The sequence below is a fragment of the Peromyscus maniculatus genome, chromosome 3 (assembly GCF_049852395.1).
Source record: "Peromyscus maniculatus bairdii isolate BWxNUB_F1_BW_parent chromosome 3, HU_Pman_BW_mat_3.1, whole genome shotgun sequence".
Classification (NCBI taxonomy): Eukaryota; Metazoa; Chordata; class Mammalia; order Rodentia; family Cricetidae; genus Peromyscus; species Peromyscus maniculatus.
In genome coordinates, this window is record NC_134854.1 from 3072616 (window position 1) to 3137382 (window position 64767).

Here is a 64767-nt window from a genome sequence, read left to right on the forward strand (position 1 = left end):
CCACTTTTTTTTGCTTGCTTGATTGTTTGTTTGTTTGTTTGTGAGTCTTGCTGTCTTATTGCATTGTTTTGGCAAGCCGAGTGCCCGAAAGCTTAGGCTGGTTTCTAACTCATGGAAATTCTCCAACTTCAGCATCCTGAGTGCTGGCTCCACAGGCACTTGCCACTGTACCTGGATGATCTTTACCCTGTGAACCTTAAAGACTTGCCCTATTCTATGTTACAATCTGATAATATTTTCATATTCTTTTAGAAGAAAGAAAGTTCATTTTTATGGTACTTTTAGGGCAGGCCCAAGTTAGGTTAATGCTTCAAAATGGCAACACAATGTAGAGCCTTTGTCTGCCTCTCCTCGGTGTTTACACCATTCCTCATTGCCATCATCATCTTCTCTTCATGGTCATAGGTAAGGTACACTAAGACCTTCCTCTCCCTCTTCAGCATCTTCCTCGAATTGCTTCATACAGCCCTATAAGGCAGCACTGCATAGAGAAGACATTGCCTCCTGTCACAGAACAGTGGGTGTCACCTTTCAGAGACTTCAGGTAAGAGTGGTTTCTGCAAGTGACAAGTTGGTGCCCTTGAAACTGCAGTTCCAGTGGACTGGCAGAGTGGAGAGCAGAGTCCTCTGTCTCCAGGTAGTATGGATCTCATTCCAGCCTGCAAGGGACATCTCGGAATCATGAGAATTAACTTAATCAGAAGTGACTGGTGATGCCGAAGGAATCATCTTCCCAGATCTCAAACTTGGTATCAACCAGGTTGTCTTACTCAGCCAGTCAGAGTGGACCTGGTGGAACCACAGCTGGTTCCCCAGGTGGCTGAGCTGGGAAACTGGTTTTAACTGGGCACTTCAGTGCACTGGAGTCCTTCTGTTCTGCATCTACTATTGGGGCTGCTCCAGTCTATGCTTGGGCTTCCTTCCTTCTTCATTTTCCTTAAACTTATTTCAACAACAGAAACTAATCCTGAGCAATAGACTGAGTGGCAGCTTTCACTTTGATATTGGTTTTTCCTGGATTCCTACATTAAAGCTTTTAGGATGAATTATAGCATATGTTTTTTCTCTAGTGATAAAAATACAAACTTAATAGCTGTGGTAGTTTGAATGTAACCCCATAAGCTCATCGGGAGTGGCACTATTAGGAGGTGCGACTTCATTGGAGTAGGTATGGCCTTGTTGGAGGAAGTGTGTCACTGTGGGAGTGGGCTTTGAGGTTTCCTATGCTCAAGATACCACCCAATGTCACAGTCCACTTCCTGTTGCCTTCTGATGAAGATGTAGCCAGCACCATGTCCACTTGTCACCATGCTCCCCACCATAATGATAATGGACTGAACCTCTGAACTTTATGCCACCACCTCAATTAACTATTTTCCTTACAAGAGTTCATAAAAGCCAAGGTCATCGGCCCCACCCCACCCATCAATGCTTGAGGCAGGTGGAAGAGCTGGCCCTGAAGTCAGAAGGGCAGGAGAGCTGACCCTGCCCACCACCAGCTGCAACACCTGGGAGAGCAGGCCCTGCACCTCACCTTGGCAGCACAATAGAGCCACCCCCCTTGGCAGAGGTGTGGGAAAGCCAGCCCCAGCCACTCTATTGTGAGCATGAAAAGAGCTGTTCCCTGTAGTGGGTAGCCATTCCAGCTTTGATCTGGAAATTCCAACCCCCATTGAGGCTTCCGCAACTGTCACACCTACAAGGCGGGGCCAAGGGAGGCTCCGAGAGACCCGAGATCTGGATGGGCCAGCGCTCTCTCTCTGTTCCTGGACCCTAGACAGTGGAGGTTGATGGAGCAGAGCTCCAGAGAACACCACTGGACTTCGATACACCTTCCCCAGACCCCAAAACCTACCTTTCCCTTTTTTGTAAGTTACCCACTAAATAAATCTCCCTTTTAACTACGTGGAGTGGCCATAATAATTTCACCAATAGTTCCCATTACTCATCTATCATGTGGCAGCATGGGCAAGAGAGAGATGCCCCCAACCCAATCCATCAATGCCTGAGGCAGGCAGGAGAGCTGGCCCTGAGGTCATAAGAGTGTGAGAGCTAGCCCTGCCCCTCATCTACTACAGCACTCAGGAGGGTGGCCCCTATGCCACATGTGATTAACACAGTAGAGCTGGTCCTGAACATTGAAGGAGTACATGTGGGAGATCTGACCCTGAGGACATGGAAGCAGGAGAACTGACCCAGGGAACAGGCCCAGCACCTTGCTCATGTCTGCAGAGGGTGAACTCATCAAGGCAATGCAGGAGAGCTCACCCTGATGGTGAGGACAAGGGAGAGTTGGTGGACTGACCAATCCTGCAATTACCCAGCCCAGAACTAGGGTTATGGGTTGGCCCACCCCAATATCCACCCCATCTGTGATCTACTGGAACCTGTGAAGGTACCAGTCCTGTAGATCCAAAGCTACAGAATGCCCACAACACAAGACAACAGGATAACCAAGAGAAGTTCCAGTGAGGGCCCAGCATCAATAGTGTAGCAGAAACCAGAGGCCTCGAACCAGACCAATGACTCTTTGCAGTGAACAAGTAAAGGTGTATGGAAAAAAGGGTTTGCGTAACTCACTGTGTCGCACTACAGCTTCCATGATGAGATTTCTCCCTCTTGTTTTCTCTTTAATTTTATTTGGGGGGGGGGGGAGAGTGCTGCAAGGGCAGAGGGTGGATACACAAGGATGGGAAATTAATGGGAGCAAGATGCATGATGTGAAAGACACAGAGAATAAATAAAAAGAAGGTAAAAAGAAAAAAAAAAGAGCCCTGGTCATGATGTCTCTTCACAGTAATAGAAACCCAAACTAAGAAGTAGCTCAGCTGTTTGACACTGTAGAACTTTGTAATGTCTCAATTTCCTAGTGAATTTCTGAGTGTTTGTGTCCCTACCAAATTCCTATGCTGTGATCCTAACATTGAGGGTTTTGTTACTAATCTTTTTTAGAGATGCTTAGGTCTTGATGGCCGAACTTTCATGAATGGCACTGGTGGTTTTATAAGGGAGGTCATTAGACATATGGGGCATAGATTAGGTGCTTCTGTGAGAAGAAAGATGCCCAAGATTGATTCTATTGTCATCTTGACCTTGGACTCTCCACCCTTCAGAAATATGAGAAACCAGTCTCTGCTACTTAAAAGGCACCTAATTTACAGTACTTTGATACAGTAGCCAAAATAGAGCAGTCGATACTACTGTGTCCTGAGTTTGTAGAAACACAAAAGGAAAGAAAACAAAAGGCCTTTAGATAAAATTACATAGTCCAACAAAGAATACATTCTTTGTTGAAAAAAAAAAATAGATCCTTAGTACAAAATGTGTTTTGGGATCAGTGCCTCAAAAAAAAAAAAAAAAAAATTGCATCCTCATGTACATTGCAGCAGTATTCACAAGAGCCAAGATAGAAAAACAGATTTAATGGCTGGTTACAAAAGACTAGGGAAAGAATAGGGAAATGCTGCCCTTTCCAACAATGTGAAAGAACATGGTCACTATGCTCAGTGCAGTAAAGCTCACACATAACGACATGTACTGTATGATCTCGCTTATGTAAGACACTTCACATGGTCAACTTCAAATGAGCCAGGTACACAATGTTACCCCCAGGGCTGGAGCTGAGTACTAAGGTAAAATGGAAATATGTTGCCTAAAAAGTATGAAAGATGAAAATCATGAAAGATGAGTCATTTCTGTAATCTAAGCACAGCAAAATGATTATGGCTAATACCGTGTTGTATTATACACTTGAACTTTGCTAAACAGATAGATCTTAAGTTTTATTTATGACAAAAATGGCAAATGTGTAGGGTTAGCTAGCATGATGGCAATTATTTTACAACACACACATGTATCAAAACACAAAATTGCTTAAGTATATATATGTATATGAATTTTATTACATTACATATAATGTAGTATAAAATGAATTCATATATATAGATATATAGATATAGATATGAATTTTGTCAATTACAAATGTAGGGAGTGAGTGAGAGGAAAGGTAAAGGTAGAAATGAGCCAGATAAGAGGCAACTCCAAAGATGACACCAATTCACAATAAGATTAAGAGCAGCAGAGGTGGTAGAAGCAGTTATATTCTGAGTCAATTTGGAAACAGAGCCTCTATAACATTCTTCTAGGTTGGATGAACAGTGTCAGGGAGGAGTGAACTGAAGCTAGGCTTTGTGGAGTGTGCCTTACAAGCTATCGAGTTAAAAAGCATCTGTGATAAAGGAAAGCTATCCAGAAGGATTTTCGGTAGGGCCATTTTCTGATAGGTTAGAGTGTGCCTGAACAGCCTCCTCAACAGATGACATCTCATTTAATTGTAGGAGACAACTTTTGACTTTTATACCCTCTGAAAACAGAAGCCTAAGGAAGATGGGTAATCTGGGCTTCATGTTGACTTCCAGATCTACTGACCATAGTCTACACATAGTCCCATCCTAAGACGCCTAGGGTTTATCAAAGAGAAGGAGCAAGCTAAGCTGAGAAGGCATTTATTTGATAAAATTAGGGGAAATTATTTATGATGAGAAAGTAAAAACAGTGCAAACAGTAAGTTAGGAATTTCCTGCTACAATAATTGTAGTAATAAAAATTTAACTAGTAATTAACTATCATCCTAAAATATTTCTTCTCGTAGTTTTATAAGGGAGGTTCCTAGACTTATGGGAGACTAAATTATGTTATGATTTATCTCATGTAAATGATGTCATACTTCATGTGTTTATGGATGAAGGTGGTTGAGAAGGTCAACACTTACCCAGTCCCACAGCACTCGGGGAGTGGGGGGGACCAGACTTCAAATTCACATTGCCTAATTCCTCAGTCTGCATCACTTACCTATGATGAGAGAACAAGTTTAAAATCTAAAGAGTGAAACTACTGCTTTTAATCTACTCTGTGTGATTTGTATGTCATCATTTGATGGACTTATGAAGTTATCATCAACATACCTTAAAATGAATTGCATTACTGTGGAGTCAGGGAAGCTGTGTGATAGCTACTAACTGGTTGCTTCATCTCAGGCCAGGTCCTCTTCTAATAGGAAGATGATGATATCTTATTTGAGGAATAATTTCTTATTCTTTAATGTGTTTCCACATTTATTGTTAGTTGTCCCCATTTGTCCTCAAACTAATCACATATATTGGAATAGGGTATTAAAAAATTGTATCATTTGAGTAGAATGTGCACAGTGACTTTATCTCTAAGACTAAAATTTTTATCTTTTTCTTCTATAAAAAATGTTTGCTTTAATTCCTATACAACAAAATGGATACATTTTAAATGTGCAATGAACAAGTTTTAACTGTTTTCATCAGTCACTACCATCAAGAATCAAACAGCTCCAAGAGTCCTGGCTACAGCAATTCTTATGCTTCCTGTCACAAGACGTTCACCTTCTAGATTTCATCTAAATTAGATTGCACATTCTTTACTCATTTCGCGTGTGTGCCTGCCTCTGAGCAGTGTGACTGAAACATCCATGTTATTACAAACTGCTGAGCAGAATTCCACTGTATGTCTTACACTTCAACTTATTTATTCATTCATCAATTAATGCACATTTGGTTTGTTTAGTTTGGAGGCATTATGAATAGAGCTATTGTGAACATTCATAAGAAGTCTTTGTAGTGACACATTTTTGTGGCTTTTTTTTTTAAAAAAAAAGAAACTTTACTTTTAGTAAATACCTAGGCTTAGAATACTTAGATATATATTTATATAAGAAAATGTCATGTGTTTTCATAAAAGGGAAGGCTGCATTAAATTCCTACAAGTAATCTTTAAGAGACAAGTTTTTCTAGACCTTGATTACTATTGGAGGCTCTATGTATCATAGTGAGTATGTGGTGGTATCATATTGTGCTTTATATATCCATTTATTATTTCTACTTAACCATTCAAAACATGGTGAACAGTAGAGGTTAGAAGTATTGGACCTTATTTTCCAAAATTATGGATAAGTTTGTTTAAATTCTCTATGTTTGAAGTTCATCATTCTTAAATTATTGCTAACAGCAGTTCCGATATAGAATAATTTTTAAGATGAGTTAAGTATATGGAAGAACAATGTCTGAGGGTTGGTAAATGATTAATGCAAGTTTGCTATTTTGTTGTGATTGTTTCAGCTCTAAAGAATTTGAAATGTTTGCTGTTAGCTTACATTGTAAATTTGAAGCTATTGAGCTAACCAGCTTACCTGTTTCTGTCTTCCCTGGCACTGTGTCTCTGTGACCCTAAACAAGTCAAATAGATGTGTTCCCTATGTCTTAGTGGCAGACAAAAACATCCCACTGCACAGGGGGGTTGTGGCACTCCAGAAGTGTTTTGAGAACTTGACTGATTCACACAAAATGCAAGGTTCTTGACAGTGTGGCTCTGTTTTTGCAGTAAACATGGCAGCTCAAAGTAGCTCACACATCTGAGCTCTGGAAGCATGTTCCTCTAGGCTGAAATGGATGGAAATAAAACGGCAGTGTAAGAAGCCAGCCACCGCTTCATACGACCCTCTACGAAGTTGGGTGGACCCATCACTTCTCATGGCCCTTTAGGAAGCGGTGGTGAATACTGACTGTATTCAGGAGTAGATCTAACATTTTCAGGATCTGCTTTCATCATGTACACATACAGGAGAGCAGTGGTTAATACACAGAAGAGTGTGGTAAGACTAGCTGTGGTCAAGAAGGCAAGCTTGGAAAGAGGTTTCAGACAAAGTTTTCTCTTGTTATCTGGCTGAATGAAATCATTTGCTAATTTATGTGTGCATATACATGCCTTTAAAGAAACAAAGTACTTTAAATTTACATGTAATTGAAAGATGAGTGAGAGATACCATTGATGACACACAGAATGTCCATCCTTGTGACTTTCAGCTTACCCATATTTAATATAATAGTTTATCACTTCTGGGAATTTCATACCTGGATACAATGTATCTTAATTACATTCACCCCTACTCCTCCCCTAACTTCTTCCAGGTCCACTACCCTCTGCTTCTCAATTTCATATCTGTTTTCTTTTTTAAACAACCTACTCAATCTACTGAGTCCAACTTGTGCTGGCTGTATACCCAAGGGTGTGGCTGACCTCACAGAGGCTAAAAGCAGACTTACCCTCCCCCTAAAAGCTATCAGGCATCAACAGCTCCTCAACTAGGGGTAGCGGCTTGTGAAACCCTTCAAGATCCCTAACAGTTTTCTGGCTGGCTTAATCTTGTCCGTGTCTTCTGTCAGCAATTACAGTTGCTATGAGTCCCTGAGCTCATTGCCCTGGCATGTCAAAAAACACTGTTTCACTTGGATCCTGCCAGACTCCTGGCTTCTACAATCCTTATAACCCTATGGCTGAGATGTCTGCTGGGCCTTGGGAAGGTGGGATGTGATCCCATTTGTAGGTGAAAAAACACAAACACTTATTCCCTACACTGCGACCAGCTGTGTATTCTAATCACCGCTCCCCATTGCCCAAAGAAACTTCTCTGCTCAGGTCTGCAAGCAGCATCGCTACTTTAAGCAGATAAATGATTCTACCCACTGTGGCAGGCTGCACGAAACTCTGTTTTAGACTTGGAATCATAAAGGAGTAAGGGTGTTTGGTGACCACAGCACCACCCCACATCTTCTCAAGAGTAGAACAGAGCAGGAAATTTACCTCAGTAAGCTCAAGAGCCTGATCTTTGGCTTCTGCTCCATTTTATCTTTTACCACGCTCACTCACAGAATGAACCTTAAAAATTAATTTTCTATGACTTAGAGATAGATGGATAAGATAAATTTGCAGGAAATGCTGGGAAGAAGGAAATTCTGAGGGACAAACAACAATTTAACCAAGTTAGAGGCAGTCATTTCCAGCAGAACAGGCTTATCTGTTGATACACCTGATAAAATAGCTCTGATGGAATGAAAAACAACACAGCACATCTTATCTAGATTCCAGGCAGGCACTTGGCTTCCATTCCATGGGTACCTTTACAAAAATCAGGCTCCATATTTTCTGTTTTATTCATGTTCTGTCACCTCTCTATGCTTGGTGTCCTGAACATACAAACAAGACACAGTGAAGTAAGAATAGCCTTTGCTTAATTCAGTTTCAAAACACTCATTTGCATCACATTTCAGGAAAAAGTCTTTGTCTTTGGACCTAACAATGGCTCATGTATGCCTCCAACTCTACAAATAAGTGGTGTCCTACAGCTCTGGGCCAAGGGAAGTCAGTAGCTGTCAATGACAGTCCAATACGGACAAGTTTACCCTGCACACAGCCTGAGGTATGGGCATCAGGAAGATGCTCTGAGAAGCAGCTTATAGATAGAAGCCAATCAAAGTGAGCTGACCATGCTAGGAAGAATCAGCTGGAGGGGCTGGCCAAGAAGGAACCTGTACATAGAACTCATTTGACACAACTAGATTGCCAGTCATCAGGGGAAAGTTAAACCAGATTATAGGGCTGGTAAATGTATTTTGGTTGGTAGAGTGCTTGCCTTGAATGCAAAAAAACCCTGAGTTTGATTCCCCAAACTAAAACATCAGATGTGGTGATGTATGACTAGAATACAACACTTGGGAGGTATCAGCAGATAAAGGCAGGAGAAGCAGAACTTCAAGGTCACCCCCAGCTACTTAGTGAGTTTTAGGTAAGACTGAAATGTCTGAGATCCTGTCTCAAAAAATAAAGGTAAGAAAATAAAGAAGAAAGGAATCTGATTTCATTCCTGACCCACTTGTTATTGTCTGTGTTGTCTTGGCTACGCCACTTAACCTCCCCCAGCCTCAGTCTTCTCATCTGGAAACAGTTACAGCTTCTTCCTCAGGTGTGGTGAAGTACAGAATAGAGCACTCGGTGTCATTAGAGTCTCCCAGGAGTTCTACTAGTGGCCTCTTGGTTAGTATTGCTGTGGCTATTTACCTTGAATAAAAGGGAGAGTGCCCCGGCCAGCGGGGTCTTCAACAGGGACCTGAAGGGAGGGCCGGCGAATGAGAGGGACGAGAGACACAAAAAATGAGAGCAAGACGGGACGTCTGATCAAGCTCCAAAATTTTATTTTTCTCTCAAGGCATATATAGGTAGGCAAAGGGGGTTGCAAGCAGGAAGGGACTTAGTAATGGGGGTTGCAAGCAGGAAGGGACTTAATTATGGGCCGTTCAGCCAGCAGGAAATGTTGCTCTGAAGGTTATCTATCTACCCTTGTCTAACTGACTAATTGCCTAACTGCAGTTCATTCACCTGATATCTGAGAAGAGGTTCTGGTATCTGTGGGAAGAGGTTCTGGTGCTATGGAGACTTAAGCAAGGCCTAGATCTAAGAAAAGAGGAGAGAAACCCAAATATGGCAGCATGTGTGTCAAGGGTCGCTTAGGCTTATGGCTCCCGTCAGGAGAGAACTGTATCTAGTTTGTGGAGTGTTTCACTTACTTTGTTATGGCACTCTGGACAACGCAAGATAGCAGGCACAGGCTGAAATCCAACTGCTCCCTCCTTATCCAAAAGTAGGTAGTAAAGGTTAAGAAGGAAACATAAATGATTATTTGCAGTTATATAGAGAAACAGTAGGCTTTAAAATCAAACCTGAGCAGCTTACACTGTCATGATAGTTGAAGAATTCCAATATAACTCAGTTTCTTAGATTTTACATTGTAACATCTTATTTTTCAATTTTATTTAGATTATTATGATCATTAATATTGATTGTCAAGTTGACAGGACCCAAAATCACCTAGGAAACAAGCCTGTGGGCATGCTTAGGATTCGGTTAATTAACACAGAAAGCTACACATCAGTGCATGGGCTGGGGTCCTGAGTAAACTGAGTGCCAGCATTCCTCACTCTTTGTTTCCTGGCTATGTTGCAATGTACTCAGATACTTCAAGCTCCTGCAACCAAGATGTCCCCATCATGCTGGGCTCTACCCTCCAACTACGATCTGAAATAAACCCTTTCTTCTGTATGTTGCTTTTGTTAGAGTATTTTATCACAACCATAGGAGGAATAGCTGAAAAATATTGTTACCATAAGTAACTATGACAAACCTGACCACTTGGTTCGTCTTAGTTAGGGAGGGTTATTGTTGCTGTGATGAAACACCATGACCGAACGCAAGTTGAAGAGGAAATGATTTATCTGGCTTACACTTCCATATCACTGTCTATTGAAGGAAATCAGGACAGAACCTCAAACTGGGCAGGAACCTGGAGGCAGGAGCTGATGTAGAGGTCATAGGAGGATGCTGCTTACTGTCTTGCCCCCATGGCTTGCTCACCCAGCCCAGGAATGTCTCCACCCACAACCGAATGACACCCTAGTCAGTCACCAATTATGCCCAACAGCCTTGCCTAAAACCATTCTGTCTTACGGAGGCTTTTTCTCAGCTGAGGCTCCCTCCTATCTGATGACTCTAGTTTGTGTAAGTTCATATAAAAACCAGCATATGGTCCTCAGACGTCTTCCTTGAACTTCATCAGAGTATTTTACTGCAGAACCAAACTCAGCTGTCCTTTCTCCTCTTCTCAACCTAATAAACTGCAGTCCTTGAAGTTGCAGTTCAAAAATTATCATCAGAGCATTTATGAGATTTTCCTACAGTGACCAAGAAATCAGCTTCCTCCCGTCACTGGAGTCACACTACCCTTGTCAGCTTCCTCCAACACTGGAGTCACACTACCCTTGTCAGCTTCCTCCAACACTGGAGTCACACTACCCTTGTTATCTCATTAGAGTTTTAGGTCTGGCCAAAGCTTCTAAGCACTCCATTATACAAGGGATCTTAATTGGATGTCCACAAATAGGTATTCCAGGATACTCTGGGAACCATGCACATGACAATGTTTATTATGAAAGACAAAGAAAACAAAAAGAAGTGTGGGAAGGGAAGGTCATTTTCTTGTTTTACCAAGTAATTTGGGTATATAAATAATTTTATGCCTACTAGGACGTGTACAGATATTGAGTACTCATCAGTGACAGCATATGACAAAACAGCTCATCACTAGGAGGGATTAAAGCATATGAGATGTGGCCTAAGGGCTGGGAGGTGGCTACAATGGTAAAAAGGTCACCACTCAAACATGAGGACATGAATCTAGAACCCTAGCATCCACATAAAAAAAACTGTAAAAAAAAAAAAAACTATGTGTGCCCACACACTCCTGTAAACCCAGTGCTGGGAAAGCAGATAGGACTATTCTTGGGGACTGAAGCTGAGAAGCCAATCTTCCTAAATCAGTGAAATCCATTCAAGATCAATGAAATACTCTTAAAAAATACAAAGGTATAGAGCAATTGGGAAAACAACTAAAGTTGGCTTTTGACCTAAATGTATGCCTGCACAAACACACTTCTCCACACATACTTACACTTGCACACAAGCACGTACACACATATTCAACATGCCATCTCACATAAGAAAGCATGAATGTGTGCCCTGCTGTTACAAGGATGAAGACCTGTCTTTATTTACTTCCAGATGAGCTTGAGCTAGAAAAATGTCCAGAAAGCTAATAGAGAAGAGAGATTAACCTCCTTGGCTTTGCTTTCTGCATGAATGACAGCCCTGAGTACTTTTTGTGTAACGATGCTCTTGCCAGTGGAAGCCAAACATGCAGATGTAGCAGTGCATTTTCCTTCCAAAGCTATAGTGGCATTGAATTTTTTTAATCCTAAGAAAGCAAAAGTGGGATTATCAAACTTTGGTTTTCTCTTACCCAGTAACCTGGTTTTAAAATAGTGATAAGGTAAAATCCAGATAGCCCAGCATGGGTCAAGTTAGCAGATGGAATAGGGGACGCCAGTGTCCCTATGAACTGAAATCAACTGCTTCATGGCAGTTATCTTTTAAAAAATTATTTTTGAGACATGTGATGGAGAACCTGGTGCCATGAAAGGTGAGTTCCTAGGTGCCAAGTCCTTCCTGGGGCTACAAACCCATCCCCCTCATCTCAGGAGAGAACTCTACAGATGAACCTCAGAGGGCACTTAGAGTGCCTAGAAATGCATTATCATGCGTGATTTTTAACCAAAAGATAAGATGACTAAATCTCTTCTGGAGACAACTGGCTATCATTTCTGTTTCCTGAAACAATGCCTTCAAGAGTACAGACCCATTACTGTTAAAGGAGCTCAGGGGACCTGATGTCACTGTCTTCATGTCCCTGTAGCTCTGTGATTAGCTCATGTGCTCATCATTGTGTGTCAAAAATCAGGCCAAGAGAGAAGATGAGGCAAAGAGTTTCCCCTGTCCTCAGTTGCCAGTTTTTCCTTTAATATACAAAAACATGTATATATATACCTAAATGGCATTTTGATCACTTGGACTCAATGGTCCAGCACTTAGAAAACTTGTTAGACAGATTTTTAGATGTGGTCCTGAACCTGGAATGAAAAGAATACGAATTGTTTTAGTCTTCATTGTATTTTGCAACATAGTCTCATGGGGGCAGCATTGTGTAAATAGTGGACAACAGGGGCTTGAGAGTCAAGATCGATCTAAAACTGATGCATTTCATTTGAGGGAGGAAAATATTTAATGAGAGATGGAAGATAAAGCACACAGTGTTCAAGAAGAGACAGAAACTCTTAGTTCTGAGAAATCAGAGAGCAGCGACGGGCATTTCATCCCTGCAGATTCCAGTGTCTGTCAGGAGCAATTCTTCACTGTACTAGTGATGGCTGAAGTTGAGCCTCACCACTTGGGAACCCAAGTTTTCCATAGTCTACCTACTTATAACTGCTCAATTCTCACAAATATTTGTGTACTACCTGCTTTTTGTTTGTTATTGTTTAGCAATGAATCTCTGTTTTTATTCTTATTGTTTTTAGTATTTTATTAATTCTTTGGGAATTTTGTACAACATGCCTTTATTATCTACACTCCCTTCCCAAAACTCTTCCCAAATCTAACCCCTTTCCTATCCATGCTACCTTGTGTCATTTCTGCTTTTTCCATCAAGACCAACTCCTGCTGCCCAAATTTCTTTCTTGAATGTGCGGCTTTCACCAAAGCATGGTCAAGTTACCCAAGGCTATGCTCTTTAACAGAATGGATTCTCCTTCTCCAAGAAACTAACCATTGCCAATAGCTACTCAATTAGGGTGTGACTTCATGCCTTGCTCCCCTTAACATGTGAGGACTTGGTCTGGTGTAGACTTTTGTGTGTTGTCACAACTTCTGTTAGTCCCTTTGTGCAGATGCCCCACTGTATACAGAAGGCACTGTCTCCTTGTAGTCATCCACTGTATCTGTCTCTTAAACTTTCTACCCTTCTGTTACACTGGTCCCTAAGCCTTGGGAGATGGGGTGATATACATAAGTTACTGTCTTAGTTAGGGTTTCTATTGCTGCATCCAAACACATGACCAAAAAGCAAGTTGGGAAGGAAAGAGTTTATTTGGCTTACACTTCCACGGTACTGTTCATCATAGAAAGACATCAGGACAGGAACCCAAACAGGGCTGGACTTTGGAGGCAGGAGCTGTTGCAACTGCCATAGTAGAGGGGTGCTGCTTACTGGCTTGCTCTTCACAGCTTGTTTAGCCTACTTTCTTATAGAACCTAGGACTACCAGCCCAGGGATGACACCTCCCAAAATGGCCTGGGCCCTGCCACATTGATCAATAATTAAGAAAATGCCCTACAGCCAGATTTAATAGAGACATTTTTTTTTTTTCAATTGAGGTTCCCTCCTTTCAGGTAACTCTAGATTGTTGATTCAAGTTGACACAAAACTATCCAGTACAGTTCCATGTAGGGCTGAACATTCTGCAGTATCATATACTTTGTAACCTGGCTAGTTGTGGGTCTTTGGGTTAATCATATCTATCACAAATAAAATCTTTTCAGGTGGAAGTTGAGAGATACACTAATCTATGGGTATAATGATAAGTTATTAGGAATCAGTTTAATACCATGTTCATTTAGCAGAATAATAGTAGTACATTTTCTTCTAGAGTTTATGGTCTATTTATCCATAGGCCTTTCACTCAATAATTGTGCCAGATATGGATTTCATCTTGAGGGGTAGGAGTTAATCAAATCAGAAAGTGAATGGTTGCTCACATGGTGTTTATGCTGCTGTTGCCCAGTAGCCATATCTTAACAGGACAGTCATTATTGTAAGATTGACAGTTACTTTTCTTATCCAGTGACGTATGTAGCACCTTCCAGCACTAAGAAAGCTAGTCTGTGTATATACAGTTAGCACTAGCTTGATTTTCCATATTCTGTGACTCAAGTATGTATGTCTTCAGCAATAGCGTTTACCATCAAGTTCTAGAAAGCAACCAAGAATACTGGCAATAGCCTGTAATGTTTGGTCATCTGTGGGACCTCTCTGGCTAACAACTATAAAAGAAGTAGCCCATTCCTGGCACTATGATTTTTATTTGCTATACTGTGGCATCTACTAGGGGCACTGTTCCCCATTATAGGGTAACTTCATTTTAGCTCGTGTGTGTGTGTGTGTGTGTGTGTGTGTGTGTGTGTGTGTGTGTGTAGCTTCTGCAGTTGTAGGTTTTCATATATGTTCTTAAAAAGTGTTACAGTTTGAGCATAAAAAAAAAAAACACTACAGACTGATGTGTCTGAACACTTGTTCTCCAGCAGGTAATGTTGTTTTGAAAGTTGTGAAACCTTCCTAGCATGGAGGCTAGCTGGAAAAGGTCAGTCTCCTGAGGTTGGTCATTCAAAGTTATTATCCTTTCGGTCTGATCTCCTAGTGTGGGCCATATGAGGATACATCAGCCAAGTGTTCACCTCTTTATCACAGAGCCATGTTAGCAGCCATACACTCTCCAGCTTGATAGAATTAAACACTGACATTCTGAATGAAATTATACCCCTCCCATAAGTTACTCATTCCGGAAATTTTGTCCCAGTGACAGTAAAATGAGCTGATATTCCTGCTTCCCAGAAAATAAATAGTAAACAGAAGCCTTTTTTACTTTCCATCTTCTCAAAATTAGAAAAACAACAACAACAAAGTAATTTATAATAACTTACACCATAAAGGTTATATAGCTATGTTATTCCAAGCTCCTTCTTGCATCTATATCTCTTATATAGATTTAGTACCTTGGGGTATAATGATACATAAGCAGTCATTAGATTCCCTGAGGATGCTATTTTTTTTTCAGATAACTAATTCACACATTTAGTATTTGACATGAGTAAATAGCACAATGCTAATGGTAATTTGTATTTTTAGTCAAATTAAACACGTTCATACTAGAAATGCATTTCACTTTGTATCCTACCTGTCTAAATGAAATCATCAATCCATTTTTGTATTCCCAATGTGAACCTCAGCTCATCAGTGGGAAGAACATTGGAAAGCAGGTTAAGCCTTTGAAACTGTTGCTGCTGCTGCTTATTGGGTAGCTCCTCCTGGGTGCCTAGTGTGTCAGCTGACTTTGGCTGATCTCTCATCTTCTCAACAACTGGTCTTTTGTAGTTGATGAAGCGCACAGAGAAGAGGAATAATTTTCCCAAGCCAGCAGCTTACTAGTGGCTGGACTAGAGTTGGCTGGCTTTCCTTGATTTTTGCTACTTAGGATAGGAATTCCCACAAAGATTTAGATTTGTGATTTATTCTAAAGCTCTTATTGCTGGATTGTTTTTCTGCATTTAAAAAAAACCCTGCAGTTACATGATGTGTATGTGTGTGTCTATTTAAGAAATTTTTGAGATATCATTTCAGCTATCAGATGAACAGTGGCTACAGAATTTAACAAAGTCTAGTTAGTGAAGGAACACATGTTATTCACTGTTGTATTGGTATTAGTCATGGTTCTCTAGAAGAATAGACTTTATAGGATGAATATATATAACTTTCTACATTCTTTTGGATTTACCCTATGCATCAGTAATTCCATTTCCTTGAATATACTGTGCCAAGATATAGATGTCAATGGTACTAACTGCAAGATTTTCAAACAGAAAAACATTTCCAGAAAATAGTATTTCTGTTAATAAGACCTTTCTATAAAAAAAAAAAATACCATAATGGTATACTGGAATATGATGTGGTCCCTGAAAGATATGGTGAAATGGGCATTCAAAATGCATAATGCATAGGAAGAGTATGTTGTATGTTATATGTATATGTATGTATAAGAGTATGTATAATGGCATGTTGTAGAAAATTATGGGCAACATAGTTCAAATTGTGGAAAATCTACATACACAAATTTGCATCCATAATCCTGAAAATTTTTATGCTATAAAACTAACCAGAAGCTAATAGTGGTAGAGTTCAGGAGGGTTTGGTGATTTGAGCAAGAAACGTTCCCTATGGGCTCAGATTCCCAGTTGGTGGCACCATTTAGGGCAGTGCATCAGGATGGGGCATTGTTAGAGAGAGAATGACTGTGGAGGCACGGTTTAAGAGTATATAGCCTCACCTTACTCCCAATTCACTCGCTCTGCTTTGTGCTTGTGGCTGTGAATGTGAGCTCTCAGCTTCCTATTCCAGGTATTATGCTTGCCAGCTCTCATGTCTCCCTGCCATACCAGACTCTATTCCCTCCTTCTATAAATTGCCTTCACCATGGTGTTATACAGCATCACTGGAAAAGTAAATAACACGAAAGGAAATATTTGGCTTTGACTTTTCATAGTGTAGCCATGAGCAATATTTTGTTTACAATGCTAGAGAAGTTCACAGTAAGATAATATAAAAGATTATGCAAAATTTCAATTTAAAATATAGAGTTCAAGAATGCATAATTAAAATTTTATTGCTTTTGCAATTATAACTCAATGCAAATATTTTTTAAGTTACATATAAAAACCTAAAATCTACATGACCAAAGAATTAACTTTACTATCATACTGCCTTTAACTGAATCTGTTAGTTTTTTTTTTTTTTTTAAAAAAAGACACTACATATGGCATATCTCATACTGTACGATCACTCTGTTACTTCGTTTTGTTTCTGAAAAGAATTGAGAAGGCTGGAGAGATGTCTCAGAGGTTAAGAACTGCTCTTCTTGAGGACCTGAGTTCTGTTTCCAGCATTCACACTGGGTAACTCACAACTGCCTATAATTCCAGTTCTAAAAAAGCCAACTCTCTTATACCATCGAATGTTTGGCATCCTCATACAGGTGCCCCCCACCCCACATACACACACTGATAAAAAACAGTTTTAGAAGAGTCCAGGGACAAAATGAGAGGAGGAATATGGCAGTAACTCTTCTGGGAAGCCACCAGGCAATTGATGTAACTGATTTTGGCTCCAGAAGAAGTTGAAAACTAATTATGTCCACGTCAAATGTTCTTTATGATCCTGTGTAAATCTGTGTTCTCAGTGGGACCAGTGAAAGCAAAGACTGCCAACTCTTCTCACTTCCCTCCCTGTCCTTCCCTCTCCAATCTCCATTCTCACCCTCATCACTCCCACACACGCCCCTTCTTTCTCTCCCGTGTATGCAGAGGAAATAGTCAGGTTGTCTTCAGTTTTATTGATGAGGTTTCACTTTCATATCCTTATCACTCTATGTAAAATACTAATTTTATCAAAATGTCGGAACATTTGCAGAATAATCATGTTAAAGCAATCTTGGCAGTTTTATGAATGAAAATGAGCTCACCTACTCTTAGAAATAGAATACTGGCAGTTACTCTGCTGAGCCCAGGAATACCAATCATGAGTTCAGGACTCAAAGTTCATACAAAATTGCTGTGGTTCTTGTATTATTCAGGGTTCTCTCTTTTTTTTTATTTGTTTGTTTTCCAAGACGGGCTTTCTTTGTATAGCTTTGGAGCCTGTCCTAGAACTCACTTTGTAGACCAGGCTGGCCTTGAACTCACAGAGATCCACCTGCCTCTGCCTCCCAAGTGCTAGGATTAAAGGCACGTGCCTCCATTGCCTGGCTTCAGGGTTCTCTAGAGGAACAGAATTTTCAGTACACAAGGCTGGATGTTTCAGCTGATCTTCAGTACACACCAGAATCCTGAAGAAGTAGGCTGTAAGGCCAATGAAGGAATGTACTTTCCAGAAAGAGCAAAAGCAAGCAGGCAAAGAAAGCTAACTTCCTTCTTCCATGTTCTTTATATAGGCTGCCAGCAGAAGGTGTGGCCCAGATGAAAGGTGGGTCTTTACAACTTCAAAAGATCTAGATTAAAGGAATATCTTCCCACCTCAAAATATAAGGTTTAAAAATAGCTCTTCCCACTTCAAATAATTTAATTGAGAAAAAATCCCTCACAGTGGTACCCAGACACTTGAGTTTTAGTTAATTCAGATGTAGTCAAGTTGAAAACTAAAAGTGGTCACTACAACTCCACCTCTTGTCAACTTGACACACAATAATATCTTCTTATGTCTTGCTTGATGTTCAAATGAAAACAATAACCATGTCATAATTATGCCTACTATAACTATCCTACATATGAACACATTACATATTTAACCAGGTAATAATTATGCCTACTATGCTACAACTATCCCTTATACAACCACAAATGCATTACAAATTTTAGAACAGGGGACAATGTCCCTTTAGGGATATTCTTTTAGTATCTCAAACTTAAATATGATAACAACTGATACCCTCTTTATTGAAGTTACATTACATATAATGAAATTAAGGAAGGAAAACACAAATATCTGTATAAATGCATTTATAACAAAATATGACAGAAACACTCATGTCAATAATACTCCTAATTTCTGCAGCTAATCACATGGCCTTAGCTGGCATTTATAACTACTTTCCTCTACTACACATTCTGCATTTCCTCCACCTTCAGTGAGCATCTCAACAAGTCTTGTTTCTTTTCCTGGAGTAATGACCCATACCTTCATTCCTGGAGGGTCTGTGCCCTTTGCCATCCTGCCTATATTAGGTTGTTATAGTTTCCCATTGACTAGAATCAGAGGCATATACCAAAGACCAGCTGAGATATCCAGCCTCGTGGCCTGAACAACTACTGGATCCTTGCTTGGGTCTTCCGTTGGTAGATAGCCATTATTGGACTAACTGGATCTGTTCCTCAAAAGAACTCTAGAAGTGGTTCTAGAGCAACAGAAATATAAAAATGAATTATTCAAGTGTCTGGCATAGGCTTTTCAATTTACCAATACCTGTGGTAAATGAAACCTCTAGAATTACTAAAATTTCTCCCAGAAGTTCAGAAAGTACTGACAATACAAGGTGTAAACTATTTTGAAACTTAAGGAGACAGATGAATTTGACTATCTTGATTCACTAGTTGTGAAAGGCAAAGGATTTGGTGACTCTGTATATAAAACTTTGACTATTTGCAAAAAAAAAATAATGATGATGATGATTGGTAGCTCCTAGTATCTCTGGATAAATTGGGAAAAAAAGAATAAGCTCCTTGATCAAATTAACCAACCTCTAGCATCTCTGAATACGGTGGACAGAAATGAACTCAGTGATAAAATTGACTGGCTCCAGATGTACATAAGCAATCTAAACATTTTTAAGTGTGCTCTGGAAGAGCATTTTCTCTCCAGCAGCTACAGAGCTAAAGTTGTGGGAAATCAAACTGAATCACTCATTATCAGGTTGGCTGAGTTACAGTGAAAATTCAAGTTCTAGACTTAGAGGTCGTCGGCAGTTAAAGTAAGGGCATTAATTGGTAAAGAATGGGATCCTGAAACCTGGGACGGGGATGTGTGGGAGGACCCTATGGAAGCTGAGATCTTTGAGCCTTCAGATTCTCAAGAGTTTATCTCACCTGAAGACGTAGTCTTTTCACCATCAGCAGAAGATGTACTCCCACTCCCAACTCCGGAAATATTGCCCTTCCACCTTTGACTGGGGAAATTAATCTTTCATTGCCTGCTAAGCCACCAGTGACTACCTCTGAAGAAGATACCAGACAAGACAATGCTAATGTACTTCAGGCCTCTAGACCTATAAGGCTAAGTAGGCTCCTAGAGAAGACATAGAAAGTGTAGTTCATGAGGAGGTTCACTATACTACTAATGACCTTAATGAGTTTGCTAATTCATTCAAACAGAAGTCTGGAAACAATTGTGAGAATGGATTTTAAGGGTGTGGGATCATGGGGGATGGAACACGAAACTGGATCAGGCTGAGTTTATTGCTATGAACACATTGAGAGGAAATTTAAGTTTAATATGAAATCTCATAGAGGTTTTCTTTTGCAATATTAAAAGTTTGTTTGAATGGTTGGCTAAAGCATTTGTCAAAAGATGGCCTACTGGAAAGGAGTTAGAGATGGCTGGTGTTCTTGCCTTAGTGTTGATGAAGAGATTTAGGGCTTGGAGAAATTGCAGTGCTGGAGTGGGTACCCTGTGTAATATCCAATCCTCCACAATGTGAAGATCCAGAAAACATGCCATTCACTAATCCTACAAGATGCAAAATAGTGAGGGTCACCAGCACATCAAGTGTTTTATTGTAGTCGTTTTCCTTGTTTCAGACCTTAGGGTTGGAGATGCTGCTGCTCAGTTGGATGAATTAAATGCAATGGGTTTGCTGAGCCCCAAATTAGCAGGGATCAGGTGGTGGGTGAATTACCAAGGGCAAAGCAATCATAGTTATTGTAATGGGCAGCACTGATGAAGCAATGTCCATAATGGCCTAATCTGTGATGGGCAGCACAGGCAAAGAAATTGTTATGGTGGCAGAGACTTGTATGGATTTTTAGTATTGCTAATCAATCATGGTCTATCCAGGCATGAAATAGATAAGCCTACTGCATTTCATTTGATCTGTGTAAATAGAAAAACCCAACCAAATAAAAGAAGGACTACAATGGAAAACATGACAAAAGGGAATCTCAGCCTGTGGACCAATCTCCATGTTTGAGCCAGATTGTAGACCCAGACCCCTTGAATGAAGGGATGGCTAAGTGTCCCAGAGCAAAGACCTTGATAAAATACAGGGTTTTACTGTTAGTCTTTCTCCAGTCCTTCCCCAGAGGGATCTACATCCTTTTACAAGGGTAATTGTACATTGGGGGAAAGGAGACAACCAGAATTTCTGGGGTCTATTGGATACTGATTCTTAATTGATGCTGATTCCTGGAGACCCCCAAGAAACATTGTGACCCTCCAATTAAAGTAGGGGCTTATTGAGGTCAGGTGATTAATGGAGTTTTTGATGAAGCCCAACTCACCATAGGTCCAGTGATTTCTCAGATTCATTCCATGATTATTTCCCTAAACCTGGAATGTAAAATTGGGACAGACATGCTCAGAAGTTGGCAGAATTCTCACATGGATTCCTTGACCTGTGGAGTGGGGGCTATTAAAGTTAGAAAGTCTAACTGGAAGCCTTTAGAGGTGCCTCTGCCAAGGAAAATAGTGAATCAAAAACAGTATCACATCCCTGGAGGAACTGAAGACATTAGCGCCAACCCTCAGGGATTTGAAAGATGCAGCAATCATGGTTCCCACCACATCCCTTTGATTCTCCTATCTGGCCAGTGCAAAAGACAGATGGGTAGTAGAGAATGACAGTGGACTATGGAAAACTCAACCAAATTGTGTCGCCACCTGCAGCTGCTGTACCAGACACGGTGTCCTCAGCCTGAGCAGATTGACACATTTCCTGATACATGGCATGCAGCTGTTGATCTAGCAAATGCCTTTTTCTGGGTACCTGTCCATAGGACCACGAGAAGCATTTAGCTTTCAGTTGCCAAGGCCATCAGTCAAACTTTACAGTTTCACTTCAAGGATATATTAACTCTCAAGCACTGTGTCATAACTTAGTTAAAAGGGATCCTGATTATCTACTATTTCTCCCACAAAATATGACATTGGTTCACCATATTGATGAAATTATGCTTATCAGATCAGGTGTGCAGGAGGTAGCAACCGTTTTGGACTTGTGGGTAACAGAAATAAGCCTCAGAGAGTGGTAAATAAATCCACCTAAAGCTCAAGGTCCTTCTACCTCAGTAAAATTCTTAGGAGTCCTGTGTTGTGAGTCATACAGATATTCCTTCTAAGGTGAAGAATAAATTATTGCACCTGGCACCTCCCATCACCAAGAGAGAAGCACAGTGTTTAATGGGCCTATTTGGATCCTGTAGACAGCACATTCCTCACTTGGGTGTGTTACTCTAAGTCATATACCTAGGGACTAGGAAAGCTGCTAGCTTTGAGTGTGGCCTGCAATAGGGGACAGCTTTTCAACAGTGCAGGCTGCTGTGCAAGCTATTCTACCACTTGGACACTATGATTCAACTGACCATACAGAATGTTTGGTGGCAGTGGCAGACATGGGTGATGTTTCCAGCCTTGGGAAGGCCACTATAGATGAATCAAGAAGAGATCTTTTGGGGTTTTGGAGCAAGCAAGTAAACAGCACCCTTCCATGGCCTCTGCATCAATTCTTGCCTCTAGGTCCCAATCCTGCTGGATTTCCTTTCCTGAATTCCTTCAGTGATGGACTATGATGTGGAAGTGTGAGCCAATAAGCCCTTTCCTCCCCCACTTGCTTTTGGTCATGGTACTCCATTATAGCAATACCATAACTAGAACAGGTATCAGGTTCAAAGAGAACCAGTATTCACAGGATAAAGAAATTTAGAATTAATTTTCTAAAATTACCTTTTCAGATAGAGTTTAGTACTATCTGATAATTCACTAATATAAAAACACACTTTTAAGTGCACATAGTGAGGCTTTGGGATGACAAGTGAGTGAAGTCCTTCCTGTGTAAGTGTGAACATATGAGTTCTGAGCCCTAGAACTCATGGAGAAGCTGGGTGTGGTGACATGTATCTGTAACCCAAGCAATGGGAGTCAGACAAAGGTAGATCTTGGGGGCTCGATAGCTAGACAATATATCCCCAAAGTGAGCTCCTGTTTCAGTGAGATACACTGTCTCAGGAAACAAAATAGAGAAGCAACGGAAAGCAGCAGTATTGATTTCTGGCCTACACACACACCTGCAAGTAAGTGTGCAGGTGAAGGATAATTAGAGGTATAAAGGTAGACAAGGAATATAAAAGCAAGCTCCCTGACATGGTGGCTTCATGTTCCCAGAACTCATTACCAAAATGTGAGAAGGAACAGCAGGAAGGTCCAGGGGCCAGTATATAAACAGGACAGGTAGGGGAAGGGGAAGACCCATATGCCCTATTAAATATCCAAGCCAGAGCAGAACGTCCTATCCAGAAGGAATAAGGCTATTACTTTCACTGTTCTTGAAACTTGGACTTCTTTCTGTCTTTCTCTGACATTCAATTCTTTGTTCTTCCCTGGTAACAAGCTTGGCAATCCCTAGATGATCACTAACACCTGTTACACATGCACACACTTGTACAAATATGCATGTACCACACACACACACACACACACACACACACAAACACATGCACAAAATGCACATATTATTCCTTTCAACTAATACATAGAATCACTACAGAATAACCTTGATAAGAAACAAATATTAATGAAGAAAAAAACATTGTTTTTCCACTACTATGAATCCACCAGGCAAAAATGTAGGCATGAAACTATTTCTAATATGCACCTAGAGAAACAGAAGATGACAGAGAGTGTTTCCAAAGTCTGATGTTTCTATGATGTGTATCTAAACAAATGTTCATCTGACAAAGGAGAAGTAATTAACCCATAGTATCTGATCAACAGAATCAGAAACCAATCCAGTCTGCTTTCAATCAATTGCAGTTACACTCAGCACACATCAAAATCTTTTCAGGCTTCATGGCACTATGTTGTATAATATCAAGCTCATGTTTTTCCTTCATTAAAAGTATCTAGTAGTCAAGTAGACAAGACACAGCCTGGGAATCAGATTTTTTTCAAATGCCTCATCACTCTTTATTGTATTTCTATTTGTTCACTTCCTTACAAGTAGATTAGATGCTAAAGGACACTGTTAGTTTGTCAGCTACTGATACAGAAATTTTCAGAAATTTATTACTTCATTGTAGCCGGAGAGTTTTCCTGCCTGGCCCACAGTCAGGACAAATCTCTGTCACCCGCCAGTCCCACAGCCGCTCAGACGCAACCAAGTAAACACAGAGACTTATATTGCTTACAAACTGTATGGCCATGGCAGGCTTCTTGCTAACTGTTCTTATATGCCATTTCAGTCTTACAAATGTTGCAGTTTAAAGCAATAGATTCACAATAAGACAGATTCAGATGTAATAGTTTACAATGTGTGTAAAATATATGTAGACTTGAAAGAGACAAAAAAGGGGATATATACAGTTATATAAACAAATTCGTAGTTTTAAAAAATAAAGTCTTTAAAGAGACAGTAAAATTAATATAAAAAATAAGCCAAGTAAAGATGGATATTTACACAGAGAATCTGGATTATGTTGTCTTTGGGATTTTTAACTGCAGAAAAACATTTGATTGTAAAAGATGCTGAGTTAAACCAATATGTATATTTTAAAGGTACCTTGACTTCAGAATTTGGATGTAAGGATATGTTGCTTTGGAAGGGAGGCTCTGCTTTTGTTTCCACAGAAAGCAAGAGGCTATGGATTTGTTCCAGATTAAGATACATCAGGTTTGACCAGCCAAGATCCCCTGAAAGGTCTCTGATGACACCAAGGCCCAGATGATCCAACATCCAGAACCATTTCAAGACAACTGGTTCAGAAGATACACCCTCACGGACAACTCCACACTCCTAAAATTTTCTTTGTGTCCCCATAAGACACAGTGCCCCCCCCCCAAGCAGGAAGTAATAAGAGAAGCTACGCCCAAATTCCTAAATATACCAAGCTGGCTTTGGAGATGTGTAAAAGTTAAAACCTTCCTTTTAAAAAAAAGAGAGAAAAGAAAAGGGGAACTACTATGGGATGGTCTGTATGTCAAATGTGTTGCTCTGATTGGTCAATCAATAAAACACAGATTGGCCAGTAGCTAGGCAGGAAGTATAGGTGGGACTAACAGAGAGGAGAACTGAGAGAACAGGAAGGCAGAGGGACACACTGCCAGCCACCACCATGACAAGCAGCATATGAAGATGCCAGTAAGCCACAAGCCATGTGGCAAGGTATAGATTTATAGAAATGGATTAATTTAAGATGTAAGAACTAGATAGCTAGAAGCCTGAGCCATTAGGCCAAACAGTTTAAATAATATAAGCATCTGTGTGTTTATTTTATAAGTGGGCTGTCGAACTGCCGGAGCTTGGTGGGACCCAGAGAGAAAACTCTCCAGCTATACTTCATTGCCAAATGCAAATCATTATTTTGCAAGAATTTCTGTTATGGCCTTTCCCTCTTCATTTTGTATTCTATTTTCTAATGACTATGATTTTTCAATTCTGCATCATAAGATTAACACAGTATTTGCATGTATTTAGAACCTAGCAGTTATCCTAAGTAGACACACACACACACACACACACACATACACACACACACACACACACACACACACACACACACCAGCCTCTCACATTCACACCCAAAATTCACTTCCAAGGTTATTCTTCTTTCTTTCCTTCCTTTCTTCTTTGTGTCTTTCATCTTTTCTTTCTCTCTCCCATCCTTCTTTTCTTCCTTTTTTGCCTTTATGGTTTCTGGAACTTAACTCAGAAATTTAAACACCCTAGCAAAGTAGTCTTCTACTGAGCTGTATAATCTGACCCTTGTGATTTGTTTGTAGAAAATCATCCCATTTTGTGTGCCGATTACAGCTCAGTAAATATCTAACTCCTTTCTAAAAAACACATCTTTTTTTGTTGAGGACGTCTTACCTACATAAAATGTTTTGATCAAGCACAACCTTCATTCTCTTCCCTCCAATTCCCCTCCATAAACCCATTATTATCACTTTTAATTCCCACCTTCTTGTGGGAAAAAAATCTGAATCCATTCAATACTGCCTGAATGTACATGGCTGTAGGATCATGTATTGGATCATGGGTAGCCTCTCCAGGGTCACATTCCCTCCCTGTCAGGGAGAATGTATTGTATGAAACCTGACATTTAAAGGTAGTCTGCACATAGACAAACTAATACTGAGTCACTAGGAAGCCAATTACTTTATTATTTTTAATGCTCTGTTGATTTATTTCTGTGAATGTCTGTTTTTTCACCTCTGAAATTTAACTGTATATATTTGTACCATATTCTATGGGCATTGTTATTTATGGCTCTATCAGTGAAGATGAGCAGAAACTCCCTATCATTTGCTATGTGATACTTGATAAAACAATATACTTGATGGAAATAGAAATGCAATTTGCTTTTGCAAACCTCATCATAAACAAAATTGTGTTTTGTGTAAAATATTACCAGTGAGACTAATTTTCAACTTGGCATATTTTTTATCAGGTGCATAACCATGAAAGACCTTTCAAGGTAGATAAGTTTCAACATTCCATCCAGCAATACCAATGTGAGAGTGTTTCCATGATCAACAAAACATACCCATTTCCTTGCAGATCTTTACTGAATTATGTTTAAAGTCAACTGTTTTTAATGTATCATATCACTCACTCTTTTCAAGACCTTAAAAAGTAAATCTTAACCGGAATTATGGAAGCCTATGCTGAACCTGGTTACCTCTCTCCGTGGAATTTGGATTTTGTTTTTCAAATTGCTCAGTTACAAAATCTCTTCAATTTTTGTGGCCTCCATTCTTTCTAACTCCTGAACATTAGTTATTATGACACTCATCTCTGTAAGGTAGCCCACATATTGCATCCATTTCAGAATGTTGTCAGATCATTTCTTTTCAATGACCAACTTTTGAAGACACAGCTTTGACAAAATCTTAACAGGGTTGGGGTGTGAAAGATGCAGTTTAAGGGAAAGCAAGCATTGACCCTAGATCTTAAGGTTAAAAGTACCTATGACCATCTCCAAGTTCAAAACCTTGTACTGAGTCCTCATATTTTGTACTCAACAATTATTCAGTCGACTCATCCTAAGTCCCAGAGGTTGGTTGTCACATACTAGAGACAGTTATAATACAAGTCACCTAATAACTGTCCTCATTGTGTATATATTACAGTACTATAATAAGTATAGAAATATAGACACAACATGTTGTGGGTGAGTGAAGAAAAACAGGGCAGGCTTAAAGATGTTGGAGTGTCTTCACTGCAAAGTCCTGACTTCTCAGTTTGGGTCACAAAGATTGCATCATTTGATCATTTTCTACTCTATGCTCTTCTAACAAGCATGCTCAGTTTTTCCTCCATCTGAAGTTTTTCTCTCTCATACTAACTTGTACTCACCCTTTCAAAAACTTTCACTTATTCCTTTCAGGACATTCTGACCTCTGAGCTTATGTGCATGCCAGAGCACTGTAAACACACTATAGCATTGAAAACACACTATGTTGTCATTCTCAACATTCATTTATTTCATTTCAAACATACAACAGACTCACTGAAGGAAAGAAATATGCTGCTTCACAAGGACTTAGTGACATTGAATACCAAGCCCGAAAGAAGTAAAACTCAATACATGCTTTATGATGCAGGTTAATATACAAGTAGGTGCTTAGATTTTAAAAAAAAAGCCATTTTAGGTACACAAATTAAACCTGACAATCAGAAATAAAAAATCAATTCGAATACTTTAAAATATGAGTTTCAAGAATATAGTAAGTCATATAAAAATAAAATTATCATTTTTTAAAGTTTACTTTTCCATAAACCCTAAATATAAATATTTTTCAAGATATAATAGCTAAAAATTACAGTTATGGCAGGTTAGAGCACGTCCATTTTAAAAGATATAAATTTTCATTTTCTTGAAGATTTTAACCAATGATAAATTACTAAAACATTACTAAATTTTAGCCAACAGCAAATTACTAAAAACAAATTACTAAAAGACACTCATTTATAGAAACTTGATTTTATTTAATCTCCACTCTTCTCAGACTGTTAATCCTGTAACTATGATAGCCTTGCACTCAGTTTTTGATATAAGAATATATTTTGTCTCTGAAATTCAAAGTAGAATCTTTATTATTTCTATAGAATTGTTTCTGAAAGATGATGTTCAATTTTTGAGTGATCAAAAAACCTATAGCAAATATTTCAAATGCTGTGAGTAGATAGAGAGAATAAAGAGATACCCACTGACATCTTTCCTCAGCACACATAGACCTCTTGTGGCAGATGATATAATATCTGACTGATTGCTATTAGCAAAATTAGGGCGTTTCCAGTTGACAGGTAGAGCGCTAGGTTCTTCAATTATGAAGGAATTAATGCAAACGTCTTCAACAGCACACACACTGATAGTGTTCACACTTTCCATGTCATCTCTCTCCTTGCAGTTCAGGTTGGCATAACAGTTGCAACGGAAGTTTTTGGAAAAGTACTGCAGGTCATCAAAGGTGGGACTGCCACGGATTTCATACTTTCCACTTTTCACAAATTGAATCTGAAAATTTTGGGGGCTCAAGTGAAGATAGTCATCTGAATTCCAGTCTTTCCTCGAACACATGCCTTGATCCCGGCAAAGTGTTTGGCTACACATTTTGGCTGCCAGGGTAACGTTGATTAAGTAAGGATTCAGTGTGTTCTCCAAGTAATCACGTAAGGTCAGACAAGATTTCTGTAAAGTCATAAGATAGAATATCAAGGCAGAAGTTCTATGTGACAATATACTGCATCAAGCAACTCTTAGAAAACAAAGCAATAGACACACCGCATTCTTAGGAAGTACTCTTTTTCACTTTAACAAGCAATATTATTTACAAAACATTCCTGAGTTTTGTGTGCCATTTCATGGCACTGAATAATTATTTAGTTGAGGCACAATTTATCCTTGAACTTCCACAATTATTAAAGAATTAATCTAAGGGGTGGAATGTTTCAGCTTTTAGAATATAGGCTTTGAATCTCTCTTGCTCTGAAAGTTGGAGTTAAAACCTTCATAAATTATCTTCTGTATGACTTGCAAATATATCAAACCTTGTAAGTCTTAGTTTCCTATTTGGGTGACCCCCAAGTCAAATTTATTAATTGAATTAATTGATAAGATTATGCTTGAGTTTTATCACCTGTAAGATAAGGATGTTTTTAAAGCCTGATACATGGAACTATTCTGAAGACAAAAAGAAAGATACATATATACATGCTTAACATGAGGCCTATGGTTTAATTAACCATAAAAATCATAGTAAGAATTATAATTGTCAGACAAGTTTAAACAGCATCAAAAATAGTTCCCAAAGTGATGGCTCAAAACAAATGGGTTCAAACTGCATAGTTTATATATTACATAATTGTGTATTCATGACAGTCAGTCCTTTGGCAAATTTTGCAGAGTTTGAGTTCTGAGCATCTTAATGCTGGTACAAAATGAGGACTGCAGATAAAAATTGATTAGGCAGCTTAGGAATCTTTGCTGGAGTTATAGAATTCAGGAATAGTTCTGGTTCCTAATTCCTTGTTATCTCCTCTAGAGGAACACTCTGCTTAGAAGCTATGCATTATGGTGCAATAGTGATATTAAACACTGTGGAAGTAACCACTGTCTGATAAGATTTAAGGCCCACTCCATGAGATGGAACCTATGCCTGGCACTGTTCAAGTGGCCAAGAATTTGAAACTGTATAGTCCATGGACCTAGGGGAACATCAACTACTACTATTCTGCTAAAGGAACGTAGCAATAAAATGACTCCTAATGATATTCTGCTATACTCATAGATCAGTGTCTCACTCCATCATAATTAGAGAAGCTTTTTTCTGCACTACATGAGAACTAGTAAAGAGATCCACAACTGGACAATGGAAACAGAGTGAAACATCTTGTAACCATCTTTTAACACTCAATCTTAAATGGGATGTCTTATCAAATCCCTCACTACAGGGCTCAGGGAATTATGAGGAAGAGGAGGCAGATAATAGCCAGAGGAGATGAATGATACCAAGCAAACAGTGTCATTAAAACACAATAGGACTGACACACATAGGAAATCACAGAGATTGTGGTAGCATGCATAGGGTCTGTCTGTGCTCTTTCTTAATTTTTGTTTTTCCTTTGTTTGTCTATTTTATTTGCCTGTATGTTTTCTTAAGAGAGAGAAAGAAGGCATGGAGTTGGAAGGGTGAGGTGGTGAGGAGGATATGGGAGATGAGGGAAGAGAAACCGTGATCAGAAATTTATTGTACAAAAAAGACTTTATTTTCATTAGAAGAAAGGAGGAGGAAGAGGAGAAGGAGGAGGGAGGAGGAGAAGGAGGAGAAGGACGACAACGATGATGACGACAACAACAACAACCTGCTACCCATTAGGATATGACTGAAACTCAGCCCATACACCAATCCCTTCCATGTGGAAATGGTTTATTATATATTCCCCAATTTCAGCTTATCGCCTACATGATTTAAGATCCCTATTCAAGGAGGAAATGTTATAAGATCCATAAAGGTCATTGAGGAGGGACCTTCCCTCTAGCCCTGGGTAAAGACATGACATTCTGACTTACTCCAAAGATTCAATATTACATACTGTTATTTCTTTCTTCCTTTAAAAGTTACTCCTAGGCAGGCCTAATGCTCAGGAGTTGACCAACACAAACCAACTCCAATCAGCGTGTGTGTGTGTGTGTGTGTGTGTGTGTGTGTGTGTGTGTGTGTGTGTGTGCTGGAGGAATGCTAAATGTTACATTTTGGGTTGTTTTTGTATTCTTTGTATCTTATTAGATTCTAGTTTGTTTTGATTTTTTTTTTTGCCTTTTGTTTTTAGTTTGAGAGAGGTAGGGGAAGGAGAGGGAGGGGTGGGGAAGGGAAGAGGAGGGATTAAGAAAAATTATGAAGTTGGATGGGTAAGGAAGTGAGAGGATCTGGGAGAAGTTAGGGGAGAGAAATATATTATCAAAATATATTATATGGTAGGACTCACATGCATATACTAATTGCCAGTAAAGCACTTCTAATATCAAATATTTTCTTCAAACACATTTTCTTTTTTTAGTGTCACAAAAAGACTGTTTTTATTTATTTTTTATTTAATTTTCCATTTTATTGAAAATAGATGCTTTTCTCAAAAAAATGTATCCTGATTACAGTTTTTTCCTTCCTCTACTCCTCCCAGTTTCTCCCCACTTCCCCTCCCACCTGGCTCCACTCCCTTTCTGTCTCACATTAGAAAAGAACAGGCTCCTAAAGATAGTATTAAAATATAACAAAATAAAATATAATAAGAAAAAACAAAAATTATCACATTGATGTTGGAAAGAACAAACCAACAGAAGGAAAAGAGCCCAAGAGAAGGCACAAGAGACCCACTCATTTGCACACTTACGAATCCCACACAAACACTAAACTGTAAGTCATAATATATATGCAGAGGACCTGGTACAGACCCGTACAGGCCCTGTGAATACTGTTTCAGTCTCTGTGTGTTCATATGAGGTTTGATCACGTTAATCTACAGGGTTTTGTTTCCTTGGTATCCTCCACTTTCAAGTGTGCACAGATTGTCAGTATTCTTTAATGCCACATTCTCAGCCCCAAATATATGAAAAGTTATACCAAGTTCAAGTGATGTTGCCGATGCTTTCAGAGACAAAGGTTAGCTAAAAGATAGATAAGTGGAATGAGTATGATTTGAGGATCACCTTATATGTACTCTATGGAAAGATTTAAATCGGCTGTATAAGAGATATAATGTAAATCTACCCACATTAGCCAACTTCAAGTTACCAATCTAACAGTACTGAATGCAGAGTTGGGAACTGAGCATACCACCATTACACAGTATAATCATGTGATGTGGATAGCATCCATTCTAGGATGTATCCATCTACATATACCTAATAGCTAGATCTACCCAACCTTGTGCACTGAAATGAACACAAAGTAACAACTGGTATATTTTAAGTATTAGTTATTACTTTTATTTTTATTATGAAAACATGTTTATATTTAATTTATATTAGTTATTGTTTTAACATTAATTTTATATCTTTTTATCTAATATACTGTGTCTTCCTATAATTTTACTTTTAATAATGGCTATGGTTAACAACTCACAAATTCCTAAACAATAAACAATCAAGTCTCATAAGGTCAGACTGGTAGATCTGGCTTCATCACATCATTGGATCTGATAAAGTAGAGTGGAGGGAAACGGTTTTCTTTATGCTTGTTTTAATTCAGTTCTAGCATCTGCCGACAAACACAAAATTGTGCAATCACCAGTTTCTCAAGTTCTTGGAAATCAGAGGAAACGTGACAAGTGATCCATGGAAATACAGATCAGAAATGATGAATAACAAAGATAAAATTAAACTGATCATGGATTGGGGAAATTTAGCAGAAACATATTGAAAGAGTCCACAAGAGATAATGTTAAGACAGTGCCTTAAATAGAAAGCAATGCCATCAAAGTTGAAGGCTGTCTCTGATTGAATCATACTGAAGATCCTTCAGAGACATGGTAGAACATCAACCTGTGTCTATTTTTCATTCGCAGACATTACAGTGAAATGTGTTCCTTCAAATAGAAGAAACAGAATCTTATTACAAATCAGTACTTGAAATCTGTACCAATTTGCATAAGACAGGAAATCCCTTCCTGCCCAAAACAACCAAACATATAAGATGCTGTACAGAGACTGTACAGGGTCAGCCTTCTCTTGGGAGGTGACAGCTAAGAATGCCATCTTCCTGCCCTTGATGTGCCCATCTGAACAAGAGAGGCAGGCTATGGGAATAAGACCTCCAGGGACCCTCTACTGCTGACCCCTAAGTCCTCTGGGGTGATAGGAGACTTGCATTACTCTCTCATAACACTCCAACCTGCACTGTTTGTCTCTGTAACTCTTATTAATAAGGATGACAAAAGAAAGAGGTAGCTAGACCATTCTTGGTAGATCTCTACACTCAATGTGAGGAAGCCATGTCATTTGAGGAACTATACAGGTCTACTCTCTTTCCTGGTACACACATACACACACACACACACACACACACACACACACACACACACACACACACACACACACAATTTCAATCTTTTTCAGAGTGCCAGGACCGCAAAACACTGTGCATGACCCTCCTCTACAGCTTGATCCTACATTTCCCACCTTATTCATTATGCATTGGGCCTATTATGGCAGTGGAAGGGAAATGGGGAACGTTTATGACTGCACTTTGTTGTGTGTGTATACATATATATGTACATATATGCATGATTATTCAAACATTAAAACTGTAGAAATATCTTCATCTATTTCCTACTAATTCAACTTACCATACTTCGTGCTAAACCAAGAGTTCCCCACATTACCATTCCAGAGGCACCCAGAGCAACTGTTTCACCAATTGTATTCACAAGGTCATCCTAGAAAATATGACAGAAAGAAAGAGTTATCCCATGGGGATGAAGTGAAAGTGTTAAACATTTGATAGTAATACCAAAGTTAAACATGATGATCCAACAATTTAAATATTTCTACACTCTTTATACACTCTACACAAGTATTTTGTTACTGTTTTAAAATGGAGATTATCATTGCTTTAATTACTTCTTCTGGCAAAAGAACACATTCATTAAATAAAAAAGAGGAACAGTTAAGGTATAGTCTATACTACATATAATTATTCATGGTTACTAGCATCTCATAGGATTAAAATCAGGATCAAGTGCTGGGCTGAGGCGATAGATTGGTTGGTAAAGTGGATTCTGTGTAAACATGAGGACCCAAGCTCCACCCCTAGGACCCATGCTTGCTGTGGGATGTTCTGTAAGTCCTGTGGGAGCCCATTCTTGGGTTCCTCGTGGCTTTACCCAGCAGGTCCACATAGAGGATGATTAGGACCACAAGCCTGAGTGCAGGTGTCTGAGATGGTCTGCACTTGGCTGTGCTGGGGGGAATGGTCTGTATGTCAAGTTGCTCTGATTGGTCAATAAATAAAACCTGATTGGCCGTGGCTAGGCAGGAAGTATAGGCGGGACTAACAGAGAGGAGAAATAAAAGAACAGGAAGGCAGAAGGAGACACTGCCAGCCGCCTGCCAGGACAAGCAGCATGTGAAAATGACGGTAAGCCACGAGCCACATGGCAAGGTATAGATTTGTGGAAATGGATTAATTTAAGCTATGGGAACAGTTAGTAAGAAGCCTGCCATGGCCATACAGTTTGTAACCAATGTAAGTCTCTGTGTTTACTTGGTTGGGTCTGAGAGGCTGTGGGACTGGCTGGTGACAAAGATTTGTCCTGACTGTGGGCAAGGCAGGAAAACTCTAGCTACACATGCTCTAAAAAAAGGAATGGGGCATGGAGAGGCAAGCTTGCCAGCTTGCAAACCCAATGCTGGGAGGCAGTCAGGCAGATCTCTGGGGCTCACCAGCCAGGTAGACTAACCTAACAGGCAAACTTCAGGTCACAGCAAGAGGATCTGATTCAAAAATCAAGGGAGACATAAAGGAATGACACTTGAGGTGAATGAACCCTCACCCACACCAAAAATTTTGTTCATTTTAAATGATTTAAAGTGTTCTCATTTTGTCTCCATTACAAACAGCACTTTCTTGTTGTACATATTCATAAATATTAAATACCAAATTTCACCCTTTGAAAACATAAAATTCCGTTCAGTGTGGTTTGTAAAAATGATCTCTTAGCTGCTGTGCTGGTTTTACTTACCTGATTCAGGTATTGGGAAGTCAGATCAATAAACACAATGCGAGCATATACAAAAACAGGAACTGGATTATGAGGGTCCCTTGTCTTAGACACCCTAATGGCCTCTCGTACCCGATTTCTGACATAGAGTGCTGCCTGTGGAGATGACTTCAAGTCACTTTTCAAATATATAGATGGGTAGAGGGCTGTGCTTTCCTTCCATATCCAGAAGAGAGCGTCGTTTCTTTTCTTTTCTATATCAGGGCAATGTCCATTGTAGTTGGGGTCTTGAAATTTATTGTTATAACAATCAGGAAAAAGATAAAAACCCCATAAGTGATTTGGCCGAAGTGATTTCCCCAATTTTAAAGTCTCTTCCATAAAATTTCTTGCTGCATGTTCAAATTCTTTTTTGGCCCTCCTGGTGACTTCTGTTAAATTAAGTTGTTTATTTTGTTGGTGGACCAATTCAATAGACTTATTCCTGTAAATATCCTTGGGTTTCCAGTTTCTTGACCAGGTGGGCCTCCAGTCTTCCCAATCAATGATAGCCAAGCCCACATTGTCTATTGGCATGTAATGCTCGATGTCACTCTTAGATTTTGCCAAATGATTTTTTAGAGATCCCAACTGGGGTATCCCTCCATGAATACTTGTTTGTGCGTCATCTATATGAGGATAGAGGCCAAGTCGATCAGTGTAAAATATTGTGACAGGCTGACCCGTGGCAGTTTTTTTGGGACTTCCTACTAAAGAGAACAAACTAAGATCTAGTGGCTCATTAAACTTTGTGAGACAAGCTTCAGTTGGGGCATTCCAGGCCCAGAGGAAAGGTACATTAGGTATAAGTGGGGGCGCTCTAAAATCTGCAGTCAAGCAACATGGAAGCAAAAGGAAGATGACTGCTGTCTGGAGTGCTCCATTAAACTCAAAAAAGCTCCCAGAAAAGGAGTGCTTCAAGTCCAACACTCGCATTGCAGAGAATTAAGTAGTATGCAAACACTTATTTCTTCTTACACACTTTGTTCTCTCCAATATTTGGTGCAAAAGGTGAGAAAGAGTGACATGAGGCCTCTCTGAGGGATGAAAGTTTGATGACTGCCTTACAATGAACTATTATTCTTCTTGCATCGTGTTTCAGGAATGTTTTGTGACAAGTTGTATAATCTATAACTAAGAAAAGGAAAAAAAAACAGTAAAGCCAAAATTTATTACCACTGGATTTGAAGGTTTACTAAGTCCTTAGCAAGCATTGATTATAGGCACTTTAATTCAATTTCAGAAGATAGAATCTCCTACCATGTTTAAATCAATCAGGGTTTTTTCTCTTATATATGATACAAATTCTGTAACAGCCTCTCCAAATCTCATCTCATAGATAACTAGCTGTAATTATGTTTCCGTTTTCCTTCTTATATCCTCAGATGCCTTAGCAAAGACAAGTTAAAAGAAAATAAACTCTTGCTTAGCAGGGTTGAAAGACCACTCTGACACTAAATGCCAAATTTTGAAAACAACTTCTCATACAGTTAAAAATTTTTGCCCTTTCAGATTCATTTGTATGTGTGACTGTAGGAACAATATTAGGAACTAAAGGTCTTGCCCATAAAGCAAATACTGCTACTACTAAGTTACATTCTCAGTCAATGTTTGTTTGAACAAGGTCTTGCTAAGCTCGCCTAGCTGACCTGGAACTTGGGATTGTTCTTTCTCAGCCTCTCGAGTATTTGAGGTTATATGGCTGTGTGCCACCATTCTGGCTCATAATTTTTTCATTTCGTCCACCTATACTTATCAACTTTCTTAGCAACAACAAGGGAGAAAGAAAAAGGCAGTTTTATGTTTGCAACAACTTAAAAAAAAGTTCAAGAGCCCCTTAGAACCCCAAGGGACCAAATCTTACAGCAATGTCCACATGTAGTTAAAATTCACAAGCTACTTTATATCTTTACAAAAGGAATTGGTTCTAGCCTACCTTTAATAAAAACAAGATACGGATTTTGGAAATTAAACTGTTTAATAAGCAAAATTGCTTTGTTATTCAGAGGTAAACTGAAGGATTATTAGTAAATTTGTCATATAATGAATGAACCTACAACCAGAGATTAAATTCCATGGATCAGTATGCAAAACCTACCACCTCTAACACATATTAAAATGTTTTACTTTCAGAAGGAAAATATGGCCTTTCTATAATTATGTTGCCATGTGACGGTAGAGTGATAATTATATCCTTCTTGCTAGGAATGTTGTCCTTATCATAGCAAACTATTCACTCATTCTCGTTGTTGAAAAATAACCTCAAAAGAGTGGCATAGTCAAAATAAAAGGAAATCCTTACCTTTGTTAGTCTCATGCTTTAAACATAATGAATTATAGTCTCCTAATGTTTAGAACAGGTGAAAGCCCCAAGAAGTTCATTATTTAAACTCATACATACCTCCATATTGTAAAATGTAGAAATTTTTACTCTAAAATAAAGGAGGACAAAATAATCCTTTTCAAATATCAAGTGTCAACATCAATGACTGACTGACAGATGGGACAAGGAAACTGAATAAAAGTTTAGCTTTCTATAAATGCCAGATGAGAGAGACACTAGGCTTTTGTCTTTCTGGGTCTGGTTCACACCATTCAATATAATATATTCTTGGTCCATCCATTTACCTTAAAATTTCATTTTTCTTTACAACTGAATAGTATTGCATTTTGTATGTTAACCACAGTTTCACTATCCATTCATGTGTTGAAAGACATTCAGGTATTTTCCATTTCCTACCCATTGTTAATAGAGTGGCTAGTAACATTGTTGAGCAGCCATCTGAAGTAGGATGCCAAATCCTTGGGTCATGTGTCAAGGAGTGGTATAGTTGGGTCATATGGCAGATTTGGTTTTAGTTTTTTGAAGATTCTCCATTCTGATTTCCAGAGTGTGTAAACCAAAGTGCATACCCACTAACAGTGAATAAGAGTTCCTCTTTTTCCACAATCTCACCAACATTTGGTGTCTCTTGTTGACCTTAGCTATTCTGACTGCGGTGAGATGAAATGTTGGATATTTTTTTTTTTTTTGGTTTTTTTTTTGAGACAGGGTTTCTCTGTGTAGCTTTGCGCCTTTCCTGGAGCTCACTTGGTAGCCCAGGCTGGCCTCGAACTCACAGAGATCCGCCTGGCTCTGCCTCCCGAGTGCTGGGATTAAAGGCGTGCGCCACCAACGCCCGGCTGAAATGTTGGATATTTTAATTTATATTTCTCTACTTACTAAGTGATTCCAAAAGCAATATACATTATAGATGTAGCTCTTCGTTGCTTCTCGGGGGTCAGGGTGGTTCCATAATGCTGAAGACGCCGCACACTTAGGACACAGGACTCAAATTATTTGAGCTGGGTCTGACCTAAAAGCCACGGGGAGGCTGGCTAGGTTTCCAGGACCAGACCTGGTTCCTCTCCTGTTGAGTGGCTCTTAAATCCCATTCGACAACTGTTGTTGGCACTGACATGTGAATGCTACGTATTATACCTTCATGTATATCTCGCCATGCTGGTAATTGTCATGATTTCTAAGTGTGCAGCTGCATAGGACTGTTAATTGCTTTTTTCCCTTGACAGATTGCATAATATTTTCTGGAACCATGGAAGACAGTCTGTATGAAAGAGGCTTTTTGGTCAGACCCAGATTTTACACCATTCAACTGTATTCTGTGAATTAAAACATTTGAAAGTGTTGTATAAAATTACTTTCAACTAGTTATATATAAAATAACAGCATTTCAGTTTTCTTTGGTCCCATGCCTAAGATATCTCTCTGTGTATATTCAGATATTCTAAAACTATATGAAGGCTGTGATCTGAAGCACTTCTGATTCCATGCATTTCAGGTAAGGACTATGTCACCTGTATTATACTACAGTTGGCTCCTATGTGTCTTCTTGTTCAATCTGGGAACAGTTTTCTCAATACACAGCAGCTGGGTCCTGATAGCACCTCAAGCTCCAATGGGGAGACTCACCCTGTTTCTAGAACCAGCCACTAGACCACTCTTGAGTGGCGTTATGGCAAGAAATCTGTTAGTCTCGATGTCTTCTCAAGTAGGGACATGTTGATTGCATCCCTTTACAAACAGGTTTCTTTCAAAATAATTTTAGAAGTAAGAGAATGAAATACATTTGAAATCCTAGTTAAACTCTTATTCTTTTGTAAGGAAACTTTATCAATGGAATACATGCCTGCTTATTAAATCCTTTGAGTTAGGCATCACTTGTCTGAGGAATCCCAAAATAATTTTGTGATAAAATTGTAAAGCCAAAGCCATCTGTATACACTTACCAATATAGTATTTACCACTATATATTCAAAAATCTCTAAAATGAGAAACTATCTAGAGTAAGTCATTGTGACACTTTAAAACCTTATTTTATTTTGATAGAATTTATGCAAATATCAGAACCAGTAATAATCCTAGTGAAGCAACATGTAAATTGTCTTGAATGCTTGCTAATTAAAGTAGAATACACAACTAAAAGTTGAGGTACACAAAAGCATGGAAGTAGGTGATTGAAGAATTAAATTTCAGCTCTATGAATGCTCATTTTTTTCTGACAGTCTTTTAAATATTTTTTAGCTACTCTTGGATCCAACTATCATATAGTTTTCCAAATAAGAAATGAAAGTAACATAAAGTGTAAAGCTAAAAATGAATCTGCCAGAACAGATTTGAAGTAGTTGCTTCTCTTCACTGAAGAAAGAAAAATGACCACAAAGTTTCTCACTCTTGTTCATTGCAAGGCTGATCAGGACTTCTGTGTTATTTTATGGCAAAGAAGTTGGTTATTGCTTTTTGGGTTTCTTTTTCAATTTTGTTGTGTATATTTGAAATGTACAAAATGATTTTATTAGAAGGTACAAGTTGTTGAGATCAAAACAGGCAAGTTACGATAGGATAGGCCAAACAAAAGGTACCAAATTTCTTGTACTGATTTCTGCTTTCTTTACAGCAAATGCTTTCTTTCATAATGAATGCTTTGCTCTGGTACATAATAATTAAAAGTACAGAAAACACAGTCATAATTATGAAATAGAAACCATCACAATGCTGTATCTAGAACTTCATTATATTCCTCATCCATATAACCATCAGCTTGATGATGTTAGGAACTGCATGCAGCTATAGTCATTTTACCATTAAAATTATAGATTTTTAAAGATAAATTGTTACTATAAATATAAACAGAGAACTTTCAGAAACATTGGTAAGTATTGATATACAAAGATGATGTTTTTGGTGGCAAGAAGAACCAAGGAGTTGGTGAGGCATAGAAAAGAGCACAAAGAATTAGGTCATTCTCTAGCCATTCCCTCATTCTCCATTGCTGTTCAGTTAGAACACCTGAGCATGATAAAGGCCATCACAGGACTAAGCAAATAGCTGGTAGCCTTTGGAGCCTCACACTACCAAAGTCAGCTTTTACCATATCTGGATCATATCCACAAATATCTAAAGACTCATTCTTTAGAATAAAAATAGATAGATAGATAGATGATAGATAGATAGATAGATAGATAGATAGATAGATAGATAGATAGATAGATAGATAGATAGATAGATGATAGATAGATCCATTTGGGAATAGACTCCAGTTTTATTGTCCTTGTACACTAGTGACACTGGGTACAGAGTACTAAAGTTCTTCATTTCAAAACAAAGATGGATGCCTACTGCCAGTTAAACACTACAGGGATTCTAAACTGAGTTTCAGACAAACTTTTAAAAGGTAAGATTAAAAGGACCAGAAAGATGGCTCTTACAGAAGACCTGAGTTCTGTTCTCAGCACTCACATTGGGTGGCTCACAACTACCTGTAACTTTGGGTTTAGGGGATCCAAAACTCTCTTCTGACCTCCATGAACACTGCATTCATGTGTACATACCCACCTACTCACATACACACACACACACACACACACACACACACACACACACACACACACACACAAATAAATTTTTAAAAAAGATAAGCATTAAAAAAAAACAGAAAAAGTGAACATTTCTTCTATTAAGGCAAGGATATTTTCTAACAATTTTTTCTTGAACTATATTTTACAGATAATTTGGCCAGAACTAGATTACACAAACTTGCTTCAACAAGAAAATTTAGTATAATGTTGCATTTCTCCTTTCTTCCCTTTTCAATTTCTCATTTTTCTTCCTCATCCTTGGCATCTTGTACCTTTGCCTTAGCTTTCAGAATGTTGCCCCAAATGGGTTTGGAAAGTCTGGAGGCCCTCAAAGCCCAAGAAGTTCTACTTCAACATCTACCAGGGACTATTATGGCAGAAGCACCTCTCACACAATTAAGTGAGTTTCAGAAAAAACAATGTGGAACATTACAGATACAGAACTTGATAATCATCTTCCCCAAAGCTAGGACAGCTTTTTCTCTATTTGATTATGACATAGAAGAAAAATAGGCAACTTACTACTGAAGTAAGTGAGTTTTCATCTAGGGTCTCTGTAGGTCAGAAGTGCTTCCAGTCTATTGGTTATGCAGTATTTAACACTCTGAGTAAGAAAAAGGTAGCCCTTTGACCAAAGGAAAAATGTTTTGCAATGTTTATGATGGGCAGGAAGACCAGTATTTCTGTGCGTGGCATGTGTTTGGTGGCAGGGAAGATTAGCAAGAATGGTATATTAACAAAAGAATGCTATAAATGTTTTTATTAGCGTTTGAAATGAGTTCCAGGGTCCAGTGGTGAAGGCGGTTCCCATTGGCTGGTTTTTTTTTTTTTTTTGATGGGTAAGCATTTTAAGGTACTGATAGACACATGTCTGCATTATATTACAGTTAACCTTAAGACAAATCAGCATTCACTGCAAATGTGATTTGTTCTAAAATATTAGAATCAAAGTTTTCAAAATGTTAAGGAAAGTAGTGCTTGACTTCTTGTCATAGGAAAAGAATAGTATTCTGAGTCATGTTCCTTTCCTTGAGGTGGTGGAGGCAAATATCAGTGACCAGGGATATCAGCTTAGCGTTCCCGTGCAAAGGAACACTGTCTTCATGTCATCAGCCTTCACAGTAAATGTTAATTGTGCTCAAATTCTCACCTCAGGGGTGAGGTGCTTCAAATGGATTCTGGGTAGAGGGATTTTCTTCACTTCCTGTGTCCCTCATATACTTCCTGTCTCTTATTTGCACAAAATAACTCTTCTTTTTTTTTTAAATCTCACTTAATTGTTTCAATCTCACACCAAAGCACAAGTTCATCTCTTGCTTGACATCTAAATTATTATTTCTAAATTAGTGCATTGGGGGCTGTTACACTAAAATGTTATAGCTTTCGGACTGGAAAGGTGTTTCAAGAGTTAAGTCACGTCTTACTTCTAAGGAGCACCTGATTTCAGTTCCTAGCCCCACCCATGTTGGCTCACAGCCAGCACTCCACAGAATTCTACATCTTCTCTGGACTCTACAGGCACCTGCACACATGTAGCATACATACACACACACACACACACACACACACACACACACACACACACTCGCAAATAAAAAAAAATAAAACTTAAGAATTATAAATTTGGTAAGAAAAACAGAAGAATTTGATTTTATATAATGGAATTGCAAGATCAAAATGAAAGCCACTCCCACATGATAGTAGAACTAAGCAAACTCTCTGTGGCCCGTCTGAGACAGTGGTACTCAACCCATCCTTGAGAGCTCTGATTTCATATGGTGATATTTTATTTGTACTGAAATGTGATTTTATTTGTATGTCAATATATAAAATTACCTTAGAGTCAGAGCTAATAGCAAGCCATAACAGAAGCTGGGCAGTGGTGACGCACGCCTTTAATCCCAGCACTTGGGAGGCAGAGCTAGGAGGATCTCTATGTGTTCAAGGATATAGCCAACATGGAGACACACGCCTTTAATCTCAATACCAACCACAGAAAACCTGGAGGTCTATACAGACAGACAGTGACGAGAAGGTCATGTGGTTGGGTTTACAACCAATGAGAAGGCAGAACAGAAAGTCTATATAAAGACAAACACACAGGAAGTAGGGCTCTCTTTCTGAGAGGAAGGACAACAGAGGCAGCTAAGGGTAAGAAAGGCAGTTTTAAGTCTCAGCTCTCAGCTACTGCTCTGACCTCTTGGGCTTTTAACTCTGCAATTGGCTCTGTGTTTCTTATTTAATAAGACTGTTCATCTACAGATTTCATGTCATCATTTCTCAAATGGCACCACATCTAAATATCTCCTTGAGGTTAAGTTTCAGCAGGTGCATGGATACATACATTCATACATATATGTATATGTAAGGTAGGACATAAACTTTCATACCAATATCTTAAACATTAAATAGATTTTAACTTAAATAAACAATATTATATTCCTTAATAATAGTTGCTTTTGACCTTAGATATGAACTTGCCTCTTAGAAGACACAAATTTAGAAGAGAATTTAAAGAATATTTACACTAATCTATTCCTATATATTATAATAGCTGTCCCAACTGCCATCATTTCCCATCACTAATGATATATTGTGATATAATATTAGAATTCTTGTGTCATGAAGTGGAACTAGAAACACTTACTGGTAATGCCAATGTACAGGAAAGGGGGTTATGAATGGTATTTAACATTTGTGAATAATAAAACACAATGTATGTGATTAGATTGGGGGTAATGCTGGAAGAATATGAGGATTTTGAATTCCTAGGCTGAGATACCAAAGTATATTATTTAGCAGGAGTCTATATTTAGAGCAGTGGTTCTCAACCTTCCTAATGCTGCGACCCTTTAATATAGTTTCTCATGTTGTGGTGACCCCCAATTGTAAAATTACTATTGTTGCTACTTCATAACTGCAATTTTGCTGCTATTACGAATTGTAATATAAGTATATGACATGCAGGATATCTGATATACAACCTCAAGGAAGGTCGCAGCCCACATGTTGAGAAGCACCGATTTAGAGGATGCAGAGTTGTTAAGAATGACAGCAGCACATACACACTCTCCATCCCAGACTGTGAGTCAGTGAGAGAAGAGAGAAGAAGCAGCAGCTAGAAAATCCCTCCACAGAGCTAGAGCTCTTGGCTGACAGCCGAGCCCAGGTCCACAGGACTATCCCTACCTACTTCAAGATGGCAGTCTCAAAATACAGGGAGTTTTACCTGTGCTGTTGGCCAACTGCCTGTATATCAAGGTTCTCACAGCCCTCTCCTTGGGTTTAGTTAATTTACTTAAGCAATTCCCAGAACTATAGGAATCAGGCTTTAGAGTCTGTCATACAAGTGCTGTCAAGGCCAGGAATGGAGAGAACCATAGTGTTGTGTGGGTGAAGCATCCACAGCTTCACACTCTCTCTGGGTAAACCTCTACCCAGGACTTTCCACATAGAAATTCCAAAAGTCTGTTCTTTCTGATTTCAATAGTGATTTCATTGCATTGGCGTGATAGAAGCATTGATAAATACATCAAAATGAGATTAGACAAATAGAGTGTGTTCTGGTGATTGTGAACTGGGAGTTCCGGGCAAGGCCTGTTGTTCTTTGGATACTTTGTGCACACTTACAGCATGCACAGTGTTAGGCAGGCAGTCTCTGGAAAAAGGAATCTTATGACCTCTTATCAGACAAAGAGAAGTCAGAGAATTTATGGACAATTCAAAGACAAAGTTCAGAGATAGTTAAAGTTTCCACGACATGTCTGGGAAAAGAAAAGTCTCATATCAAGGAGGAAATTATGAATCAAGACCTACAGATGGGAAACACTTGAATATTAAAAAATCCTGGTTACATAATAATATGTTTGTGTATTAAGTGCAAAATACAATTGTTACTGAAGAGTTATCAAATCACTTTAATAGACAAAAATTTTATAGTTCAACACACAGGTTTGAATTATAAGAGTGGCTATGTTCTAATTAATTGGCCATAGGCAAATTACTTCCTCTCTTTAATTTGTTCTCTCAACAACCAGAAGAAAACTCTTACCTACTTGAAGAACATATAAGTAATGTCAGTGAATGTCTTAACTACCAATTTCATATTCGAGGTTAGGACCAATAGTATCAACATTGAGATAAGACCAAATCTCAAATTACCTTGTCCAAATATTTTACTTCAGTATACTTTAGAGCTCTTATGTGTTTAACTACAAAATGTGAGTGATAAATAACTAGTACACAGGTTTCTTTGTGATAGTGCAGCAAAATAGTGTGCATAAAAAACGTGGGCATAACACTTCGGGAGGGGTTCAGAACACACCACCCTTAAACACAATGTTTGCCATTTTAAGGGACTAAAAAGGACTGAGCAAAAGCCAATGAGGGAAGGGCTCTCTCATCTCCCCCAGGAGATAATATGAACCACATACTAGATACCCTCTCCTGTACATGAAAGAGGAGAATATTCTACAGCTGGGGACTGGGAGCAGATGCTAAAATGAATTTGTGCAATCAAAACTTTGGTGTGTTCTTTATTGACAGTGAGTTTGCCCCACATACATCCTAGTCACTTCCCTATAAGTTACTCCTCTAGAGGCCTTTCCTATGTCTTGTTAGTTTTTCCTAAAATTCTTGTTTAACATATTTCTTCTTTGAATTTTTCCTGTGCACATGAAAATATTAAATGAATTTTGTTTGTTTTGCTCTTATTTGCCTATTTGTTCAATTTATTGGCCCAAGTCACAGAACTTCAGAGAAGTTTGATTTCACCAGGATGGTTCATCATCATTGCCCAGGATACTCTGCTTATTCCTGAAGCTACTGCTGACATCTTGGAGGCATTAGAGTCAGCCAAAAGCAAGAAACTTTTAGATCAGCCTCCCAAACATCTGCCTGCAGAGTGTGATCAATTAAATAAAATTATCACTGGACCATGCACACTGGGAAACAAGAAAATTGCTCCGATTTACTTTCCCATATAGGATTTTGGAGTCTGTCATGCTGATAATAGTATTTGAAATCTAGGGATTTTTTCATTTTTCTCTGATATTCATGTATAATGGGGATATAATGCTGGTGTTTCAAACTATCCCTTTTCCTTTTAAACAGTTTATCCACCATCAAGCCTGCCCCTGGAAAGACAGAATCTCTTGAGAATAAATAAACTGACATATTTACTATTATATGCAGCTGGAAAATTGACCCCTGGCTTCCTTTCTCCACCCAGTTTGCACACTTACAAGGAGTGAGAAATAAGGAACTAAAATGTAAATGATTCTGCCCCAGCATTAGAATCCTGAGCAAATTCTTTCCTGTTTCACTAACTATAAATATTACAGACTTTCAGGAGGAAACCATTCTGCCCTTATGAAGTCTCACAGTGCTCTGATGACACTCCACATGATCCTCCAGACCCATCCCCTGCCCTCAGCTATTTACACTGCTAAGTTATGCACCACGTGTTCAGTGGATGGACTGAATGTAATCCAACTCTTCATGTCAACACTATGACAGTGCAAAGATATTAGTAACTGAGATTATTCCTCACCTTGACATTCCATTATAGATTGGACTTGATCAGGAAACTCATTTTTCACCATAAATAAGCTATTTGTTCACAATAAAGTTTTTATACTCAAAATAATTTTATAATTGATAACATCCTTAATAATCAGGACAAGTAAGACATAAAATCTAAACATAAAAGTTAAAAAAATACTTAGGGAAAAATTTCAGTCAAGCAATTTGGCTTAAACAACTAAAATGGACCTTTATAATAATAAAAACTTTGGTTTTGAGCATAAATGCTTCTGGTGACTTTATACTTAGCAGGGTCCCCAAAAAAAGAAAAAAGAAATATATATGAACAAAGGATGGCCTCCATTGAACAACAATTCTTGTCATTGCTTTCAGTCAAGAAGTCAAGTATATATCAAGAAGCTTAGGAAATACCATGCATTGTTACCTTGCTTGGAAGGACCTTATGAGGAACTCCTCACCACCCGCACTTCCATTATAATAACAGACACTCCTCCCACATTCAAGTGGCCTAGCTAGACTCACCAACATTCCCAGAACAGCTGGAATACCATCTCCACAGGTGACCTCATAGAAAGGATTTCAGAGTTAGTTCAAGGTCCTAGAAGCTGATGACATCACAAAGTAGACAGATTTTTCCTAAGACCACAAATCCAGAAACTTTGCTTCTGTCTCTCTTTTGCCTCTTTTAGACTCTCCCTTGCCTGAGGGAAAAAATATTCTTAATGCAAATCCTCCTCTCTCTTCCTCTCTTCTCAGTCTCTCCTGCTCAACCTCTGATCTTCTGGGAGGGGCTTTGTTTCAAACTTGTCTTTCCTATCAGCCATACTGTTTTCCTAAGTGAGGCACAATTTTTATATTGCCTTACAACAGCTGTCCAAACTTTTGTCATGTTAACTAATCAGTCTGACTTTTAGTAATGTCAGTATCTAGCTAATATCAAAAATCTGAATTACATTAGTCTCTGCCAGTATGATCATCAAGTAGACTCGTGGTAGCAGATGGATAAGTGAAGGGATAACATCTACCACCAGACAAGAACATCCTGCTATCCTTCCTGCATGTGAGACCCTAATGCCTAAGAAAAAACTCATGGAGTGTTTTTGTTTATGGTCTATTATACTCCAAAATTATCACCCTGTAAATACACAACTACTATACAAAGAGAAGTGTTTCTAGTCACTGTGAAAAAAATGCTGCTTACTAAAAATTATATGACATAGAGTATCTATTTTACACATGTGAACAGAAGACACCAGCACTACCCATCAGACAATTGAGATTCTACCATTTGATTGGACTGGCATATTCACAAGGTTAGAAGATAAATTTAATTGAATTTGAGGCAGTGCGCTTACATCTGTTCTTTTCAGTGTATTTTCTCCTAATATACCTTCTCTGTTTGTCGTTTAGGGATATTAGGCATTTGAGCTAATGATAAGGAACAATAAGTGTAGGGAGGACCCTCCAACTTTCTGTACCATATCAAATCCCTCACGTATGCAAAACCATCCCTAAAGTAGGGAGATGAGACTATTCCGGACACTTGACACTTGAGTGGACACTGAAATGGATCAGTATAAGCAAGCCTGGTAATGTGACCTGAACCCTTCATTAATTTCCAATGTACATTTTACTTTCTCAAAAATTATTATACCTTACTAGCTAAAACTAACTTTTCCCTTTGTACTATCAATTTTCATAGTTTAGTATTCTTTATTTCTAAAATTTCAAAGTTCTTAGGACTTTTTGCTTCTTTTGATCTTACTTAGCTCATGAAGTCTCCTTTGTACCCGTAAAATTATTAAATAAAAATGTATGTTCTCTGTTAATCTGCCTTTTGGTTTATTCAGTCATCATACACAGAACTTAAAAAGAGTAAATACAAGATTTGGTTGTTTTGTTTGAGTTTTTGTTTGTTTTACTTTATACTTGATACATTAAAAAAAATTTTTTCTCTAGTGGAGTGTCATTGGAGTTTACCAACCACACTCCAGGACAGGCCTCATGACCTGAAATAGTCAGCCAACACAAGGCAAAGTGAACTCCATGGTTTGGGGGGTGTGTGTGTGTGTGTGTGTGTGTGTGTGTGTGTGTGTGTGTGTGTACCATTGCTTTTTTGTTTGTTTTGGCTTTTTTTTTAAGTTCACAGAACATAAGGTCTGGTAGGAAGGCAGGCAGGAAGGATCTGGGAAGAGTGGGAGAGAGGAAAACATGATCAAAATGCATTGTATAAAAATGTAAATGAGAAAACAATAAATTGGGTGTTTTCTATTGCTATTATTAGTACTTTTGATTCTTGCCTACTCCCTTTTATAACTAATACAGTAGTAGCAGGTATGAAAAGAGAAATAAATCCAAAGCCCATTTAATGATTTGTATAATTGTTGGCACTAAAAGTCCCCCAAAATGAAAAAAAGGGATCTAAATATGTAAACCATGGAGAAACTGTTTTGGTGGAAATGAAACACTCCCAGAATTTGTGCTGCAACAGATCCGGTGATGCTCTGCCTTGGTGATAATTCTCAGGAACAAAACTTTGTGATGCTGAGAGACAACCTGCACAAGGAAACCTTTATGGACCATGACTCTATCAACATGTCAAATGGACTCAGCCTCTTTGTGGGCTGCGTTCTCTGGCTTCAATTCTTTGGGACATGATAACACCCTATTCAAAGTTAGGCTTTAAGTTGCCTCCCTTTAATCCAATGAAATGGTTTTCTAACCAGCAAAATGCAACTTACCTAGAAAAATTTACTCCTTTGAATTAGATTATTAGAATAAATTATATATAAGTAAGTAACACTTAAATGAAATAGTAGCAAACCATACGATTAATACGAAATCCAGACACTTTTCCAGTGTCAGGAGATTATGTTTAAGTCTAGTCAAACAAGCTGATTGTGCTTCTATTCCACAAAAGAGGAAGAATGGTTATCAAAAATCAAAGCAATGCTGGTCTTTCTTTGGCTATTAGTGTGTTCGTTGCATCTATATGAGGCCAGCAATCATCAATAAGCATTATTGCATCATAGAGTGTAAGTGTGTGGCAGATGTTATACAAAAGGAAAGTAGACTAAAACTTCAACTCAGAATGCCACACATATAAATATGTGTCAGTAGAGTCTCTCTGCCTCTCTGTACTCCACAGACGTCTGCAAACGTTTACCCTTACAGATGAGAAGACCAGACAGTTGTATTTGTCTCATCACCAAGAACAAAGGAAAGCAGAGAACTGCCAGCATTCTCATATGAGACAAAGAAACAGAAACTCAGTGCTAGAGCACCACTGAGAAAACAAGAATATGGCTACATAATGGCAAGGGGAATCTCAGGTACAGGAAAGAAAAGAACTTTGAGAGAATCTGGGAAACCATATGCAAAAATATCCATGAATGTTTCTGCAGGTGGGGGCTGTTCTGTTTCAGAATGCTTGATGAGTTTAAACCAAAATGAGATTGGGGATAGAAACAAGACCCTCATAAAACCTACTTTTTTATTAAAAAACAAACGTAACAAAGTTATAAAATATAGGAAATTACCCCGGAGCAGAGAAATTGATAATTCTGAATACTTAAAAAGAAACTTCAAAAGGCCCAGACTCCATTGTAAACATAATTACAAAGCATCCAATGCCTTGGATGTCGCATCTAATTAGTACTTTAGCTACATTATTAATGTTATCGTTGACACAACAGATATTTTTATTTAGTTGCATATGGCTTATTTGCTTTTAATTCTTAGCATGTAATCACTGCATTTCCAAAAATATACTAAGTAAAATAAATACTATTAAAAGTCATATTTTCTGATAATCTACACTCCTAGTAGATTGAGATTTTTGTTATAATTTCAAAAATTGAGAAAATACAGCAATTTTAATAAGATTTCATTGAAACATTATTAACAACAGAGTAAGTGTATCAAATTTCTAAAAACAGACCATGTATAAATGAATATAGAAACATTTAAGAATTTTCAACAAAACTAGGGTAGAATTATCATTGTCATTTTTTCCAAGTGGGATAATAAGCACTAGAAAAAACTTCAGTGATTTGCCTCCCAATCCAATTAGGAAATCTAGGTCCAGCCACATCTCCCTAGGTGAGTCTCTGTTGTTACAGAGGTAACACTGAAACCAACATATTTCAGACAGATAATTTGTCTTGTGCAGCATGTAGATGATGGAAATCTTTCTGCTCATCCAAGTAACCAAAAAATTTGGAGTTAGAATCTAGTTGTCTTGGGCAAGGGAGTGGGGAGGAGAGGAATTAAGCCTATATCTAGACGTCTTCAAAGATATCAATTTAGACTCCAATATAGTGGTCTTATGTTTGAATTTCCATGTAACAATAGGTTTATATGGCTACATGATAAGAAGTCTGAGTACAACATCCAGTTACATTTTATGTTTTAAGTTGCCACTAATGATCAGAAAAATAGAATTTTACATTCACACTCACACACACACACACACACACACACACGAACTGTTCCTTCAGTGGATGGAGCTTAAGAATCAGAATAAGACCTTTGCATTGAGACCAATACTTTACCTAATCAAATTAAATTTCAAGGCTGGGGAAATGGGACAATGGGTAAAGTGTTTGCTACATAAGCATAAGGACTTGAGTTTGGACCCCTAGCACCAGCTTTAAAGCCAGGTGTCACCGTGCACATGCTAACCTGAGAGCCAGGAGATGAAGAACAAGAGAATCTTGGGAGTCTAGATAAAAGAGTGTTCAGGGTTCAGTGGAGATCCTGCCTTAAACAGTGAGGAAAATGACTGGATGGCAATCTGTGGCCTCCACACATGCCTCCCTGGGTGGCCACACCTGTATGCCTACACACCAAACACTCAGACACACACAAACACTGGTACAGAGAAACAGAGAAAGAGGGGAGAAACAGACAGAGAGACAGAGAAGATACAGAGTAGGTAAATTTCATTTATTTACAGGAATCTTTTCTCTCCTGGCCATCTAGTTATTATGGCCAAGTGATTGATGCAAAGTTATGTAAGGCCAAAACTTAGTATATAATTTCTCAGATAAATTTGAAGAATAATTAAAATACCTTGCTGAGTGTGGTGACACACTCCTTTAATCCCAAAACTCAGAAGACAGATGAAGGCTGATCTCTGCATTTATGCCCAGCCTGGTCTAGAGAACAAGATTCAGGACAGTCAGAGCTACACAGAGAAACTCTGTCTCAAAAAACAAACAAACAAAAAAGAACAAGCAAAAAATTCCAACACTGTATTCATTTTTGTCATATAAAACACAATGAAGAAACATGACAAATGATATTAGCTTAAGGCTAGCCTCAGTTCCAAAATCTGAGTTGGATAATCATGTGGTGGTTTGAAAGAAAATGACCCCCAAACGGAGTAGCACTATTAGGAGGTGTTGCCTTGTTGGAGGAAGGTAAGATAGAAACATGAAGTAGACTTGTTAGAGACACCAAAAAAATAGACACCAAAGACCAGAATCAGAGTTCTAGCCAAAACCAGATGTGCCCAAGTACCCTTGATTTCTTATACCATCAAAATCTATCAAAAGCTGAGATTCATTGTAATTGTAAAAAAAAAAAAATATTCAGTTGCCAGTGATCCACAACAGAGAATATTCTCAGAAAAAGTCCCTTTAATTTACCTATTGATAGAAAATGAGGAATAATATAATCAGATGACTGTTTAAATGGTCTGATGCCTCAAATGCCTTATTTCCTCACACACAGAAATAATGCTATACATTTCCTATAAATCACCTTGCACCCACAGCCTATGTGCTGGTCTGCTTATGTTCCTACCCATCTCATATCTATTGGGGAAAATTATAAAGGCCACTCCACGTAGTTAAAAGGAAGATTTATTTAGTGGATGACTTACAAATGAAAGAATGGATAGGTCGCGGGGGCCTGGGGAAGGCGTATAGCAATCCAGCGGTGTTCTCTGGAGCTCTGCACAATCAATCTCCACCATTCAGGGTCCAGGCGCAGAGAGCGCGCCCAGCGCGAGCGCTTGCCCATCCAGCTCCTAGGTTTCCAGCACCTCCCCTCACCCCGCCTCGTAGGCGTGACAGTTGCCAGAGTCTCAATGGGGGTTGGAGCTTCCAGATCCAAGCTGGAATGGCTACCCACTACATCTCCCCCTTTTTGTCTAAATAATACAAGACTATATACAAAGGAATGGTTATCAAATATTGTCCAGAAATAATGAGGGATAATGACCTAGATAAGATGTAACTACAACCAATGCAAACAATATCAAGCAAGAAACACATTCTAAAATCCAGAGAAGTATAGAGCATAGGTAAACGGCATGTTATAAAGATCATTCAAAGGTGTCCTATCCTAAAGAACCTGAATCTAATACTTAATATGTTCTATCTAAGATATTATATATACTAAGTTGTAACTATAACTGCTAGTCTTCAATCCCATCAAAGACCTGAGAAGGAACATAATGGTACCTGAGAAATGGTAGACGGATGCAAGCAACTTCGGGAATCTTGCAAGAGTAGACCAAGACAGCTGGCAGCTTGGACAGTCACCTAATGTTTCTCAGCATTGTTGGTGCATTCAAATTGGCTACAGGCCTAGAGTATCTGACAGACCATTTTCAGAAGCAGGATTTCTGAAAGACCATCTTACCCTGTCTTGGCAGAGTACAGTGGTCGCTTTCCTTGTGTCCCGCTTGTCCAGAAAGGACAGCATTGCATTTGTACTGTCAGCCATCAAGGCAAGGGCAGTTCTTTGCCCCGTAGGCCATTTTGTGCCAAAAAGACAAACTTCCAAATGGAAATGTCTTAGAAGCGACTGAGGCCCCGCCTCGTAGGCGTGACAGTTGCCAGAGTCTCAATGGGGGTTGGAGCTTCCAGATCCAAGCTGGAATGGCTACCCACTACACATATCAGTTTTATTCTGTGGCATGGTTTTCATTGCTCTGCTTCAGGTGGTCTGATGGACTTTGACTACCCGTCCTATTTTGTTTGACAGGCTGTTTTCTTCTCTATAGTCTTACTTAATAATCCCTTTGGCCACTCTATAAGCAAAGTTGGACTTCCAACATTACAGACAAGGTCTCATATATAATTAGTTTGAAATTCATTAAATTCTACTTTATGATTCTGATATCCTCTTGATCCTTGTTAAAACAACTTTTTCCTTAATTCCAATTCTATAATTTACTTCCATACTCTTCTGAAATAATAATTTATACATTTGTATCCATATATAAAATTTTATATTTCTAGATTTTACTTTATGCTTTTGTTTATTTTAATATTTGCATGTAAAGAATGTAATGCTTTGAAATGAAATCCAAACCTAAACTTGAAATTCATGTATTTCATTTCATATGTCCCTTATACTCATAGGCTGAAAGTAATTGCATACAATATTTGTTTGACTAATCACTTAAGGTCAAGTCTGTAAATTTCCATTTACAGTGATACCTTATAACTGGACAGAATTCTTTCTTGGTTCCTTAATTCTGGAAAGAAAGAATCTAGCCAGAGTTACAGCGATAGATAGAGACAGTTTAAGCAGAAGTTTATTTAGTAAAACAAAGTGACAGTGTACTCCAGAGGCTTAAGTAGGCTGAATCATGGTGTGGGTCAGGTGTCCTGCTGGGTTCTGTATTCTGAGCTCCTAAGAAGTTTAATACAGCTCCTTCCCTCTTATGATATCATTGTTAAATTCCCCATCTTTTGTGTCCAATTGTACTGTACTTGATTTAGGGCCAAGAAATCCCTGAAATATTCTAGAATCTTCTAAATGGAAAAGGTACCTACAGAGGTAGGCTTTGGCATCAATTCTCCTGGCCAGAGCTATATAATTAGTACTAGATGGGGGATTGCAAAGTTAACCATCTGTAGGGACTTAAGCCCCTCCAATCACTAACTGGGTAGTTTCAGTTTACAAAGTATATGAAAATCCTAAATATTCTGAACTCAGTTTTTGACATAATTTTAATAGAGACAATGAGAACAATAAACACATATACTCTTTTAGGTTATTTAAGGATATGCCCAACACTTTTAATGGCCTGTAGAATCTGCAGTTTCATTTATGAAAGGGCTGAAAAAGCCATGGGTTTCAAATGAACCTGGTAGCAGCCACAACACAGAGAGAATGATGAGCATTATGAATAAGTAGCAACTCACTGTCAGCTCCTGATGCAGACAAGTCTGGAGCAGAGTGGGAAGCACAAGGATCCCAACAAGCAGACAGAGGCCGTGAACTGAGGCTCACTTATTCTGTGGTAGAGAATTCCACTGTTAACGGGGACCACATATCTGTTTTATATGAGGCACTTTAAGTCCTCTGTGGGTTCACAGTTCCTGGAGGACTGTGGTGGGTCTTCTATGGGTCTGCTGGAGAGGAGTAACACTTGACTTGTGAATGAACAATTCAGCTGGAGAGCCTACGCATCACAATTGCTGAGGGTGGAAAGCAAGACAGTGATAGGAACTTTTCTGTTGGCTCAGGGCACCAGCTTTCTAGGTCTTGATAACCACTTGACTACCTGATTAGTAAAGGGGAAGTTTCATCTCCCCAAAGAGGCCAACAGTGCATTATGCCATAGGCCTATGTGGCCTCTTAACCCCAGAAAGATCTGTTGGGTTAGACTAAATTTCAGAACCAAAGAGAGTCATGGGTGAAGTATGACCTCCTATACAAAAGCACAAGGGAGTTAAGTTTTGATGGATCCTAGGTCTTGGTCTGTATTCTGAGAAGAACCAAGCCAGGGCTGCAATGTCATAGGGCAGGGTCTACTCAGGGTGTGCTTTCAGGCATGACTGAAAGACTCAGTGTTTACTGGAGATTGTAATTTCCATGAAGAATGTAGGCTCCTTTGTCACCAGGTAGGTAATCTGGGATGTGGAAGATGACACGTTTTCATTTTGTAGAAATCAGAGAACACAAAACTGGAGGTTATTTTCTTCATGAAAGATTATCCAGCTAGACAGTCTTTTCTGTCAGGGTTGGAAGTTTTCTATACACAGTAAGGTATCAAGTCATCACAAGTACCGTACTTGTAGCCTCAGCAAGAGGGTGACTGATAAAATTTTCTCAGAGACATGAGTACCATCCGTTGGCCATGCTGAACCAAGAGAGGGCACCTTGAAACTTGTAATCACTTTGCTTATATGCTCAACAGACTGTCCATGGATTTACTTTTGTTTGTGGAGGGGTGAAGGAGGAAAGGTCTTTCATGATCTTTTTAGTTGGTCTTTTATTTCTGTTTTGTTTTGAGACCTGGCCTCAGGTAACCCAAGCTAGCTTTGTACTCACTATATAGCAGAGGCTGGTCTTAAACTCCTGATCTTCCTGCCTTTAATACCTAAGTGCTGAGATTATGGGTATATGCTACCATATCTGGCTGTCTGTAGCTCTTTCAAGTTCCTTCCCTCTGTGTCCTTTATTTTTTTGTGCAAAACAAATTCATTCATTTCTATTTCAAGTCTTGTGTTACCTTCAATATCTGGGTGTGGTTGAAGCAGGGAGGAGGGAACAAGGAAAGATAAAAATGCATGGTGAAGACAATGATGGTTTTTTGTTTGCTCTGGGCAATACTTGTATAATTATTTTCATTATTTTTTGAGATTATAACATAATTATATCATTTCCCTCTTACTTTTACTCATTTCAAACCCTGTTACTATTTTATTGCTATGAGGAGACACATGACTGAAAGACCCTAACCCTTCAGGCTTACACCCCCCAAGCCCCAGGAGAATGAGGAACTAAAAAGCTAGTTCCAAGGGCAAACTGACTCAGCCATTACTCAACCACCCTTACCACAATGTATGGAGATTTCTGTTAAGATATGTTGCTCAGCTGTGACTGGGATAATTGCAAGTGTTCCAGGAAAGACCACTGTAACCTTTGTGTAACCTTCACTCCTGCCCTGATACCCCCCCTTCCCTCGCTGAGGTTCCGGGGGAAATTGTGCATGTGAACGTGATTGTACCTACCCTGTGATTAGGCCATAATCTTGTGAAAGTAGCCCCTAGACATGAACCAACCGGAATGAAATTGCATGGGAATTGTAATCATATGGCTTTTGTGGGTTTTCCTTTCCTTTAAAAGTACCCATGTGGCTACAGTAGGGCGCGACTCTTGCTCTTGGGAGGAGATAAGCCCAACTGTACAGCCGCATCAATAAACCTCTTGCTGTTTGCATCAACTGGACCAGAGTCTGGGTTCTTGGGGCATCCACCCGAGAAGGTAGTACCCTGGGTTTTGGGGTCTATCAATGACCAAGGAAACTTACAGAAAGAAGCATTTAACTGCAATACTCACAGTTTAAGAGTGTTAGTCCATGATCATCATGGCAGGCAGACATGATGCTTGCATCAGTAGCTGTGAGGGCACATCTGGTCAGCAAGTTATAGGATAGAGAGAAGGACACTGGAACTGGTGTGGGCTTTGAAGCCTCGAAGCCCATCCCCAGTGACACACCTCCTCCAATAAGGTCACACTTACTCCAACAAGGCCACACCTCCTAACCCTTCCTAAACAGTTCTACTAAGTAGGGAATAAGCACTCAAATATATGAGCCTGTGGAAGCCGTTCTTCTTCAAACCACCTACTTCACATATGCCCCTCATGACCACTTCTTTCATCAACTGTTTTACACACACACACACACACACACACACACACACACACACACACGATAGATGTTATGCATCTAACACCTAAAAAATTACTTTTTAAAAATAAATACTAGCTGTGACCATTATGTTTGTTTGCTGTATAAAATAGTCTTACTATATAACTGTGGCTGACACTGTAATCATTAATTACTCCTGACTAGCCTCAAAGTCATGGCCGTTGTCTTGTTACAGCTTCCTGACTGCTGGCTTACAGGCATACACCACTTCACCAAGCTGACAGTTTTGCTCTGATCATCAAGATTTTAACACCTTGATAATATTTTCACAATATTTTAGAAGAGAGGAAGCCCATTTTATTGTGCTTTACAGGGTTGCCAAGGGCAGAACACACTTCAAGTTGACAACATAACTGAGAGCTGCTCACCTGAGTTTACATGGGTCTTGATGGACTAGCATTCCCCACTCCCTGCAATATCCTCTACCAGGCTGGCATCCATGTCTGCATGTAGGTCATACAGTAACCCCCGTCACCTGCTTCATGCAATCCAGGAAGGGCCCTATCACACCATGAAATAAAGAAAACAGCCTGTCTCCTGTCACAGAACAATGGTCACTTGACACTGGGTACCTCTGAAACCTCAGGTTCAGTGGGTTGACAGGGTAAGAAGCAGCAAATGTGTCTGTCCAAGGCAGCATGGTTCTATCTCATTCTAGCCTTCAGGGACACCAAGGAGATAACTTGGTATGAAGTTACTGATGATACAAAAGAAGCCTTCCTCACAGCTCTCAGAGATGGCTTTGATGATGTCTTACTCAGCCAGGCCAACTGGACCTGGTACAACCACAGCTTGTTGGGGAATATTATTTTAAGGTGTGTTACTTATATTTATGTTGCATTTGTTTAACTCTGTGAAGCTGTGTTATTGTGCCTGTCTAAAACACCTGATGGCCTAATAAAGAGCTGAATGGCCAATAGCAAGGCAGGAGAAAGGATTGATGGGGCTGGCAGGCAGAGAGAAGATAGAGAACGTGAAGAAAAGAGATGGAGGAGTGAAGAGAAGGAAGTAGCCAGAGAAGGAGGAGGACTCAGGGGCCAGCCACCCAGCTATACAGCAAGCCATGGAGTAAGAGTAAGATTTACAGAAGTAAGAGAATGGGAAAAGCCCAGAGGCAAAAGATGGACAGGTTAAAGTTAATAAAAAAAAACTGGCTAGAAACTAAGCCAAGCTAAGGCCAGGCATTCATAATTAAAAATAAGCCTCTTTGTGTGATTTGTTTGGCATCTAAGTGGTGGGCCCCCTTAAAAGAGTAAGAGCCCCCAAACAACAACAGCTGACTCCTAATGCAGATGAGCTGGGAAATTGGTTTTAGTTGTGATCACTTCAGCACACTGGAATCCTTCTGTGCTGCCTCTCCTGCTGAGGACTCTATGGTCTGTGTCTTCCCTCTTCCTTTTCAGTAAACTTATTTCAACCACAGACACTAATCCTGAGCAGCTAACTGGGTGGCAGCTTTCACTCTTGGGTGGATATCATGTAACTTCCTAATATTAAAGATCTAGGAGGAATTACAGCATGTAGTTCTCTCTAGACATAAAAAATAAGAATGTAGTAGACCAAATGCTGAACAGCTATAGAAAATTCTTAAATCTCATTTCCCTAGTTAGTGTTGCCACTCAATTCCTGTGTTGTGATTCTAACACTAAGGGTGGTTTTAGAAAATAAGTCTTTTGGGAGATGATTATATCACAATGGTAGAACCCTAGTAAATGGCTTTAGTGTTCTTATGAGAGAGATTCCAGAGATCAGGCATGATCTTTCCACCACATGATGACATGGTCAGTGCTTTTGAGCAGAAAGAGGGACCAGAGATGAAATCAGCTGTCCCCCTGACCTTGGACTTTCAAACCTCCAGAAACAGAAAAAATTCTGTTTTTAAAAAGGTACCTAATATTATATTTTGTTATAATAGTTCAAACCAGACAAAAATGCTGCAAAGCACTATTTTAGTTGACAGAAACATAAAAGGCGAAGAAACCAAAAAGGTCTTAAAATAAAATTACATTCTCCAAAGAAGAACGCACTTGTTGGATAAATATATCCTTCATAGTATAAAATATGTAGTCGATCAGTATCTTAAAAAAAACTCTGCATTCCTATGAACACTACAGCAGCATTCATAAGAGCTAGGATATGAAAACAAATTTAATGACCTGTGACAAAAGAATAGGAAAAGAACAGAAATATCTTACCATTTCCAACAGCATGGAGGAACCTGACCATTATGCTAAGTCCGCTAAGCCAGACACATAGAGACAAATGCTCCATGATCTCACTTATATGAGACACCTTAATTGGTAAATTCATGTGCACCAGGTACTACATGATAGTGGTTTCTGAGAATTGGGGCTGAGCAGTGGGGGTACAATGGGAAGATGCTGCTCCAAGTGTACAACGTTTCAATCATGGCAGATGAGTTTCAGCACAGTAAAGTGACTATGGCTAGTATTGTACTGTGCCATATACTTGAAATTTGCTAAGAGATTAGTTCTTAAGTGTTCTGAACACAAAAGTAAAGATAATGGAATCTATGTGAGATGATGGGCATGTTAATTAGCTTGATGGTAACTATTTCACAGTGGCATATTTCAAAATATCAAATTGCACACATTAAGTATATTGTTTTTGTCAATCTCAAGCTATGAGCTGGGAGAGGAGAGTTATAATAAGGCAAGGGAAAAAATCAGTGGTCAGGTCATTCAGTTGATATTTATCCATATTATATCCTGCTAAAAAATATTCCATTGTATATTTATATCTCAGCTTATTTGTATGTTCATCAATTAATGCACATTTGGCCTATTAGTTTGGAGAATGTGTGTGTGTGTGTGTGTGTGTGTGTGTGTGTGTGTGTGTGTGTGTGCATTGCTATTATGAACATTTAAAAATTATTTACAGGAGGATATATTTTTATTCTTTCTTGAGTAAGCACTTGGAATGTGTTTATAACAAAGAGTCAGACACTTTTCCACAATTGTGGTAGCATTAAACTCCTACAAGCAAATCTGTACAAGGAAGTTGTTCTATACCTTAGCAACCACTGGACACTTTATCCACACTGTGAGGCTGTAGTGATATCTTACTGTAATTCCTATTTAACTACTCTCAAGTGTTATTAAGGACCAGCCTTAATAATCTTCTTCCCAGGGGCCCAGAAGAGAAGCTACGAATGGCAAGAATTATTTTTGGGAAATGAATCTAGGTACACCAAGCTCTTAGTCCGTCTACTCTATTCCTCTGGGATAAAATCCTATCTACACAGCTTCAGTTCTGTTCTCGTGCCTAGCTTTTTTCTTACCTGATTTCTCTCTGCCTTTATCTGCTGTCTCCTCTAAGTTATATCTTAAATCTCTCATGTTAGTTCTGCTCCATCTTAGTCTTTTTTCTCTTGTTCTTACCCATCTGGCTCTTCCTCATCTTCCATCTCATTTATCTAGTTCTCCATCTAGTTCTCCAGTCAAAATCCTCTCTAAGTCTCCAAGGTTTGCAACTATATACCCATGCAATAGAATGCTCTAGCTAAATCAAGGTCACCAGGCTTAAATTCTAACAGGGTCATAAAGGCAGACAAGAGTTTTCCTCAGTCAGTGACTGTCAGGCTTTCTTTTACAACTCAAAAAGTAAGTGGTAAAGGAAGAGGTCAACTGAGAGCTAAAATCGGTTAATATATCAGAAAAGGGGAATTTGTGTGCTCAAACTACATTCCTAGAAGCAGTTATGTAAAATGTAAGGAGTCTATAATGTTAGTAAGGCTGTATAAGAAAGGTCTCAGTTTAAATTGCACAAGAAATAAAGCTATCTGCCTGACCTAGGACACAGGCATTATTTGCCTAAGGGTGTTACTTAGTTCAGGAGATTGTTTGGCTTGGATGTGTAGGTATTTTAGATGAAAACACTATTGGGAGTTCTTGGAAGCACACATAGCATAGAAAATCATTGTAAGAACCAGCTAAAAGCTAAAATATCACCAAGACTTCTTAAGCCATGGCTTGACCTTCAGAAAAGTTCTTGACCTTTCCAAGTAGTAGCTTTTGTCATAGCAGCTGGATTCCATTACATTTTCCTGCGACTTGCAGCCAACTACAACAACATTGAACAACAGAGATCAGAATAGGACTTATTTTCAAATATCATAGGTAAGTTACTTAAGCTCTCTATACCTGATGTTCTTCTTCCTCTAATTGTTGCTAATTATAGTACTGGCATCATAGAATAATTTGGAGGATTGGTACATAAATGATAGAAAATTCTCAGAATAGTGTCTGATGCATAGAAAGTGTATAATGAAAGTTTTCAATTTTTGTTACTGCCCATTTTAGCTAAAAAAAAGTTTAGTTATATCAAATTCAAGTGTCATTTGCATATATCAAATGCAAACTTTAGTTATATCACAATGTCAACCTTCTTAAGCTATTTCTGGAAATATTTTACAGTGTGGAGAGGCCACCAAAACAAGGAATAGTGTGGGTGCATGTTAACTTCCCTTACCTCCCTGTATCCCAGATAAATATAAAATGTCAGGAAGCAAGAAGATGGTTTCATTAAGTTGATTTCTGTATGGCTAATGAAGAAATTAGTTTAAGAGTCCTCATATCTTGGCAATGTTGGGGTTAGAGTTATAGGTAAAAGAGAAAGAGAATGGGGAGAAGAAAACACCAAAATAGATTTTTGGGAGAAAAGAGGAAGTACAAGGAAACGTACCAGGGCAGACAGACAAACCGGGTGAAGCCTGGAAAGGACTGAAAAGGCATCATGGAAGCCCTGGGATTGAAGACTGACTCAGTAAACAGGGTGTAGAAGGTTAGAACAGCAAGATCTAGATCAAATATGAATACCAACTCATGTAGAAAATTGAGTCAGCATGAGAAAAGAAGAAACTGATACCTTCTGTTTACTAAAGGTAGAATCTTTAAAAAAATAAACCAGTGCCTCCAACTGAATTGTAAGCTCAAGGAGGCCCCCAACATTGGAAGCAAATATTTCTACAGAAAAAATAAAGTCTCCCTGGTATACTGAGGAAGAATACATTCACCAAGGACAGGTTACAAATCCAAGTCTTTAGTAAATAACATCTCAGTCTCCCTTTCCCTTTCCCTTTCCCTTCCCCTTCCCCTTCCCCTTCCCCTTCCCCTTCCCCTTCCCCTTCTTCCCCTTCCCCTTCCCCTTCTTCCCCTTCCCCTTCCCCTTCCCCTTTCCCTTCACTTTTCCCTTTCCCTTCCCCTTCCCCTTCCCCTTCCCCTTCTTCCCCTTCCCCTTTCCCTTTCCCTTCCCCTTCCCCTTCCCCTTTCCCTTTCCCTTCCCCTCCCCTTCCCCTTTCCCTTTCCCTTTTTCCCTTTCCCTTTCCCTTTCCCTTTCCCTTTCCCTTTCCCTTCCCCTTCCCCTTTTTCCCTTTCCCTTTCCCTTTCCCTTTCCCTTTCCCTTTCCCTTTCCCTTTCCCTTTCCCTTTCCCTTTCCCTTTCCCTTTCCCTTTCCCTTTCCCTTTCCCTTTCCCTTTCCCTTTCCCTTTCCCTTTCCCTTTCCCTTTCCCTTTCCCTTCTGGCCACTAAGCACTGTAGTCTGGGCCATTGTGCACCATGTCAACTTATGAACTTTTGCCCCTGGACTAATTATGATTCTTCTACCATTCCTCTTAAACCTCTTTCTGATTGCCCTAATCCACTCCCCCAACTCCACAACTTTACATTCAGCCACTCTATACATCCCTCTTATCCCAACACTTGGACTTTGATCCTCCAACTTTCCTCTTTGCTCTACCTTACCTCCCTCTTATCCCTCTCTACTCCCCAGGCCTTCTCCAAGAAAAAGGACAAAGCACAAGTTTAGCCTGTCTCCAGAATTTTTTTCATGCATATATCTGTGTGTCAGACATTTGTATAGATGTTTCTCTGGAAGCCACAATAGGCTTTCCAATCCCCTGAAGCTTAAGTTATAAGCAGTTGTGAGCCATGCAATACAGATTATTTACTTTGAACTTGGGTCCTCTGGAAAATTTGTAAGTGCCCTTAACCCTTGGCATTCTTTCATCACAAACCTGTTATGCCATCCATGAAAATAAAATAATATGTTTTACTACACCATGATAGCCCATAATGAAAGTTATCAAAAATGACCACTACCACTCATAAATATCAAAAGCCTGTACAGAATCCCCAATAGATTTCCTTATTCAACAAATATTTAATGAGCTCTTCCTAAGTCCCAGGTACATTTTGTCACATTATAGATACAGCTATGCATAAAACAGACCAAATAGCAATTTTCATGGTGCTGAAACCTTAGGTTGAGTGAGGAGCAAAAGCAGATACCTCACATTGTGAGTGGAGAAAAATAGAACAGACCTAAAGATGAGTGAATGTCTTTATTGCAAATTCCTAGTTCTCAAGATAAGTCAATAAAAAAAATTCGTCACGTGGTTATCTTTTGCTTCACACCACTCTAATAAGCACAATCAATAATCTCCTTCTCTGAAGTTCTTTCTCTCATATACCACTTATTAACTATTCACACTGCAAAACAACTTCCACAGATGAGAAGAGATGCTTCAGTGGTTAGGAACATTGGGATGCTCATGCAGCAGACTGGAGTTCAGTTACTAAAATCTATATGGTTGACTTACAGCCATCTATAACTCCAAATCCACAGGATCTGACACCCTCTTCCAGCCTCTATAAACTCTAACACATGTTAGGCATACATACACACAAATATATAAATCAAATACAATTAATTAATAAACTAATTTAAACATAAAACAAGACATTCAACTTTTCTGCCCAGCTAGGCCCAGCACATGTCCCACCAGGGCCCAGCCAAGAAAGTCCTCCTGATCCTCCCCTCCATGTGCTCCAACCTAGTCTGGTCAACACTGCTGCCACTGTCAACAAACTCCAGGTTTTGGCAGGATATGCATCCTTCAAGTTAGCTTGGGACTCCTACCACATGACTTCATCTCTCAAGACACTTCCAACCTCTCCATTCATTCCAGTCCTACACATCATGTACCAGAGCTGAGCCACCTGGTCCTCCCCTTCACATATCATCCAACTATCCCAGGTCACATAGCCTACGCTGGTGTTAGTATCATCCCTGCCTGTACCACACCCAAACTCTAGGCTTTGCCCAGGATATACACCTTGCATAGCAGCCCAGATTCCCCCTCCTACCACCTGATTCCATTCCTCCTATGCCTCATTGAACTTCCAATCTGGTTCTGCGTATCTTGTACTAGGGCAAAGCCATGTAAGCCCATCAGATTTTTCCTTCCATGTGCCCTCCTCGATCCTCAGTTCTAACCAAATCCCACACCCAGTGTCTTGACCTACTCTGGTCAGCCCTGCCCATGCCACCCCTAACCTCCATGCAACACATAACACATCCTGTATATGAGCCCAGACTTATGTCCACCTGATTTTCTCCCACTTACGCTGTTTCCAACCTTCAGGCACAGCCCCACCTACTCATTCTGTGCTCTGCCCAGGTCCATGTGCCCAAGTATAATTAGAAAAACACAAATAATATGAAAGGTCAAAGTACACAGCACCCTTCAATTACCCAGTACTATAGAAATATTCTTCAATGAAAATTATTTGAATGAACCCCCAGACACAGAATTTAAAATCACAACCGTAAGCTTCATCAAAGAATTCAAAGACTTTAAAGAGAATGCAACAAAACAGTTCAATGAACTTAAAAAAATAAGCACTTAAAGAGAATAAATGTCTGAATGATGCCAAAGAAATCATAAGCAGAATACTCAATGAAATGATGAAGACAATCTAGGATTTGATAGTGTAATTAAATAAAAAGGTGTGAATACTGAAGAGAATTCAAACTGAAGGTGTAGGACTGAGAAACTCAATAACCCAACTAAAGCATTCAAGGAAAATACTACTGGAATGGACCATGTAGAAGAAAGAATATCCAGGATTCAGATAAAGGAGAGGATTAAACCACACAAGAAATAATATGAAAAGTTTTTAAAGCACGGGGGAGAAACGTAGGAAATGGGGGACACTATCAAAAACTTCATAT

The 64767-nt window shown here is 39.0% G+C and overlaps 1 protein-coding gene across 1 annotated transcript; it reads right to left on the minus strand.

Annotated features, from left to right (window-relative positions):
* Positions 1–27803: 27803 nt before the first annotated feature.
* On the minus strand, positions 27804–46579 carry LOC102921477 (hyaluronidase-5-like). Its single transcript, XM_076566134.1, is given in 5 exon segments — positions 27804–28151; positions 28153–28527; positions 33180–33269; positions 34575–35726; positions 46477–46579. Coding segments are annotated over 4 exon segments (1512 nt in total). The 5' UTR covers positions 35529–35726; positions 46477–46579; the 3' UTR covers positions 27804–28058.
* Positions 46580–64767: the final 18188 nt, after the last annotated feature.